The 72,089-nt window shown below is 35.9% G+C and overlaps 2 protein-coding genes and 1 long non-coding RNA gene across 3 annotated transcripts; 2 read left to right on the top strand and 1 right to left on the bottom strand.

Moving 5' to 3' along the window:
• Nucleotides 1-3,338: 3,338 nt before the first annotated feature.
• LOC130998252 (uncharacterized) lies at nucleotides 3,339-3,926 on the bottom strand. The gene has a single exon (XM_057923684.1). It carries the CDS (start codon nucleotides 3,924-3,926, stop codon nucleotides 3,339-3,341), a length of 588 nt encoding a protein of 195 aa, XP_057779667.1.
• Nucleotides 3,927-41,265: 37,339 nt separating this feature from the next.
• LOC130997314 (uncharacterized) lies at nucleotides 41,266-42,990 on the top strand. The gene is made up of 2 exons (XR_009093043.1): nucleotides 41,266-41,692; nucleotides 42,616-42,990. It is a non-coding gene; the product is annotated as an uncharacterized LOC130997314 (long non-coding RNA).
• Nucleotides 42,991-51,638: 8,648 nt separating this feature from the next.
• LOC130997313 (CDPK-related kinase 3-like) lies at nucleotides 51,639-58,853 on the top strand. Its single transcript, XM_057922590.1, has 11 exons — nucleotides 51,639-52,606; nucleotides 53,978-54,108; nucleotides 54,963-55,004; nucleotides 55,160-55,268; nucleotides 55,367-55,445; nucleotides 56,899-57,195; nucleotides 57,325-57,434; nucleotides 57,806-57,913; nucleotides 57,992-58,054; nucleotides 58,150-58,317; nucleotides 58,395-58,853. Exons 1-11 carry the CDS (start codon nucleotides 52,070-52,072, stop codon nucleotides 58,527-58,529), a joined length of 1,779 nt encoding a protein of 592 aa, XP_057778573.1. The 5' UTR covers nucleotides 51,639-52,069; the 3' UTR covers nucleotides 58,530-58,853.
• The last annotated feature ends 13,236 nt before the right edge of the window (nucleotides 58,854-72,089 follow it).

Below are 72,089 nucleotides of genomic sequence, written 5' to 3'. Positions count from 1 at the left end.
TTGATGTGGTCGACCTTCTCAACCATCTGTTGACCAATTCAGGACCTAACAACTTTCTTTCACCCACTTCATCCCAGTAAAGTGGTGATCGATATTTTCGGCCATACAAAGCCTGATATGGAGCCATTCCAATTGTTGCTTGATAACTGTTGTTATAAGCAAATTCTACAAAAGGTAACAAATCCTCCCAACTTCCACCTTTGTCTGCGACAATCGTTCGCAACATATCTTCTAGAATCTGAATCGTTCTTTCTGACTGCCCGTCAGTCTGAGGGTGGTACGCTGTGCTGAAGTTCAACTGAGTGCCCATTGCTTCTTGTGAACTTTTCCAGAAACGCGAGGTGAATCTGGTGTCAGGATCTGTCGTGATAGATACAGGTACACCGTGAAGGCGTACTATCTCTTTGACATATAACTTTGCAAGTTTCTCCAATCCAAATGTCATTTGAATTGGCAGAAAGTGCGCTGACTTTGATAATCGGTCCACTATGACCCAAATTGCAGTGTTTCCACGTGCTGACTTAGGTAGGCTCACTACGAAGTCCATGTTGATGTGCTCCCACTTCCACTCGGGGATTGGTAGTGGTTGCAGCATTCCATACGCCTCTGATGCATGGCCTTCACTTGTTGACAAGCGAGACATCGCTCCACAAACAACGCTACATCTCTTTTCATTCCTTTCCACCAGAAAATTTTCTTTAAATCTTGGTACATCTTTGTGCTGCCTGGATGTGCAGTGTAAGGAGTATCATGAACCTCGCTCATAATCTCGTTTTTCAATTATTCTTTGTGTGGTATACACAATCTTTCACCAACCATAAGTGCGTTATCCTGTGCTTCAGTGAATCCTTTCGTTTCATTCGTTCTTGCAGCGAGACGCATCTTCTCCAAGAACCAATCTTCTCTTTGTGCTTGCACAATTCTTTCTCTCAAATCAGGTTTAGCTGTCAAAGCAGCAATACAACCCGATACTGTGTTCGGAGGATGAACAATCTCTAAACTGAGTGAGGCAAAGTCACGAATCAATTCCTTCAGCTGGGTGATGAAAAACCCTAGCTTAGCCTTCGTCTTTCGACTTAGGACGTCAGCTACTACATTTGCTTTTCCTGGATGGTAACTGATGGTGCAATCGTAATCCTTTACTAATTCGAGCCATCTTCGTTGTCTCATGTTCAAATCCTTTTGCTCGAAGAAGTACTTTAAACTCTTATGATCTGTAAAGATCTCACACTTAACTCCATAGAGGTAGTGTCTCCAAATCTTCAGCGCGTGCACGATGGCTGCTAGTTCTAAATCATGAGTCGAGTAGTTCAGCTTATGGGGCTTCAATTGACGAGACACGTATGCTATCACTTTCTGATTTTGCATCAACACGCAACCCAATCCTAGTTTCGAGGCATCAGTGTACACCACGAATCCTTCATTCTCTTCTGGTATTGCTAACACTGGTGCAGTAGTTAGACTTGTCTGAGCTCCTTAAAACTTTGTTCACAAGCTTCAGACCAAACATACTTAGTCCATTTTCTCAAAAGCTGAGTCATTGGCCTAGCCAATTTTGAGAATCCTTCGATGAATCTTCTGTAGTAACCTGCTAGACCGAGGAAACTTCTGATATCATTGACGTTTGATGGTGCCTTCCATTCCTTGACTGCTTCGACCTTGGCGGGGTCTACTTTGATTCTTCAGTCAACACTATGTGACCGAGGTACATCACTTCCTTCAACCAAAACTCGCACTTGCTGAATTTGACAAATAGTCTCTCATTACGCAGGGTTTCGAGTACGATGCGCAAGTATTCCTCGTATTGCTCTTCAGTCTTAGAGTATATGAGAATGTCGTCAATGAACACTAAGACAAAACTATCAAGATACTGGTGGAAAACTCTGTTCATCAGGTCCATGAAAACGGCTGGGGCATTCGTTAATCCAAAAGGCATCACGGTGAACTCGTAATGTCCATAACGCGTTCGAAACGCTGTCTTTGGGATGTCTTCTCTTTTCATCCTGAGTTTGTGGTAACCAGACCTTAGGTCAATCTTGGAAAACACACCGGCTCCTCTCAACTGATCGAATAGGTTGTCTATCCTCGAAAGAGGATATCTATTCTTTGTCGTGAGCTTATTCAATTCCCTATAATCGATACACATCCTTAGTGAACCATCTTTCTTCTTGACGAATAGGACTGGTGCTCCCCACGGTGATACGCTAGGTCGTATGAAACCTAGATCCAACAGTTCTTGTAGTTGCACTTTCAATTCTTGTAACTCCGGCGGAGCCATTCTGTATGGTGCCTTGGACATTGGTGTTGCTCCAGGTTCTAGATCTATCGTGAATTCTAATTGTCGGTCCGGTGGCAAACCGGGCAATTCTTCAGGAAAGACATCTTTGAACTCTCGAACCACGCGAACTTCTTCAATCGTTTTCTCTACTTCATGTTCTCCTGTCAAACTGACTAGGAAAGCCTGACATTCTCCCTTCCTCATCATCTTTGTGGCCTTCATTGCTGAAATCACTGGTACCATTCCCCCCCATTCTTATGCCATGAAAACTTGTCTTCTCATTTCCAGCGAATTGGAAAGAGATCTTTTTCTCGTTACACAGTATCGTGGCACCGACTTGAGTAAGCCAGTCTATCCCTAGGATCATGTCAAATTCTATCATAGCGATGACATACAAATCTGCCTTAAACGTTTCAGCACCTATGTTCAGCTCTAAGTTTGAGATAATGTCCTTAGCAGCCAATATTCCACCACCAGGGGTGCTAACCTCTAAAGTTGTCTCAGCCAATTGTGGAGTCCGTTCTAATCTCTTACAAGTAGCATGTGAAATGAAAGAGTAGGACGCTCCAGTATCAAACAAAGCTATTATCGGCACGCCGAAAACATTAATCATACCTGCCAAGTTTCCTTGGTTTTCCGCTGCTTGGTTTTGATTAAGGGCATATGCCCTAGCATTTTGGGGCGGCCCCCGATGTCCTCCACGACCCTGGTCTCCTCATCTCTTCCTTGGGCATGCCGGAGCATAGTGCCCAGTTTCTCCGCAGGTAAAACAGACGTTCACTCCTCTCAGGCATTCTCCCAGATGGAGTTTTTGACACTTCGGGCAAGGTGTTTTAATAATTGCCTGATGCAGTTGGTTTTGAGGCTGATTCTGATTTTGGTTTACAGCCCATGGTTTCTTCCCATATCCATTTCCATTTCCAGGGTTTCCACATGTTCTATCGTTCCATTTCCTTTTTCCTTTACCACCATCTTGAGGTGGTACAAATCCAGACTATTCAGGAGCTTTTCCTTTCTCCCTTGGTAGCAATGACTCAATGGTGAGAGCCCTGCTCAGAGTTTATGCATAAGTGAGACCTCCCTGACTTGCTAGGGAGATCGATATCTCGTGGCGCAGTTCGTTCCTGAATTTCTCTGTGCGCTTCTCATCAGTATCCACTAAGAGTGGAGCATATCTTGACAGTTGGTTAAAAGCCCTGTCGTATTCAGTCACTGTCCCAGCCCTCTGCTTCAAGTTCCAGAACTCATTCTGTTTCTTCTGTCTATAACATCCTGGTATGTATTTCTCATACAACTCATTCTTAAAATCTTCCCATGAGAAATTTTCCCACTGTTCCTCAGTCATTGTGAGCCTCACCGACTCCCACCAAAAGTTGGCTTCGTCTACCAGTTGGTAGGCTGCGCAAGGTATTTTATCCTCATCTTCGCAACGGATGTACCTGAAGATTCGCTCCACTGCCCTGACCCATTTCTCGGCGTCTGTGGGATCACCCAGACCATCAAACATTGGAGGTTTTTCCTTACGAAACTTTTCTTCAGCAATACGATTCGGTGCTACTTGTGGAATTGGTTGCTCAGGGATGAATCCCCTGCCGCGTCCGCGACCACGTCCTCTTCCCCTACCGCGTCCTCTTGGTGCATCTTCCATTCTGATTTACGGACGATATCAACACAAAAGTGAGACTTATTCCGCATGCATGCATACAAGTATACATACATAGATATACACAAGGTATATCTCTTCTATAGTGTAACCCTGTGAAAGGCTAACTTTATGTGGAAACTGATCTATCTTAGTGGAATACTCAACTGAATCCTTAATCTCATCTCATTGCTTCTACGTTATAACATATCTATGTTAAACGTCTATATCTTACCAGTCCTTACTTAAATCGATCAAGCGGAGCTATCACGACTAACATTCCCAAGGTATTCTTAGGTGGTACTCAAACAGTTTGTAAGAGGACCCAACATTCTGATCGTATAGGAAGTGAACTTAAAACGATAAAATAAACTTTCATTCATTCATTCATTTGTTTCTTTTGAAACCTTTAAAACACGTGGAAAATATGTGTCCCGTTCCTTAAAAACTTTGCTTTTGCCAGAAAGATTCAAGGCATCTAACTCGACCATTCATTATTAGTTCATTAAGGGCTCGGTAGTCCTAAACACGATACTAACTTATCTTATCGTTAAGGGCTCGGGTTGTCCCAAACACGATACTTTGCTGGTTATATGAGTCGGAGACTCAAAATAACAATATGAAAGCGATTAGCAATTCATAACTTATAGCATATGGAAAGCGATAAGCAATTCAGATAGCATCTTCATTGAAAGCACGCACTTCTTGAAAACTCTTAAAATATTTAATAACTTTGAAACTTTTAAATCGTACCTTTTTCTTGCGGCAGTGTGACGGCGAGCTGAGGTTCAACAACTTTCTTAGAAATCTAGAGGCACTAATCTAGACTCAACATTAAAAGCTTTTGGTTATCAGAAACATGAAAGAAAACTTATGCTCTGATACCACTCTGTCACACCCCAATTCTTGATATAATAACTATAACTGGGATACGACTTATCATTTAAAATGAACAAGGGAAAAATCTTGTGAAATCCGAATAAAAGGGATAACAATCGGGCTTAGCCCCTTTGGATGAAGAAAGACAAGTGTTCAAGTGATACGAATCAATCAACAAACATAATAACTTCAGGATCACAAGTTTAGTTTCATAATTCAGATAACCAACATAGAAAGAAATACTTGCAAATTAATAGTCTCGACTCAACAAAAGATGTCGTTTAAAGTCATAGCATAAAGGTCTTAAGTAAATGAAACAAAAGACAGAGACTGGCTAGTTCTACAACGGAAGTCAAAATACGAAGTTGAACCCTAGCCTCAGCTCATCCCGTCAGCACCAGCCATTACCCTGAAAAACATTTGAAGATATTTGGGCTAAGTACTAATGTACTTAGTGGGCTGCAACTTTTGAAACATTTCATAATCTGAAGAGCAGTTTATCCAATCATACTTGACATGACTTAGAAGGTTTTAAAGTGAAAGAACTTCTAAGCATGTTAAAACATTTCATTATATATATATACTTAATTTGCGCGCAGTTGTCACACTCATTTCTGTTACTCGCTATAATCCCGGACCTTTTAGCCACCGACGGATCCATATCTCCCATTTACTTGAACTGCGGGCGTAACCCAGATAAGTTTCTTTTGACCTCGGGACGATACCTAGGCAGACCCTTACATTACATGCTTCGGAACACATCCAGCAAGCACCCTTATAACGCCTCTTAGTTAGAGCCCGATGGAGATCAACCCATCGAGTCAGCTAACGGTGTACACAATTCTCAAATAACGTGTTAGGCTATAAGAGAACATCAATTGATTCGTTGTGGTGAGCCTTAAACAGAGCAGAATGCACATAAACATTTTATTGGATAAACAGTTTATATTTTACGAACATTTAAGCTCATTAGCTCAATCATACATTTTGAAAATAAGCCCACCTGTTTAGGCAATGCTTGTCGTTTAACCTTACTCGACTTTCTTTTGTAATTGGAATTATAAATAACCAATTAAATTATGATGCAATGCATGTCTCATTTCATATTTAAGCATATAAGTGTTTACTTAAAAATATACACAAGCCCAAATAATAAAAATGCAGCCCACGGCGAGATCGCCGCCTCTCCCCCATTTCTCTGCTCTGTTCTACTATGCTCTACTCTCCAGCTCTGGTATCCCAACTCTGGTCTCTCAGCTCTGGTATCCCAGCTCTGCTCTACAGCTCGGGTATCCCAGCTCTGCTATCTCAGCTCTGGCCTATCAGCTTTGGCGTCTCAGCTCTGGCTTATCAGCTCTGGTATCTGAGCTCTGGCCTATCAGCTCTGGCATCCAGCTCTGCTCTTTAGCTCTGCTCTGCAATCTAGCTCTGCTCTGCCCTCGCTCTGCTCTGCCCCTCTTTACTCTGCTCTGCCCCTCTTTACTCTGCTCTTCCCCTCTCGCTCTGATCTTCAGCTCTGCTCTGCCATCTACTCTCTCTACTCTGCTCTCATTTCCCAACTTCTGAACACCCCTCGTCTCTCTCTTTCTCAGCTCTGGTACCTCACGCCGATCATCTCCTTCGCAACGGCAAAGCGCCGTCACCTCCCTCTATTTTTCCGACGACCGCAGCAAGCCATGGCTGCTACCCTCACTCTCCTTTCCTCCAGATCTGACGGAAACGCAACCTACAGGCCACGCCTCCGCCGAGCCCTAGATCCTCAATTCAGCCACCATTCAACACCAGCCCTCTCCCTTAAATCTGACGACCGCACTGGATCCACGGCCGCCACCCTCAACTCTCATCCACTCTCGACTGACCCACACAGCCAAAACTCCACAAAACATACACGCACAAGGCACAACTTTAAAGCAACACAATTCAAGACTCTGCCTTTTTCTTTTCTTTTAAAAGTTATGCAGCTAAAATATATACACATACACAGATACGTGAACATGAATTGGGATTCTTAATCGAAATGTGAAGTGAAGTAGCAGGGGAGTTAAAGGTGGAATCTTTAGAGGTTTACTCTAATTCTAATGGTCGGCTGCTTGAATTTGCTGGGCTGTTGTTCTTGAAGCTCAGTCTGGGTGTTGGAACGAGAGAGATGAAGTGAGTGAATTGAGAGAGAATGAATTGGGTGAACTTGCGGAGGAGATATATTTGAGGAGAGAGGACATAGTGAGGCGGCTGGTGTGGGGTGAGCGAAAATATCAGGAGAAATATCTAAGGGTTAAAATATCAGGACTGTAATATTCGTCAGGCTTTGCTAAATAAATAGCTCGTATAAATGCTTGAATGCTTAATTAAATAAATATGCAATGCATATAAATTTAATAACTAAATTTACAAATGCTTTTGTAAATCATTTTTGTTGGAATTAAAATAAATTCTTTTTCTCAATCCGGCGTGAATTATCTTAAATCTAAGTTCAAAATTATTCTAAACTTAGCTCGAGGAAACGGGGTATTACAGGTCCCAATTTTCCTCAAATCACCAAATATTTGGAAAATAATACTCCCTCCGTCTCACAAAAATATGAACATTTTGCCATTTTGGGACGTCTCACAAAAATATGAACATTTCTATTTTGGTACATTATCTCGCCACAATCCTTTTACTTTTCATCTCTACTTTTCATAAAGTAGGACCCCTTTTCCATTCACAATATATTTTTCTCTAACAATTCTTAAAACTCGTGCCACTTACAAATGATCATGTTTTTATAAGACGGAGGGAGTATAATATTATTCTATGAAAAAATCAGGGTGTTGCATTTACCCTAGGAACAATTTATATGAATTTTTGAAAATTGACTATAATTTATACAAATTAAGTTGATGGCCACCCTTTAATTTCCACTATCGATAATGAGCTTTTCAAATTTTGTCTCCTATAAAAATGCATATTTCTAATTTTATTTTCGAGCAATCAATGTTAAATTGTCACTAATTTCCACTATAAGTTTTTGCCAAACCAAGGAATTTTTTTTGCTCTTTTACTTAAAATTAGATAATTTAACATATTCTTTTTAAATAAAAGTATGTATTATTCCCTCTATCTCGAAATGCATTTCTATATTTTGTTCTGATCCGTCCCTCAAATACATTCTCATTTCTATTTTTTTTTTTTTGTAAATACATCCACACACAACTCTTTAACTAATACTATCAATATTATATATATAGGGAGAGGTTCAAGAAAGAACCACTAAATAAAAAAAGAACGAAGAACCATTTTCAGCTATTCGATATATTATAAAATAAATGATATTTTTAATATATAAATAAAATTAAGTAATATTTTGTATAAAAATAAATGATATATTATAAATGACACTTTTAATGCGTACAAATGATACTTTTAATAACTGAAAATGATAGTATTTCGTAAATGATAGTATATATTTTAAAAAATAAATGGTATTTTATATACTAATAAATGATATATTACAAATGATACTTTTAATGCGTGCAAATGATACTTTTAATAACTGAAAATGATAGTATTTCGTAAATGATAGTATATATTTTTACAAATAAATGGTATTTTATATACAAATAAATGATATATTACAAATGACATTTTTAATGAATGCAAATGATACTTTTCAATGAGGCCGAGAAGAGAATCGAAAAAAGAACTGATCCGGGTTGTCAGCCCAGACTGAAGAAGGAGAAAATATGGCGCTGCATGTGGAACTTGAACATGCGACCTTGTAAATACAAGGCATGGGTTCAAACTCAATTGGGTATTACTCCGAGCTATCATAATTATTTAACTTGAAGTACTTATGTTTTAATTAAATAGACCATATTTTCTTATTGTAACGTCCCAATCAATAGGTTATGGAAAATGTATATGGAGTAATAAATATTCTCATTCAATTTATTATTTACATCAAATGTTATTATAGCCATAAATAATTATTTCTTGTTCCACTTAAAAAGAATATTTTTATTTTTTTATTGTTAACAAATATTGTTAAAAAAGTTATTTTTAATTTTATTATAAATGATTCGTTTTTAATATTTGTATTTAGGACATGTAACCTATTGAATTAAGACGAATAGAGTATATGATTAAATTGAGATCTAGTTCTAATCAATGTCCCCATACATGTGTTGTAAGAGCATACAAAATAATGGTATCATATTTAAACAATATAATATATCACAGATAAATAATCTCAAAAATCAAAAATTGAGATAAATAATCTCAAAATTAAAAAATTGACGTAGATATCAGCTGCCTATTCCCACCAATGTATTATATTGTATGATTTTAAATGTGGAAGGTTTATTATAATATCAAAATTTCCACGCAATAGGGAAATTGAGAGTTTAACCAATAACTAAAGGCTCCAACCTTTTGGGGTTACAATTAAATATTAGTAATCGAGAGGGACTTGTTTCATAGTATTTTATATGTAGCCATTAATTTTGGAGTTGAATTATATAGTTAATTAACTGTTGCTGTATATGACAAAACGGATAGAAGCGTGGAACAATCATTGATGTTTTCAATATGTTTTGGTTTTTTATTTTTAAGTTTTGGATAAAATTATATTGAACAATGTTGTCCAGGGAGCCACATGACTTCTATGGCAGTACTAGACTTTTAGTCTTTACTAATTATAAATAGCTTAGTGCAATAATTAATTAGTTCTTCAACTTATCTGAGTGTATCATGATTCATTCCAAGGTGATATTTTTAATTTATTTAATTTAATAATTAGTTGATTTTGTGTGTGACAACAGTTGAGATAGGTTTTGTAGGCGTCATTGCTGATGAAGCAACAGTTTTGATTGTCTCTCTCTCCATTTTAAGACTTTCGCTTTCGGCATGCTCTTGCTCTTGCTAATACATTTTAATTAGAGTAAAATTTTGAAGTAGCCAAAATGAAGCATAAAACACAATTTATGGCCACACATTGAAAAAACACAAATTTTGGCCATTTTTATAGCTTTGAGACGTTTTTGCCCTTAATTGGGCGGACTGGGTAGGGTCAGGAGCGCGGGTCGCGTGCCGGGTAGGATCAGGCACGCGGGTCGGGTTAGGCACTTATGGCACTATTAGTGCCATAAGTGCCAAGCTTGGCACTTATGGCACTATAAGTGCCATAAGTGCCAACGAATTTTTTTTTTACTCCCCCTGCCCTGTCTACCCCCCAGACCCCCGACCCCACCCACCCCACCCACCCCCAAGCCAAAAACTTTTACTTTATTATTTTATTTTATGGCACTTATGGCACTAATAGTGCCATAAGTGCCAACGAAATTTTTTTTTACTCCCCCTGCCCTGTCTACCCCCCAGACCCCCGACCCCACCCACCCCACCCACCCCCAAGTAAAAAAAATTTACTTTATTATTTTATTTTATGGCACTTATGGCACTATTAGTGCCATAAGTGCCAACGAAAATCCAAAATAAAATAAAGTAAAATGGTCTTCTTAGCACTTATGGCACTAATAGTGCCATAAGTGCCAAACATGCAGAACAAATATAGAAACAACAGCATCATCTAAACCCTAAATGGAACATTTAAACCCTAAATGGATAATCTAAACCCTAAATGGAACATCTAAACCCTAAATGGATAATCTAAACCCTAAATGGAATATCTAAACCCTAGGGGAAGTGTTTAAAAAGTTCCTTTTGGCTTGGGGGTGGGTGGGGGGGTAGGGTCGGGGGTCAGGGGGTAGGCAGGGCAGTGGGAGTAAAAAAAAAAATTATTGGCATGGGGTGGGTGGTGGGGGGGATGGGTGGGGTTGGGGGTCTGGGGGGTAGACAAGGCAGGGGAAGTAAAAAAAAAAAAAATTGGCTTGGGGGTGGGTGGTGGGGGGGGGTGGGTGGGGTCGGGGGTCTGGGGGGTAGACAAGGCAGGGGAAGTAAAAAAAAATTTTTTTTTTTTTTGGCTTGGGGGTGGGTGGTTGGGGGGGGTGGGTGGGTGGGTGGGGGTGGGTGGGGTCGGGGGTCTGGGGGGTAGACAAGGCAGGGGAAGTAAAAAAAAAATTTTTTTTTTTGGCTTGGGGGTGGGTGGTGGGGGGGGTGGGTGGGTGGGTGGGTGGGGGGTGGGTGGGGTCGGGGGTCTGGGGGGGTAGACAAGGCATGGGAAGTAAAAAAAAAAAATTTTTTTTTTTGGCTTGGGGGTGGGTGGTGGGGGGGGTGGGTGGGGTTGGGGGTCTAGGGTCTGGGGGTACACAAGGCAGGGGAAGTAAAAAAAAAAATTTTTTTTTTTTTGGCTTGGGGGTGGGTGGTGGGGGGGTGGGGGGGTGGGGGGGTGGGTGGGTGGGTGGGGGGTGGGTGGGGTCGGGGGTCTGGGGGTAGACAAGTAGGGGAAGTAAAAAAAAAATTTTTTTTTTTTGGCTTGGGGTGGGTGGTAGGGGGGGTTGGTGGGGGGGTGGGTGGGGTCGGGGGTATGGGGGTAGACAAGGCATGGGTTAATCCCTAAATCTGGATCCGGGTCAAAGAAAGTTGTTGGATCTATTGGGTTAAAGGGTAAATTAGGTAGACCACATAAAAGATGGTCAAATATTGATGTTTTAAATTTTGTGGACAAAATTTAAGTTTCAATCACCAATAGGGCCATCCGGCCCTATTGTTTCTTTTAATTAACTAAACATTTATTAACTGTTTCGATCTCAATAGGTAATTGTTCCAATAGTAATCATTATGCAATACAATTAGAGATTCATATTCTCTCCTTAATGCATAGACTTATAAGAATTAATATTCTCTCCTTAATTCATAGTTCTATATGAATTAATGAAAAAAAATTATTTATTTTTCTGCAGTCCTATATATCTTTACAAAAATTTCAACATGAAAACTTTTTTTAGTATGAAAATCTCAAATTAAATATAGAAATTTTCTTTATTTTTTTCTTTATTGTTTTTCTCATTTTTATCATTCTTTTTTCCTAAAAATAACCCTTTTAGTTAATAATAAATATTCAATATACATATCACATTAAAGAGCATTACAAGAGGTTTAATTTGATATATAATATGTAAATAATAGATTTAAAATAAGAAAGTTATACAAGTTAAAAGTTTCAAAATAAAATATTTTTTCTCCTCTCTCTTACACAATACTATAATTTTTATTGCATTTGAAAACATTATATATATATATATATATATATATAAAGAAGGGTTCAACAGAGAAGCTAAATATTGTGGAGAATAGAGAATTCGTAAAATAAAAACGAACAGATCTATAATTTTGTTGAACAAATCAATGTACCGCATGAACAACAATTTGCCCCGGGTTCGAATCCTGCTGGTGGCGAATTTTTCTCTATATTTACTAAATACGTATGTTCATTACTTATGTTGATCTGTTCGTAAAATATATAGATTTGTTCATGATGAATAAAAAGATAATTCTCTGTTGAACTCAACTCTATATATATATATATATATATATATATATATATATATATATATATATATATATATAGAAGAGTTCAACAGAGAAGCTAAATATTGTGGAGAATAGAGAATTCGCAAAATAAAAACGAACAGATCTATAGTTTTAATGAACAGATCAATGTACCGCATGAACAACAATTTGCCCCGGGTTCGAATCCTGCTGGTGGCGATTTTTTCTATATTTTTATTAAATACGTCTGTTCATTACTTATGTTGATATGTTCGTAAAATATATAGATTTGTTCGTTCTCTCGAAAAAGATAATTCTCTGTTGAACTCAACCCTATATATATATATATATATATATATATATATATATATATATATATAGGGTTAATATAAAAACCCCTCTTAAGATGAAAACTAGAAACCAATTTAAAGCCATTTAAATAAAATAGAGGGCTGAGATTAAACTACAGATGCACAATTTCAATTGCATAGATGCACAGTTTCAATTGCATAGACACAATTTCGATTTGCTTGAGTATTTTGCATTGTTGGTTTCAATTGCATAAATTGCATATTTTTTAAGTGCACAGTAAAATATAATAGATGCACAGTTTCTTTTGTTAACTAAATTCTAACCATTAGATATAAGATTTAAAAGGTCAAGATTAGGTTCCTAGTTCTCATTTTAACAGAGGTTTTTATTAGAACCTCTTCCTATATATATATATATATATATATATATAAATATATATATATAATTATTTTATTTATGAATTCTACGACTTGGTGAAAGAAAAATCAAGATAACTATTAAAATAATATATGGTTTAATATTATAATTTTTTCTTTAAACATATGTTTCAAGAATAGTCACAATTTTAACCTTAAATCTAAATTGGAAAAATGATTATAGTATATGATGTTTTTACAACTTGATAATTTGTACTTATATGTCATATAAATAAAGAATGTAAATGGAGCTCATAATTATCTTTAATAAATAAGCGGAGTTTAATTTGTATGACTTCTTATTACATTGTTTAGATTATTCATGTCATTTTTATTTTGTTGGATGATACAATTAAATATTGCTTTTAAAAATTTCGTAGCATTACATATATTCTTTTCTTTTGATGCTTTTCATTGTTTGATATTTTTTATTTTCTTTATTTTATTGGATGATACAATATCACAAATTTCCTAAAGATTTTCTTTTAATTGTAAAGTAATAATATCTTTTTATTCATTTCAATTCTACAAATACATATATTTTTTAAAATATAAATAGTTTTGTATAAAGTAGACGTGATGAGATATGTATTTAAAATATTATAATGAAAAATACAACACCATTTTGGTTTATTTCATTTTGAATATCATATTGATTTTTCACAAGACTTTACCAATTCAAAAATTCAAAAATTTACAAAATATTTTGACACTTTGCATTCTTTGATATTTTCGGCTTTCTTTATTTTATTGGATGATAATATCACAAAATTCCTAAATAAATTTTTTTAATTGTAAATTAATATCTTTTCATTCATTTTAGTATTACAAATACATAGTTTTTTTTTAAATATAAACAGTTTTTATAAAGTAGACGTGATGAGATGTGTATTTAAATATTACTCAATCTGTCTCAATTCAATAGGTTATATGTTTCCTTATTTGGACATCCCAATTCAATAGGCCACTTCCTAAAATGAAAAGTTGACATATAACAAATATCCCCACATAACTCATTATTTGCACCAAATGTCATTATATCTCACACATAATTATCTTTTTCTTATTTCTCTCTCTTACTTTTGAATAAATATATATATCCTCAACAAAAGTTACTTTCTATCTCCTATTTTATTATAAATTATTCGTTTCTTAACATGCTTTTTTGATTGTAGAGAAAGAAACTTAGGTCTCTTGGTATCAGAAGAATTCGCAACTGCAGTGTATAAAATTTTGTTGACAACGTCCACCGGCTTGCCGGAAGGAAAGATGAAATTTCCGATATCTAGGATAAAAGGAGTAGCCCTTGTAGATGAAGGCGGCACCTATTGTGGATTACGCGTAGCCCTAGGGTCAAGGTTAGCAGCATGCGTGTGACCCATATTGTGAGTCGAAGAAGGGTCTATCTCGGCGGTGGCCGAGAGTTGGAGACCAGACAAAGCAACTCCATGGATAGAGGGACCTGAAGGATCGGGTTCACATCGGCATAATTTATAGATAGATTCAACTGGTGTTGTATATTTGTGGAGTTCGGGGGAAAATTCAAAGTCGTCCTACCAAAGGAGACGATGTCATCCAAGCGAGCATGATGAGAGAGGTCACCAAAGGGACGACGACAATTTAGGCGGCACAACCACAGATTAGGTTAAACGTAAAATAACGAAGAGAGAGGAGAGAGTGTCCGCATATTTTTTCAGCCACTATTTACCCTATATTAAATAGCAAAATATGTGACAAAATAATTATAATAAATAAATTTAAAAATTACAATACTAAGAAACTATAAAGAATGTTTTGCTGTATATATATAAATCTCACAATACTATATATTTAAATTAATTGAAACAATGTTAGTCATGAACTCATCCATTAGATGGATAGATCGACCTGGCAAAATGGATGGATGTACAAGTAACAAGAGATGCATATACACTAATTAATGTGTGACATTGATAAAGACTTGGGTATCTGCAAGGGCAAAACACGTACGCCTCTTTCCGGAGGTTTGTGTAGAAGAGGGGTGGATGCAGATTACGACCCCAACACAAGATTCAAACCTAAAACCAACAAAAATAAAACAATTTCATGATCGGATAAGGAAAGGAAGAAATGAGACGGATTAATTGATTTCCAACATATATGTTTGTCTCGTTCATATATTAGGCAGTTGTCGAGGGGATTAATGGAATCATTAATTAATTAATTAAGCAAGTACATAATTAATATGCATGGTTTCATTAATTAGCTAGCTCGTACCAGATTACAAGATTGGATTGATTGTGATTGGAGGATTGATTTGTTGCCCATATTTATTAATAATTTATTAATTACTATATGCAAAGGCCAGTTATATATATTGTAGCCTAGTGATTGAGCTTTTGTGATATTTCGTATTCAAGACTAGATTAACCTAACTTTGATGTGGAAATTAACTATGTCGCAAGGGAAAAGAACTTAGGCACTTTCTTTCACTACAAGTGCAGCATCATTATATAAATGAGCAAAATTGCATGAAAATATCCTACTTTATACCAAAATTTAGTTTTTTGACAATCTTTTTAATTGTAACAAAAATTTTGACGTTTCAATTGATAGCAATGTCCGTCCAGGGTAATTTTTCGGCCAAATTAAATCTGAGTTGGCAGCCGGAATGCCAACGTGGTATCATAAATGCCAAATCACACCCACGCACCCCCTCCCACGTCACCATCCCCTCCCACATCACTCTTCGCCCTCCCCGTCGGCTCTCCTCCTCCCCTTCTTCCCTCTCCCCCTCCCCCTCTCCCCGTCGGCTCCAATCGTTATGTGGGTGTGTGTGTACGAATCTGTTCTCAGGACAAGAGGAGGCCGCAACAGAGTGAGAGATGAGAGAGAGAGTGGCGGCCGATCTGAGAAAAGAATTAGGGCTCACCCAATTTATGCCTCATATCTATGAAGTGAGCGGAGGGAGTGAGCTCAGGCGGCGGCGGCTAGCGAGCCTCAGCCAAGAGAACTAGGGCTTGACTCTGGTTTCCATTTTGGGCATGTGTGGATCTGTTCTTGAAGGTCAGGGAGAGGAGCAAGGGAAGGCGCCACTACCTGTTTCGTTCTCGGAAGAACGACGACCGCACGCTAGTTCTTCAACGGCGACAGCGGCGATTTGAGAAAAGGAGGGAGCAGGAGAGACGATGGGAGAAGGAGACACTGACCCAGGCCGAGGCATATACCAGTCGGGGGATTCAGGGGGCAAGATACGGCTCCACCGGAGTTTCAGAGCCGCTAAAATTTGGTATCTAAAATTTGAGGACTGCTGGTGGGGGAGGGAATTGTTGTCGGCGAGATTGAGGGTCGTGTTTCCAGAAGAGGGTGCGCCTCCGACTGGAGGGTCGGCAGCACCATTGCTGGGAGATTGAGGGTCGTGTTTCCGATGGTGGTGGAGAAAGGGGGAGAGCCGATGAGGAGAGGGGGAGGGGGAGGGGGAAGAGGGGAAAGAGTGACGTGGGAGGGGAAGGGTGACGTGAGAGGGGGTGTGTGGGTGTGATTTGGCATTTCTGATGCCACCTTGGCATTCCGGCTGCCAACTCAGACTTAATTTCGCTGGGACATTGCTATCAATTGAAACGTTGTTAAAATTTTTGCTACAATTAAAAAGATTATCAAAAAAACAAATTTTAATATAAAGTGATGTATTTTCATGTAATTTGCCCTTACATAAATAGTTATGGATTTTTACATTCACATTAATTATCTCTCTTATGTGGATTTTTTGATGAGAAATTTTTGTTTTTATAAAGAAATTTACATTCAGCTCCCAAATAACCTAATAATAATTCTATTTCAACAAAGAAATCTCAAACCCAAATATAAATTTTCTCATAAATGATCAATTTTATTAATTTATTTTTATTTTTATTCTCACTTTGTCCTTTTCTTTGCAAAAGACATGCTCTTTTTGTTAGTAATGAAATATTCAATATACACATAAAATTTAAGATTGTGACAAGAGCTAGCTTAATTTGATCATCAGTATTATTATTAAATAGCATCTTAAATAAAAAGAAAGAAGAAAAAACCTAGAATCCTTGAAAGCACAGAACGCAACTAAGGGCCGAGCCTCATTAAAACATTTTTAAGGAAAACCCAAAGGGAAAAAACCTTATCAATTTGATATACACTATGTAAATAATAGATATAAAATAAGAAAGTTATCCAAGTTGAAAATTTTAAAATAAAATATTTTTCTCTCTCATCTCTCTAATTTTATACCATATATTTTTTATGGCATTTGAAAAATATTATATATATATATATTCTTTAGGACTCGGGGAAAAGAAAAATCACGATAACTGTCCAAATAATATATGGCTTGATATTATAATTTCCTTTAAACATATACTCCCTCCGTCTCGACAAACTTGAGATCTTTTTTTTTTTTTGGATAAGAATTAAGAAAGTAGTGTTATGTGTGTAGGTGGAAAAGAGAAAAGGTCAATCAAGGATAAAACTTTTGTCAAATAAGGAAATGTCTCAAAATAGGTGGGACGCCCAAAAAGCAAACTAATGGCAAGGACAAATGTTCCTCCTCCACAAAGCTACAGACGAGCAAAGGAGGCCCCCAACCAGATCATCCTACTAAGAAGACTGGAAAGCAGATTTTAGTCAAAGATTGGGCAAGAAACATCAGGACTCAAGAAGATTCTTCTTCACCAGTCCAGGGGGAAGAACAACAACATCATTCAGAAACTGAAATCAGTTCAGTTCCAAAAAGAACAACATCCCTGGAGACAAAGCAATGATAGGTCCAGACGAGCCAAACGCCAATCACGACGACAAGCGACTGGACATCATATGACTCATGTTCCACAACATCAGTCAAGTCTCCATCAGTCTAGAATGACTCAAGTATCTCAAGGAAGATACTTTGTAGAGCAAAGAATACCTCAACAACTCATCAGACAAAGCTTCTACAAGAGTGAGGTTCTGAAAAGGAAAGCTCAACAGAAGATTGCTCATGTGCCAACTGAAGCACCAACCAGACAACCAGCAAAGCGCAAGAGATCATCACCAAGATCAGTTCTAAAGTAGATATGGGTTCCAAAGGGAACACGAGCTAACATTGAAGGACCCAAACATTGATTGGGTACCTAAATTAACTCTTCCTTGCAGGTCAAAAATAGGAAACATAAAAAGAAGGAAGAAGTTAAAGCTTCAATCAGAACATGGTATCTGGATAGCGGCTGTTCGAAGCACATGACGAGCTACATAGAATATCTAACGCAATATGTTGAGAAAGTTGGATCAAAAGTTGCATTCGGAGACAACTCAATCGGAGAAATAAAAGGCTATGGTGTGCTCGACATGGGTAACGCTAGTATCAGTAATGTTAGCTTTGCTTCTAGTCTTAAACATAATCTGTTGTCTGTGAGTCAATTTTGTGACAGCGGTTTCGCAGTGAAGATCAAAAAGGATGAATTCACTGTTAGAAACAGTCAAAGAAAGGTGGTTTTGAGAGGAATCAGACAAGGAAATCTCTACGTCGTCTCATGGGAAGACAGCCCTCCAGAAACATGTCTCATCAGCAAAAGCAGCTCGGAGCTCAACTGGCTGTGGCACAGGAGACTTAACCACCTCAACTTCAAAACGATCAACAAGCTTGCTAATCATCAATTGGTAGAAGGCCGTTTGCCTTCTATTGTGTTCTAGAAGAAGCAAGAATGTGAAGCATGTCAAAGAGGAAAGCAGACAAGGACGTCATTCAAGTCAAAGTCAGGACACTCATCTGAAAGGATTCTTCAACTACTTCACATGGATCTGTTTGGCCCAATCTCTCCCAGAAGCTACAATGGTAGGAAGTGTACCTTAGTTGTTGTGGATGATTATTCACGATATACTTAGGTTATCTTTCTCTACACCAAGAGAGAGACACTGATGGAATTGCCAAAGTTGCTGAGAAGACTAAGCGTTGAAAAGGAAGTCAACATCATCAGCATCAGATCAAATCGTGGGACTGAATTCCTCAATACTGTCATTCGTGAGTATTGTGAGTAACAAGGAATCAGTCATCAAACTTCTGCAGCGAGGACTCCTCAATAAAACGGAGTAGCAGAAAGAAGAAACAGGTCTTTGAAGGAAGCAGCAAGGACGATGCTAGCCGAATCAAAACTTCCCTTGAAGTTTTAGGCCGAAGCAGTCAACAACGCATGCTACACGCAAAATCGTTCATTCCTCACTCAAAGACAAGGGAAAACTCCATACGAGATATGGAAGAACAGGAAGCCTTCAATCTCATATTTTCATGCTTTCGGTTCTAGGTGTTTCATCCACAACAACGATAAGAGGAGATTAAATACATTTGATAGCAAGGCTGATCCAGGAATCTTTCTTGGATACTCTGGAACTGAACGATCCAGCAAAGCCTATCGAGTGTTTAATTCTCAAACTCTTTGTGTTGAAGAAACACCACATGTTGTTTTTGATGAGTCTACTGATGATTTCAGGAAACGGGAAACTGAAAGAAGTGTTGAGAACACTGAAGTTTCCAGAACTGAAATAATTAACACCGAACCTTCTACAATATTGGTGTGGGGACCAGGAAAAGATGAAGATACTGAAAAGTTTTAGTATCAGAAGAACAGTCAAAGGTCTGAAGATCATACTGGGGCCACAGTAGATGGCATCAGTCAAGAGGGAACTCCAGTTGCCGAAGAACGAGTTGAACATGCCGAAGCAGCTCCAGTTCAACTCTCCCCTGCTCTAGAAGATGCTCAACGTTTCAGAACTACTCTGACTGAAGAACCTCCACCATCACCTGAAGAGATCAAGAAGTATCGAAGATGGTTTGAACTCCATTCAAAGGAGAACATCATTGGAGAACCATCAGACGGTGTAAAGACTCGAAAATCAATGTGAAACCTCATCTGTGATATCAACCAGAACTGCATCAACGAAGATAAAAATTTCAGTTGTTTCTTATCATCTACAGAGCCCAAGGATGTTGAAGAAGCTCTGAAGTCCACTCAATGGGTCATCGCAATGCAAGAAGAACTTAATGAATTCAATTGGAATTCAGTTTGGGAACTTGTGGATCGACCAGACGATCCAAAGGTGATTGGTTTGAAATGGATTTTCAAAAACAAGAAAGACGAAGAAGGAAATGTTGTGAGAAACAAAGCAAGGCTTGTAGCAAAAGGTTACAATCAAGAAGAAGGAATCGACTACGATGAGACGTTTGCCCCAGTTGTCAGATTGGAAGCAGTCAGACTCTTCTTAGCCTTCGCAGCTCACAAAGGATTCAAGGTACACCAAATGGATGTGAAGTGTGCATTTCTCAATGGAGTGCTCACCGATGAAGTCTACGTGGAACAACCTCCAGGCTTTGAGGTTGCAGGACCAGAAAAGGTGTACAAGCTGAAGAAAGCGCTCTATGGCTTGAAACAAGCTCCAATAGCATGGTATGATACTCTTTCTGAGTATCTTGTTGAACAAGGTTTCAAGAAAGGATCAGTAGACAGAACGTTGTTCACTCTCAAAGAAGGAGAAGATCTCCTACTTGTTCAGATTTATGTCGATGACATAATTTTCGGATCCAAATCCGAACGCATGTGCAAGAAGTTTGCTGATATCATGACTAACAAGTTTCAGATGTCCATGATGGGAGAAATGAATTTTTTCTTGGATTATAAGTCAAGCAGACCAGCGAAGGAATACTGATCAATCAGTCAAAGTACGCCAAAGAACTGATCGCCAAGTTCGGTATTCAGCACATGAAATCAGTCAAGATCCCAATGAATACAAACTGGAAAGTTGATCCAGGATCAGAAGGAAAATCTGTATCTTCAACCAAATACAGAGAAATCATTGGATCATTGTTGTATTTGACTGTGAGCAGACCAGATATCGCATATGCAGTCGGGGTTTGTGCAAGATATCAGTCAGATCCAAAGGAAGCTCATATGGATGCTGCAAAACGAATTTTGCTATATCTCAAAGGCACGCCCAACTTAGGATTGTGGTACCCAGCTGACGATCACTTCAAGCTCACCGGATATTCAGACTCAGATTTTGCAGGATGCAAAATTGATCGCAAATCGACTTCGGGAACTTGTCAATTCCTAGGCAACAAGCTCATCTCATGGTTTTCAAAGAAGCAGACTTCAGTAGCCACCTCCACAACTGAAGCTGAATATGTTGCTGCGGGAAGCTGCTGTTTACAACTCCTATGGTTAGTCCAACAGTTGAAGGACCATGGGATCGAAGAAAATGAAGTCTCAATCTATTACGACAGCTCCAGTGCTATTGAAATCTCACAGAATCCAGTTCAACACACCAGAGTCAAGCATATTGCCATTCGACATCACTTCATTCGTGATCACGTCGAAAAGAAGGATATCTCTGTTGAATGGATTCCGACCGCAATTCAGATAGCAGACTTGCTGACCAAAGCTCTTCTTGAAGAAAGGTTCAACAATCTGTGTGGAAGAATCGGCCTCATCAACCCAGAAGAGTGATGTTGTGTTTGAAGATCTCCTCAAACAGTCATGCTGACTGGTGGTCAACCAACTGCTGATCTACGACCGCTAACGTAGACAGCAATGAAGACAAGTCTTCTTCTGAAGGAAACTTCCTGATAAGTCAACCAGGATCAGTGGTATCGACTGACTACAATGATCAGTCGATCAGTAAGTATTTTCAACTTACTATTTAAAAATCAGTTATTTCAGTTATGAGTCTTTGTTTGAATTCAAAAATTTTCTCTAACTGATCAGTTTACTTCAAAATCTTTAACTGATTGTTGGAAAATGAAATATCCGAGAAGGACAAGTACTTTTTAAGGGAAATTTCGTATCTGTTTTAACATGTCCTGATCTTTTCTAAAAATATTTCCAACCTTTTGCCTCTGTAATCAAATTTCTTGAGAATCTCATTGACATGACATAATGCAATGATATTTCTGACCTTTTGAAGCTTCTGTCCTCTGCAGTGACGGCGGACGTGAATTTTTACTTCAAAAACATTTTAGGCACAGTTTTCGAAAAACTCTTTCATCTTCCTCTAGGTAACATTTGTGTATTTATACCTTGATGTCTTCACTTATTTTCTGCATCAACTAACAAATCTCCACAGCCTTCACTGTGAGAAAATTTTTCAATCTTTCTAAAGTTGCAGAGAAATTTTGTTCCGACAAAAGGATAATTCAATGACTGCAAAGTCATGGAGTGGGAGAATGACGCTCACATACTTGGTCTTCACCGGACCCTTCCACTGGATCTCAATGTCTCTCCGACGTCAAATCTTGCTCTATTCTCACTTGTATCCAGCGACGCGAGTGTCTTCCATCCTCATGCCCGGCCCATACGGTTTAAAGTTCCCGTCTCAAGTAGACGGACTTCACCTGGTTTTTAGGCAGGCTTCTCACCTTTTTGTGAAGCTTCCATATGGTCCAACAACAATGAGCAGGAGCTCGTTGTCAGTCGGCGCAACCCATTGCACATGGTCTTCTCCTCATGGACCTGGTGCTGGGTCATCGACAGTGACTGTCCTCATGACTGTCGCTGATTCGATCTTCATTTCCCACACACTTCCCAACCTACTCTCATCTCTCTCCTTCAAGAAACCTCTCCTCACCTTCCTTTGGTTTGCATGATAGACGTTCTTTCTGTCTATCTCTAAGAGCCATGCAAACCAACCCCTGCCCCTTTCTTCGTCGCCTCCATTTTCACTCCACACTCTCTTCTTTCACTTTCTTCTTCTAAACCTTCATATTCTCCACCTCCATTATACCCTCAGCATCTTTCTCTGGACCCTCCAGCGATTCTGTTTCCTCGCACGGTCTTAGCTTCATCCTTCAGTCAATTCTACCTTTTTGATGTTGCCAAAAAGGGGGAAAGTCAAAAGACTAAAGCTGATTAAGCAAAATGATCATCACAATGATCATGAGGAATATTAGCCAGGGAGACCTCAAGTCAACGGAAAACAAGTGTGAATGGAACAAGCTTAGGAACATGAAGACTGAAGATGAAGATCAAGAAGTTTAAAGGCGCAGCCAAGCAGACTGCTGGAGTCCATGGGTTTTTCTTGTGTTTTTGTTTTGTTTTTACTCCCTTGTAAGTCTTGCTCTGTACCTCGACTGATGTCTCATCAGTCTTACTTTTAAATGAAAAGAACTTCTTTTGATCTCAACCTGAAGACAATGACTCTTTGTCCAGGCTCTGATTAATGTTTTTCTATTTTCTCCTCGTTTTGTGTTTGAACTGTTGTGTTCTCTCTCTTAGTACAAGTTTTTAGGTTCTATTGTTAAGGGGGAATAGTATTCACCCTGTTTTAGAACTTGTGCTCTGAGTTCAGTCTTTTTATTGTCTAGAACTGTTGTGTGGTTTTGGCATCATCAAAAAGGGGGAAATTGTTGGGAACTTAATGGAATATCCTAATCCCTATTTTGATGATACCAAAATCCATAGGCCTTAATTGTAATAGACTAGAACTGTTCGAACTCAAGTGTTAGAGTTCTTCTCTAGTTTAGTTAGTTATTCTGAAGACTGAAGACTGAAGTTGCCAACTGAAGTATCAGTTGAAGAATCAGTCTTGAACTGATTACTTAATGCATGCCACGTGGAATCAGCGGACTGATACTAAAGTCAAGTATCAGTTAAACATTCTTCCTCAGACTGAACCTCCAACGTTCAAAGGAAGCCACATACTCCAAAAGTACAGCCGCATTAAATGCAGAGATCTCAGGATCATCCTTCTCTGTAGAGGTCATTCCTATTTGGTGGCTACTTTATCAGAGACGTCGCATCTCCTGCTCTTCAACATAGCCATTCTCACCAAACAAGGAACCTCGAAGATTGAAGCCTCAGCCCAAATTCAAATTGCTCTCCAACGGAAGAATTCTTGATGACCTTCTCCGCCAATAGATCTATTCAAGACCTCTCCTATAAATAGCGCTCGAAGATCACTTCAATCTTCACCGATTCAACGACATAAGCTGAAACTCTGCCAAAATTGTTTCTCAGCCAAAGCTTAACCTCTCCAAAGCTTGAATCAAAGAAGAGAATACCAAAGTTAAAAATCAGTCACTGCTGATTATATACATTCTCTTAGACCTTAGGCAAACCCCTATTTACCCAGAGCCTAGGTCAAAACTAACTCCAAAGAACTTGTTCTTTGAAGTTTAGTTGGCAAGATTTCAAACTTCCCTTCGACCGATAGAATCGAGTGTTTGAGTTGAAAAGGAGTTAGGAAGGTACTCTGACTCCGTGAGATCCTAGTGCCAGTTCGTGCTAGGAGTGAGAAATCCAACGCGATTGAAGTGTTAGTACTGAAGATTAGATCTTCAGTTGATTCGGTTGTGTGCACCCGGCTAAGCACACAGATATGTTTGCACTGCACCCGTAAGCACTTGTGGAGTAAAGTTGTTGGTCTGATCAACCGACCGTGGATGTAGGAAGTGTTTTCCGAACCATGTAAAAATCTATGTGTTATTTACAGCTTTCAGTTTTACTTTCCTACTTGTGTTATTACATTTGATAAACTGAATACTGATTAAATGCAAAGAGAAACCTAAGACTAACAACGTGCTCAACAAAGGCTATTACGAAACAAAAGTATTTCCGCTGCGTATGTTATCAGTCTGACTGATCTATCATCTGATAGTCAGGAAGATTTATAACATCTCTGTTTTAGCAAACTCGACTGAAGCCTAACGTGCATCAGTTAAGTTCCAGTGACTTAACTAATAACTCATTACTGAAGAGTATTTCAGTATCAGTCGTCATCCCTGTTTGGTCAAAACTCTTTTTAGTAAACAGGCGTCTAAGTTTGCGTGTAAAGTTTCATTTTGATCTCTATCTTGAGATCCCTCTGGTTTTGCTAAAAATAGCCTATAGATGTTGATCACTAAATTATTAGCAACAAATTACCGCAACTAACACGGTGCAATTGTAGCACAAATTGGTAACCAAGTATCGTATCCACAGGGACTGACACAACGAAATTACTTTAGCTATCTCCTAAACAGGCTAAAACAGTAGACAGGCAAACGAAAGTGGAGATTGATTTACTTAAACTAAAACGCAAATAACAATAAATAAAAGCACGTTGACGAATTCAAATATTAAAAGACAACTGATCCTAGAGCAGTAAATTCATTAATTAAATCTACGCAATTAATCTATTAATCCTATGTACCAGTTTAATCCAGTTATGATGAGAGATCACTTAATTAATCAATCACTCTCGCTAGAGCAGCAACGATCGTAGATTAGTAAATTCTCTATCTCCGCTAGATCTCAAGAAAATCTACTAACTCCCAATAGCTCCCTATGATCCACCTATCTCCGCTAGGTCTCAAGGTTAAAATCATATCATACATTCCTGAATCCGCTAAACAGTTATCTCCGCTAGGTCTCAAACCGAATAGCTACACATGCAAACTATTGATTAGATAATTCACAAGAAATTAAGCACCAGGAATTATGAATCATAAACTGGAAGGCACAAAAGTATTAACAAATAAATCACATAAATTCAATCAACTATTTACAAACCCTAGAATCAGCTAAACGAAACTAGCCAGACATAATAAAAGAAAGCATAAACATAATTAAGAAGAAAGCAATTATAAAAACTAAATTAAATAAAAACTGAATAGGAACGATTGTAGCGGCTTGAATCTTCAATCTTGATCCAAGCCTTGAAAACTGGAAAACAATAAAATTCTAAAGCTATAAAACTGAAATATGAATGTTGGGTTTTCGGTCTCTCTAGATAGGTCAAAAGATGACCTACTTATAGTTTTCAGATTTCCTTCGGATCACCATGGAAGTTGCCATGCAAAGTAGAATTCTAAAGGTAATAGAATCGTGTAAAATAAGGCAATTCTCCAGCTGGATGCGCGCTCTGGAAAATACTCATACTCTTACCGAATTCGCAGCTCTCGCCAGAGGAACGGATGTCACCAAGGGAACGGGTCACGCCAGAGGAATGGATGATTTCTCTGACCTCGCCAGAGAAATGGGTCGCCAGCGGAATGGTGATTTCTCTGCTATCGCCAGAGGAACGGTGATTTCTCTGGCTTCTCGATTCCGCTGTAATGGACTTTTGCGATTCCGTTGTAATGGCTTCTCGATTCCGCTGTACTGGCTCTCACTTGGCTGCTCTGACTATTGACTCCTCTGGTGAAGACTTCGCTACACTGGCTTCTTGATTTCGCTGACTCCAGAGAAATGGTGATTTCTCTGACTCCAGAGAAATGGTGATTTCTCTGCTCTGGAGATGCCGGTTCCTCTGCTCTGGAGACCAGAACACCTAGAAAACGCCAAATTCATCCAAAATTCTCCAAAACTGCATTCTTCCATCTCGAAAGCCTAAATCTCCCGCAAAGCATAAAATACACCATAAACGCACCAATTTCCAGAAGATTATCTTAAAACACGCACAAACAAACCCTTAAAAATAGAGTAAATTAAGTATAAATCAAATGTATTCCCCCCCCCATACACCTATTCGAGACCCTCCGGACCTAAAAGTAAAGACAATCATTTTATTTTTGGGAGGATAAAGGCAAGAATCACAGATTAAGGGTCATTGGAGCGTAGCATGTCGTTTATTTGTTCGTTTAACCTTATGTTATACGACTATTGTTTTTTGTGTTGAATCGACATTCAAGGTACAGTTAATAAATAGGTGTTTTAATCTTAGGCAACGAATCTTTAAAGGTTGATCACCAAATAGATCTTGTATTGTAATTTGTAATATTGTTAAACATAAAGGATTTGGCCATGAGGCACTCATGAGTTACATTTATATAATCCTGTTATTAAAAAAATTAGCATGTGCATTATTTAATTTTTGATGCATGCTATCTTAAATGTTATTAACATTCCTGTTAACATTACTCTTACAAATTATATAACATTACTTGTGGTAGTTTGGGGCGCAATTTTTTTTTCAATTGGCATCAAAAACTAGTTCTTGACGAACTAAGAAACGTTATTATGTACAAAATTACCTCAAATGGTGTGCCAAATGCTTTGGTTCATCCTATTACTTTGGATAGTATGGAAAGAATTATTCCTTGTGGAAGACAAGGATGAATATGTATATAAAATTCATCGATGAGTGTGCCTCAGTTGCTGGGTTGGATGGGTGGACTCCACCGTGTGTTACTGATGATGCTGGCAACATTTATCCTAAACCAGAAAATCAATGGAGTGCAGATGAACGACTTATTTTCAATACAATTCCATAACTTTAAATGCTATTGTTATCTCAATTGAGATTCATTGGTTTTGCATGATCTCTAACTGCATTAAAGCTCGTAATGCTTGGCAAATATTATAGGAACAATGTGAAGGATGAGCAAGTATTATAGCAACCAAATTGCGAATGCTAACCATTATATTTGAAATCCCGAGGATGCGAGAAGATAAGATCATTCCAGCATATCATGAAAAGTTGTGTGAGATCTCAAATGAAGTTGTTGGTCATGGAGAACCAATAAGAAATGAGAAGACTTGGCCCGCAACCCAATAGGACTGGCCTGAAAGTTGGTGGATTGACATCCCTATTCGTGTGCAAGTATATAGTATACTTATATTTAAAGTGTGCCATTTGTTGTCACTTTGTCGGTGATCCGGTTTAGACCATTTCAGTTATGAGTTGTATTTTTTTCATGCAAAATGATGGAAAATATATTTTTTTATTTATTTTTTATTTTTTTAGGGTGGATAGTTTTTTTCGAGCATGATGAAAAAATTTTGAAGCAACTTTTTTTTCCCTCTCCATTTCCTCTCCAATTTATGATAATATTATCATGAGGTATTGATATAATAATATTTTTCAATATTTTTTTCACTCTAAAGAACATGAACTAAAAAGGTGGGGTGTAATAAAAAAAATCATTTTTTGTTATCACTTATTTTCTCATGATAAATTTGCAAAAAAAAAAAAAAAAGCACCCTTATTAGTCAAGTTACCAAAACGTGAATCTGCAACTAAATTTTAATTTAATAAATTATAGCAGAAAATTTAATTATTCGAAATATATAGTGTGAGAATATCAAATTTAATTAACATTTGATTTTCCAATGATCGTTTCTTGGATTATCTAAATTCATTATACATCGATTAAATTTAGCATGCTTCTATTATTTTAATTACTGCACAGAAGAGTTTAAAAATATCTGAATAATTCGCAAGAATTCATCATTTAAATCGTTGAACAGTGCATCAAACTTTGGCGCTCAGTTTGACCCCTCAAACGATCTCTTATCGCATTATGCCCATAAATACGACTTCTTCTTTTTCAAAAGAGCTTTATGTATTTGCCTGTTTTGCCTCAGTCGAAGTTTTGTAGAAAAAGTTATGACCATTTTTCGATGACTGTCAGAAGTTGATTCCTTGCAAAAATCTGACTCCAACGCTAATCTTCGGGACTGTATCCCGCTCAACTTTCGATGTCAGACGATCTTTGAAGATTCCTCGAAGAAAACACTCACTCAACAAGCACCGCTCAGCTCAGCTCTCACATAACCCTACTTTTCTGCAATATGAAATACGTAATTTCTGAGAGCTGATACCTATATTTATAATTATAAATACAGGATTTTGGTCTGACTTATGAGCTGGGCTATTTTTCTCCTACTGGGCTCAAGAGTCTTTAGACCAACCCAAAAATCAAATACAAGAAATAAAGATGAGCCTCAAATGAATTAATTCTTATTATTAGCCTATATAATAATTAATTCATAAATATTAATTCATTTCACTAGAGAATCAATATCGACTTAGCCCTTTTATTGTTGATGATGAGTCAAGAGTTGTATCCAGATGAATATATCTCACTGTGATCCTATCAATACGTTTAAACGCACTAGTATAGACAAGTAGTCATGACAAACTATTTCCATCTATACTGCAACCTAAACCAGCAACTCGTCCTCTCGTCTTGGTTGTGATCAATTTTATATCTCATAAGGTTATTCCAATTATATGGTCTTCTGCGATCTACAACACACCATATAATCTACTTATATAAAGATAATTGGACATAGGGGGCGGTTATTCACAAAACTCCCCTTAGCATATAAATTAAGAACTAATCTATATCATAGATCTCTCTATAATCAATGGCCCAGATCTGAAATAACTCATTCTACATAATTCATTTTACCTGAACTGCGAATTCATGCCAAACTATGGTAAAAGGGTATAATAGTGAATCATTGTGTTTGACTTTCCGTGTACAATTTTTAATCCCCATTATTTTCGCCCAATAATATGGAAAGATGGATTTTCATATCTTAATGAATGATATATATCTATGCAATTATTTTCGCCCATTTTGCATCGGTTAAATACAAAACTCTCTCTCTCTTTCTCTATCTCTCTCTCATCGCCATGTAGTCACAATAGTCACGTACTAATGCATTCCATTCATGCTCATACACTATATTATTCACATAACGATGCATCGTATTCATGCGCATACACTGAATTATTCACATGCCAATGCATCATATATTTTTCATGCGCATACACTGAATTATTCACGTGTCAATGCATCCTATTCATGTCAAACTACAAAGATTATACATATATATTGAGCTACAAAAATTATACATGAAACTTTTAAAATTATTAATGCATCTCATTCATCGCATACACTGTATTATTCACATACTGATGCATCCTATTCATGCACATACACTGAATTATTCGTGTGCCAATGCATCCTGAATTAATACTTAGATGAATAAAAGTGGGTTTTGGGAATGAATCATTTTGTCAGTTTGCATGAATTTAAAATATCTGGACTTCATCGCAACATTAACACTGCTACCATGAATGGAGTGTTTATGTATCATAGAAAATAATTGCAATCAAATATGAAACTGATCCCACGATTCCTTCAAATAAGGAAAGGATAATTACCCCAAAAATGAAATTACCTTTCGCCCCTAATGTGTATTCAGCGTGTAATTGATCAATTAAATATGGGTAATATCTAACCGTCCAATTTTGAAGATCTAATGGTTTATATTGGTTCTTAATTTATATCCTAAAATTAGTTCTTATTTTAGCCTAACCCATTCGACATATATATGCAATTATGAATAATTCAAATAGGAAATAAGATAGTGAACTTAAGAAACATTGTATACAAGCTAAAAAGTTCTTGTTTTTTGTATACAAAACGAACATATAGGCGCGTTCGGTTTGGAGATTTAGACAATATTTAGTCTTATAATATGTTGTTAGTTTTAGAGGACTCAATATAATACTCTCTCATCCCATTACAAATGTCTTACTTTCTATAATGGGATGTCCCATTACAAATGTCTCATTCCTTTTTTGACGACATATTCTCTTTCTATACCTAATATTTAAACAATTTCCACCAACCCACTTTATCTACTAATTAGACATTTCTTAATTTTCGTGTTAAAAAATAATTGAATATTTGTAATAAGATGGAGGGAGTAGTTAATTTCGAGATAGTATCACGTATGATTGGTTATGATCTTTCGTGTGAGAAAATTAATTTCAAATAATTTTAAATAAATTCAATTTCAAATCATTTCAACCAATTTGATCCCATTTAACTAAATAGCCCGTAGAATATACCCAAAATTTGACGAGTGATAATTATATATAGCAGGGAAAATGACCTGTTATTTGTTCCATTTGAATACTGGCCGTGCACTCAAAATTGTTAAATTTCGGGGAGAATATTATTGAGATATGCTCTAATTTAAAAAAGATGCAAGTATGATGGCTCTTCCACTCATTTATGGGGCACATTTCGAACTTGGGTTTGGGCCCCAAACATGAATATTTATTTGGGTAATTTTATTCACAGTCCCCATTTTACTCACTATATCCCCTCATATAAAATAATAATAAAAAATAATTATAAATTTACTATTTTACCCTATAACTTATATTTCAAATTAAATATAATTCGTTTTATAATCAAATTAAATCCCTAATTTTATATATCCCCCAAGCCAGATGCAACTCTCATATATTGATTCACTCAGATCCATCAACGAAAGTGAGGAAATAAAGGTCAAGCTTCTGCATTAGAGCATCTCCAACGCTGCACCCATAGTGGGTGCAATAGAAGGGTCCCACTTCTATTGCACCCGGGTGCAGCAACGCTTGCACCCTCTATTGCACCCATTCCTTTTTTTTTGTTTTTTTTGTTTTGGTTTGAAAAGGGGCGCGTGTAAACACGCCCCTTCCTTCGCTCCCACAGCAGCCGAGTGCGACCCATCGCCCCCCTCCCTTCGCTCCCGGGTGCAGCAACGGCGCTGGGTGCGATAGGCCGGGTTCGATCCGGCCTTCGCACCCAGCGCTGCGGATGCTCTTAGTAAGCTTTCTTCACCATGAAACTCTTATTGCAAAATTAGCCCTTCCACCTATACACTTGTATTGAAATCGGTAAAATGCTCCTCAAAATGTTTGAGATTGGGCTTCTGCATCAATATATGTTTTTGAACAACTTGTGCAAATGATGGAGGCAAGAAGCTCCCTCTTCCAGTCCACCAACGATGTCGCCGGAAAATCCGGCTAAGTCTACGTCACTGACATGAAGGGCGGCTTCTCCCCCATCGACTCCGACTCTGACGGCCCCATCGCAACCTTCTTTAAAAAATTCGCAGAGGAACTCCCCAACTATATTGTTGTGATCCAAATCAGTGCAAAACCCTTCGTCGATTGCATTGTCGTATTGCTGCTGGTTTTTCATGCCCCATACGATTGACTAAGTTTCAAGAAAAAGACCACAGAGAGTTGCGCTTGTGTGTGATCGGCGGCTATATAAAATTAGGAATTTAATTTGACTATAAAATCACATTGAATTTGGGGTTGTTTAAAATGAGGGATTTAATTTGATTATAAAAAAAATTACATTTAATTTGAAATATAAGTTATAGGGTAAAATAGTAAATTTATAATTATTTTTTATTATTATTTTATATGAGGGCCGTGAATAAAGTTACCCTATTTATTTTTATAATATTCTTCCTTGTAAATGCCGGATTACTTTTACTCTTTTAGTGCAAGTTCACCGGGACCAGCCAAATCTACTTGCATAATTTGTGGACTATCTTTATAAATTGCTACTTCATCAAATTAATTTTGCAAATTTTCCTGTGAAACTGAGTGTATGAATAAGACGGATCGATTAAGGCGCGTGTCGGGACGGATCATGCTACCATTATTGAACATGTGGAATTTTTGCCTCCCTTGCAATAAAATTTGTTTTTTATTTTCCTTGGATCTGTTGTCTGATAACTGAGATTTCGTTTTGTTTTGTTTTGTGTTGTGTTGTGTTGTTTCTTCTCCCATTTATTTAAGCTTTTCTACAAATGATATCAAATCAATGAAATGGTAAATATAAATTCAATGTTTAGCGTTCAGGTTTAAGTAGTAGATAAAGTATAAAACAAATACATTTACTTTTGTTGTTTGATTTGTAATGGACCTGGACAAAAAATCTATTTGTTTTTCCACCCTAACTTAGTATCACATTTTTAAGATTTCAGATCTGAAGATTGTAGGTGTAGTTACTTTGTATGATGAAATGGTGGACCATTAAATGTGCGTTTACTTTGATGAAAAAGAAGAGGAAAAGTATATTTTCATTAATTTTTTACTATTTTCACATATTTACTATGATAATAATAAAAATAATAATAATAAATAAATAAATCTCCGAGCAAGGTGGAATATTTTCTCGGGCAGTTCATTTTCTCTCATTTAATATTGAATAATATTATAATGTAGTAGGGGTGTGAAAATATTTTCTAACATTTTCTCATCTTTTCATCTCTAGTAATAATAATAATAATAATAATAATAATAATAATAATAATAATAATAATAATAATAATAATAATAATAATAATAATAATAATAATATTTTCTCATCTTTTCTTATCCATCATTTTCCAATGAAAAATTTTCGACTAAAGTAAATGCACCCTAAGAAAAACATAGGTTTATAACGTATTATATTGGTTGGAGATGCTAGAGGGATGTTTTCTTGTTTCCAGTCGAATAGTTCATGAGTAGAATCGTATCATACTCGAATTCGTGCCTTTGAAATGATTCAGAAATACCTTGGTTTTAGTTTTAGGATTTGGTTCATTCCATTCAATTTTAGTGAATGTATCAATCTATGAGCTCTGTATATTCAGTTTAACTACTTCTTCTTCGATTTATTTTGTCAAGTAATTATTGTCGTAATTGATATGAAGAAAAATAATGTTTCAAAATTATTATATTTGTTCACAATAATTATTACTCCCACCGTCCCTGAAATAAGTTGATCTTTGGGGATGACACGAGTTTTAAGAAAAAGTGGTAAAGTGTATTGATAGTGGATAAAAATGTGTTATAATTAGTATTGAGAATGGTGAAAAGGTGAAAAAGTGTTATAATTAGTATTGGGAGTGGTGAAAAAGTGAAAGTAAGAATAAATAAAGTATTATTAGTGGTAGGGTAGTTATCCAAAAATAGAAAGAAAGAAAGAGGAACTTATTTGGGGGACGTCCTAAAAAGGAAAAATAGAAACTTATTTCAGGGACGGAGGGAGTATTTTAATTCACGAGATTTCGTACTTTTAGTTATTTGGTCAAATAGTTATTATCATAATAAAAAGTAATTATTAATGTTATTTTACTCGCTATTGCTTGTATTTTAGCTATTTAGTCAAGTAATCATTGTCGTAACAAAAAGTAATTATTGATATGAAGAAAGGTAATGTTTTAAAAATATTTTTTTTATCTTCATGTCTATAATTAATTTTCATCATAACAATAATTACTTTGAAATAATGCAGAAATAAATAAAAAATAGATAGAACTTTTAGATATTTGGTCAAGTAATCATTGTCGTAAGAAAAAAGTAACTATTGATATGAAGAAAGGTAATATTTTAAATACATTACTTTCTTCATCGATTGAAACTTTTCATCATAATAATAATTACTTTGAAATAACGCAAAAATAAATAAAAATAGAAGTAAATAAAAAATAGAGAAAAAATAAAAAAAAAATACTAGAAAAAAATAGAAAAAAAAAACGCTAAAATAAAAAAACAAATAAAACAAATACATGTAATGGGTTTTGAACTTGGGTGAATGTAAGGTGAGAGTAATACTTAACTAATGCAACACAACCTCCTTTAAATATTTATTTAGGAAAACAATTGTTGTATATTTTTCAAGACCCACCACATCCAGCCCGCCACGACCCACTCCGCCGCGTCTCTTTCATACACTTGGTCTGATAGAAGGTCAACTCAATTAATTTATATAATGGGTATTGGCATATAAACATTCGAACTTTGAATTTATTTTATTTTATTTTACAACCGACTTCAAAATACCCCCGAAAGACATGACAACTAGATTAATTGATGTGGCATGACCGCCAACAAAACGTGCGCCGGTCGAGTTTATGCTTGCATCATAACTTGTCGGGCAATCATGCCATGTCAATTAATTGTATATATATTCTTATACAATTACTCCCTCCGTCCGTCAAGATTATGTAAAATTGCTTGGGCACAAGATTTAATAAAATTGGCGATGATTTTGATGTAGTGGAGAAAGGGTCTCACCACTTTATGAGATGTGTGGTTGAAATTGAATTTGGGGTGGATTTTTTGTAAATAAAGAGTGTTAGTAAGGATAAAATATTAAAGAAGATGGTGAGACCATTGCCTTAAAAGGAAAGTGACATAATCTTGGCGGACGCCCGATATAGTAATTTTTACATAATCTTGACGGATAGAGGGAGTATAATTTATGAATTTTGAATTAGTTCATAGGAAGACTTATAGACTGAGGCGTATGGGTACGATATTGTAATATGGCGCACTTGAGCTCATGTCATGAAATGCTTAAAGAAATGCCAATACAATTATAAAATAAAACGAGAAGTGGGTAGCAATGCATTATTTGAAATACTAAAGTTCTTGAAACTTTTAAATAAATAGAAAATGCGCTTTAAATATTTCGGGGTCGCTACATCCCTTCCTCCTTAAATTAATTTCGTCCTTGATATTGGCTTTACTTGATTTAGGATATTGGGGTATTTGGTCAAGATATCCTCCTCGCATTTCCACTGGACTAGAACTAGAGGTACAATCCTTTTCCTTAGTGAGTGAATTTTTCGGTCAACAATAGCCACTGGAGTTTCCACGTAAGTGAGATCTTGTTCAGTTTAAAGGTTCTCATGATTAATAGCGTGGTCGGGGTCTGGAATATATTTTCGAGGCATTGATACGCTGAAAATGTCATGTACACTGACTAGTTGATGAGGTAGCTTGAATCGATAAACTACGTTTACTATATGAATCGTGTATTTAGTTTTCCTTTCTTTCTAAATCTCAAAATTCCTTTTATTAGAGCAATCGTTAGAAACATTTTTTCACCAACCTCAAAGTGCAAATAATTCCTAAGTGTATGAGCATGCGACTTTTGCCTGTCTTGAGCTTATTTCATTCTTTGTCTAATCTTAGTAATGACTTATACCGTCTTCTCAGCAATTTTAAGTCCTAAAATTCTTTTTTCTCCCACTTCATCCCAATGAGCTGATGACTTACACATTTTTCCATGAAGTGCTTCATATGGCCATTCTAATTGAAGCATGGTTACTATTAATCCCTTCGTGCCAATTTAATAGGCAACATTTCCTTATTTGGATGTCTCATTTTAATAGATCACTTCCTAAAATGAAAAGTCAATATATAACAAATATTCTCACATAACATATTATTTACACCTATGGCGTTGTGGCCCACACATAATTAGTCAATGCACAATAACTTAAATTGCTTTGTTGCCTTTATAAGATTTAGTAAACCCACACCAAAATCTATTGTTAACATGTTCTCATTTCCACTCAGGGATTTCTAAAGGGTTTAGCAATCCTAATGGTCTTTGATGCTCAGTTTTTACTTGTTGACATGTTAAACACTTTTCCACAAATTGTGCAATCAATCGTTTCATATTTCTCCACCATTATATTTCTTTTAAGGCCTTATACATGTTAGTACCTCTGGGATGGAGCGCATATGGGGTACAATGGGCTTCTTCAAGAATTTATTTCCTCAACTCTTCTTGTTTCTGAACATATAATCTTCATTCATACGAAAGTGCTTCTTCCGCTGCAATGGCGAACCCCTTAATATTTCCAGCAAGAACTTGATCTTTTAACTTGGCTAAGAATCGATCATTTTTTTGGGCCTCCTTAATTCTATCTCTCAATGTTGGTCGAATCGAGAGTGTTGCAACTATAACGAATATATTACCTATAGGTCTTACGATTTAGAGGTTTAACTTAGAAAATTCTCGAATTAAGGGTTCTTGCTAGGTAAGTAGGATTCTTACTTAAAAGGTAACCTGCGTGATTCTTTATCGTTAAAAAAATGTCTCGTTCATGCCATCCTTACATAATATATAGTACAACAATCAAAAAGAAATAATTTCTTTCATTGATAAATATTTTGATTGAGTATGCTAATTAAACCCATCTATAGAGTTTACGTTCTGTTCTTCTATGCCCTCTCGATTGAAGGTTCAAAGTCATCCTAATTCTTGGTTTGTCTTTCTAATTATGAAAAGATCACTGTTAACTATTCTTAACTTTAGATGACTAGTTGAGTCATCCTACTAACTTACTTCACCATAAAGATTGTGAAATAAAAATTATTTTGGTGACGATTATGTAGGATTGGTATACCACTTAGGATGACCATTTGTCATGGGATTGAAAATTTTTGTATATTAACTATCACTAAGATTTAATAGTGTGATTTGACTATACTTGAATTTAAGTTCTGATAGACTTACAATTATTCAAGCCTATTGGAAGATCTTTTCCTAATCTTCCGAAGAATCTCTAGCTTAGCCCAACAACCCCTATAAATAGGGAAGATGAGAGAACATCAGTCACATACTTGAAAAAGGCTAAAATTTATGTCCCCATCTTATAGAAGTTTTGAAAATTATGTCAACTTTCAGATAAAGATAGAGAATTTTGTGTTTCTTTTTTCAGCTATTATGCATGTTAGTTCATTGTCCATCCAATGTTCAAGTCATAGGAGGAAATAAGCTAGAAAATTCTTAGGCCGGATCAAAGAAGGCGGTAGCAATTTTTTTGTGAGAATTAACAACTGGCAGTTTTCGTATAACTGTCATAACTTCTTCTACAAAATTCCAATTGAGGTAAATCAGCTTTCACACGAAGCTCTTTTGAAGTAGAAGAAGTCATTAGAGGCGTCAGATCCAAATGAGACTGTTTGAAGGGTCAAACTGGGATCAGAAGAAGTTTGATGAAAATTGGATTGTGCAGTATCTGCTAAAGTACTTAAAGGCCAATAAACTATAGCTAGATAAATTTAGATCTTGATATCTGTAGTGTTCCACTTTTTCTAGTTGTAGATTTGTTTTGATGGCTTTAAAAAATTAATATGCAGGCATATTTAATTTTACTATCATCCTATGAGATTCTTGGCAGAATAGTGAACCCCGGGTTCATGCAATAACAAATGAGACACACATTATGAGAGGGTTTTCGAGTCTAAGCTCAACCCTTATCAATAAGAAGAAGATCACCAAGTCTTAAAATATAGAGTGCACAAAAATATTTATATTGAATAAACAATTTGCATTTCATGAAATATCAGAACTTATATAACTCAAGTTATAATTCTGTAAAATAAAGCCCACCCTGATAGGAAAAAGGCTGACGACAATATTTGTGAAAACTTGTCTTTGGAAAGCAGTGCTAATTCCCTTGGCCAACAAGGCCTATAAGATGATCAAAGTTAAATAGGTCTTGTAATACTAACCTTAATTCAAATAGGGTAAATCTTACTAAGCCTGAGTTTTCAAAATTAACAATTTGATTTTGAAAATAAATTGTTCGACTTAGGGCACCAACAATACCATTACTCGTCTTTTCTTTTGAAAATCAACTTGGTTCGGAAACAAGATTTAAAAAAATAAAAATATTGCACAAAAATACAGAAAAATTCTTCATGCAGGAATGAATTATAATAAACTCTTAAGCAAATAATATTATTTATTATTAACTTCATTAATCACTAATTGACAAGCGGACAGTGGACTTAAATATCTCTCACATAAATTATACTTGGTTTAATTAAAATCTTAGATTAAGTAATTAATAAGCCATAATCAACCAAGCTTAAACTTCAGCCCAAACGTTTACTAAATTGGAAGCCCAACTTAATTAAATAAATGATTCCAATTAAAATAAATTGTAGGCCCAAAACAAAGAAAATAATGTACCCATTCCCTCTCTTATCGTTTCTCTCTCTCACAGTGACATCTCTCTCTTCCTTGTCGATCTCACACAACTGAAACCCCCCTCCCCCCTTCAATTTCCCGGCGGCATCGCCTCCATTGGCCACCACGGTGTCTCCCCACCTTTCACTCTGGTCCGACCACGACTATAGCAACAGCCGCCTTCTCCTTCCGCCGGCCCAACACTATCCGTGCCATCGCTATCACATCTTTTCCTCAGCACTTTCCATTACATTAATTCATTGCAAAAGCCACACGTATCCAACACAAAACGTGATAGATGAATGAAACCAAATGCATAAAATGACCAACTTTTGTAACACCATACTTTATTACACATGAGATTACAAGGTGGTTGGCTGCTGATCTGTTTCATCGATAGAACGAAAGTGTCAGCAGCAGTAAGTTAAAGAGCAAAGGGGGTTGGGCTGAGTTTGGGCTTCTAATTAGTTTAGTAGTATGGGCTGATTATGTATGGGCATTTTCCTTAACAAGTCAGCTTGGGCCTATTTATTTTATTAAATGGTGCTGATTTTATTAAATCATAAGCTCAATTTTAATAAACTGAAACAAAAGCAGAAATTCATAAGCTGATTCATGAGCTGACAAAAGGATCGATTTCAGCTGAGTTGATTTTAATACGCTGATTTCGTGAGCTGAATTCAGCTGAGTTGATTCCTAGTTGGGTTACCAAGGCGGTTGATTTGAGTGATAAGGCATGATTGATAAAATAGTCCATTTTAATTAAGTGTTTGATTTATATGATTGGACTCGTGATTGATAACTCGACCCACATTTAATCATCCAAATGAGTAATTACTTATCACCACAAAGTTGGATGGATTATTTAATCACCCCTCAAATCCTATCAATATTATCTATCTCATCCACCAAACCAAACACTTCCGTATTTAAGTAATAAGACTCATATACTCCTGTGCGTGTGTTGGCATAGCGGTAGGAAGTTAATGCTCAATACTTGATGTCTTTGATTCGAGTCCTCCATCGCTTCATCGATTGGTTTTTAAGTTTCTTTATTTACTTTATATAATTTGTTAAAAAAAATCATATACTCCCTCCGTCCCCAAAAAGTTTGCCCCAATCTAAGTATTTTCTATTTTTATACATGACCCTATTATCAACTTTACAGTTATAACCATTTAAACACTATTTTTGTGCATGATCCCACCACTAAAACTTTTTAACATTTTTTATTAAATCCTGTGTCGTTCATCTTGGGGCAGACTTTTGAGGGACGAAGGAAGTATAATTTAATTAATTCTTAAGAAATGATTTTATAATACTATTATTATGTGCAATAATTACTTATTATATGAGTTAAGCTTGATTTTTTTTTTAAAGGTGATCAATGATGGTTCCCCATTTTCTCTTTGATGACTCGAATCCCCGATCTATTGGTCGGAGGGAAAGCATCTTACCAATTGAGCCGCACTTTGTTGCTGAATTGAAATTTTATTAGAGAAAAAGAAAAGTCTAAGGTTGAAATCATGAAATAAATTTGCATTATGTATTTTACAAATAAAAGCATTTATAATTTAAATTGATTTTTCATAAATAAATTCAATTGCCAAATAAAAGTCAAGCAAAGATATTGTTGATGTCCTTAACCAAGAATTTTAGTTTTCAATAGTTATAATTTAAATTTGGAAATCTGACGTGATGAATCAAGATTTAATTGTATTTTCATTTGACTTAAAGCTAGTTTAACGAGACCTATTAAAATTAGAAATTTTTGTAGGTTTTGTTGACCAAGAGGATTAGCACTGTTTTCTTGAGATGAATTACGTTTGAATGTCAAACTTTACCTATCTAAGTGAGCTTATTTTCCAAATGTATGATTGAGTTATATAAGCTCTAAATATTTCATAAAATGCAAATATGTTTATCCAATAAAATATTTTATGTGCTCTACTCTGTTTAAGGTTCGCAAATGTACCAATCGAGGTTCTCTTTTGACCTAACACGTTATCTAAGATTTTTTTTTGATAAATTAACAATATTAAATAAAGAAATTTAAAGGTCGCGCCACAGGGGACTCAAACCCAATAATTTTATACACTTGCTAGTTGTTTTGATGGGTTAATCTCCATCATGCACTAACCATGAATGAGGTGTTACAACATTGCTCGACGGGATGCATTCTAGAGCATGTTTTCCGAATAAAAATCTCGAGGTCAAGAATGAGAGGAAGCAATCCGTTAGTGACTAGAGGTTCGGAATCAAAGCGAGTAACAAAAAAGAATGTGACAATGACGCGCTAATAAATTAAATATTTTTACATGCTTAGAAGTATTTTTAGTTTAAAACCTTCTAAATCATGTCATAAATGATTAGATAAACTGTCTTTACGAAAATATGAAATATTTTAAAAGATGTATGTTCACTGAGTACATTAGTACTTAACCCAAATATTTTTAAATGTTTTCAGGTTGAGTGGATGGTGCTAACGGGGCAAAGCTGAGGCTACAGTTCAACTCTGCATTTTGACTTCCGTTGTAGCATAGGCTCATATATGTCTTTCGTTTTTTCATAACTTAATACTTCTATGTTGTATTCTAAGGACATCATTTGTTGATCAGTTTAGTCTTGTAACTTTACTATTATGTTAATAAATGTTGGTAATCAGAAGTATGAAACCAAACTTGTGATCTAAAGGTTTAGTTATGCTGTTGATTAACTAGCATCATTCAATGTCTTTCTTTCTTCATTTAAAGGGGCGTTGCCCAACTTATTATCCTATTATTTGGATTAAGCAAGATTTTCTCCTGTTGATCTCTATGAATTGGTTGAACCTTGATTTACAGTTATTCCTTCAGAAGTTTGGAGTGTGATATCAATACACATGAATATGCAATAAATGAAAGAAGTTGATAGTCAAGTTTCGACTGTGTATTTTTTTTTTTTTTGTATAGGTGACAAGTATATTATATATATATATATATATATATATATAGGGTGGAGATCTACAAAGAATCCCATTAGTGTAGAGAATAAGGAATGAATCCTAACCATAGGATCTGAATATATTAATGGTTCAGATTAAAACTAATTAATAATTAATCTACATTTTTAATTTACTGAATAACTTTAAAAATCATATAAAAAAACGTTGGGGGTATATTAGACAATTTGTCTATTCAGAAAACTGTCATTCCTAATTTAAGGAATGATCTCTCCCCTCACCCACGTCTTTTCCAAACAAACTCCTCTCACTTTGGAAACCCTACACCAGACGCGTCTCCTCCCAAACGAACGGCGATTCATCTCCAATTACAAGAGCGACGCTTGAATTTGGCCGACGACATTGCAGTTATCCTGCCGCGAACATTTGATTTGGCCGTCTGGATTTGGAGGACGATTGGTTCAGTTTTCCGACGGCGTTTGCTGAAAACCGTGTAAGTTGTTAGTTGTAGATTTTCCGGCGGCGTTTACTGATTTCTTCTTCTTTGTTCGTGAATATCGTGTGAGTGGCTATGAAAATCAAAGGTCTAATTACAAATTTTAATATTTACTGAATAGATCATGTATTCTCTGTTTATGGAATAGAATGGAAGTTCTCACCACAAATTGATTCCTGATGTTTTCGGCGGCGATCCGTTAAATGGGGGCTAGTTGTTACTTTGTTTTATTACTTGTTTATTTTATATTTTGGATAGTGAAGATGGTGTAAGCAAAGGGCTTTTCGTGTTTGTAATTAAATATTCATCTTAACGAGAAGTATTCGATTTGGGGAAGCTTCGTCTCCATCTTGAGGATTTCATTAGAATGGGATTTGGATTTAAAATTAGTTTTCTAATTATCATCATGAGGATGTAGTGATTACAGGTTATCATCTAGGATTCTGTTCTTGCATAAAATTTTTTTTATTTGATTATAAGTTATTCGGCATGTTATGAAGTTTATTCATAAATTTTCCATGTTTATTCTTTAACTTTTGTAGTTTATTCAAATAAAATTTGATCTTTATTCATTAAATTTTGTAGTTTATTCAAATAAATTTGATCTTTATTCATTTAATAATTCTGTAATGTATATAAATTATGTGTGGTCATGTCATATTTGTTTATTTATTATTTATATAATTTAATTTGAGGCAAATACAATTTAACTACAATTCTGTTTTTGTATAAAAATTAATATCTGACTATAGGTTATTCGGTATGTTATGTAGTTTATTCATAAATTTTTCAGGTATATTCATTAACTTTTGTAGTTTATTCAAATAAATTTGATCTTTATTCATTAATTTATTCTATAATTTATATAAATTATGTGTGCTTAAAGTCATATTTGTTCATTCATTGGTGATGGCACGCAGGCTGAAAATGCAACATATCTAATAAACGACCGCAACAATTCTCAAGGATGCGCATACGGTATTGTGCACCCATTTTGGCATGGGAGGAAAATGAGGTGAAAAGGGCCGTTTTGGACAAAGCTTCACATACTTTTGAAGAAATGTGCAAGGATCCAAGATTCAATATAAATTCGATGCTATAAATTCGATGCTTCGCATACTTTTGGACAAAGCTTCACATACTATAATTTTATTGAATTGTGCAGTTAGCTTATGTATTATTCAGTATATATTGTAGTTTATTTGTTAAATTTATATATTATTCAGTATAATTTATAGTTGTATTTGCAAAATTTATTATAAATCATTTTGCACCTAAAAAAATATATTTCAAGATATGATTTCATTTTATACTATTAGTCTCATTGAATGGATATGTATTGACATATGACATTTATAAACTGAATAAACTTTCAATGTTTGTGAATAAAGTGAAAAATATACTGAATATGTTATAAAATATGAAATACAGACTCTGCTGAATGAACATCTAACTGATCTGAATAATTTAACATATTACATTTATAAACTGAATAAACTTTCAAATTGTCCGAATAATGTGAACAATTTACTGTTCAAATCGTGAAATAAAATCAAATAATAATATAATTTACAAAAAAATATTAAACTAAATTTTTTTGAATAAATATTATAAAATTATAAGTATTCTAGTAATGAAGTTTGAATATTGATATGATAGAGAATTGTGAAAAAAAATCATAAATAATGTAAAACATAATATAAGAGAATAAAATTTGATATACAAATTTCTATATAATTTTTAGAATTAATATTTTTTTAATTATGGAAGTAATTATCATTACTTATTTATTTATTATAACAACAAATTTATAATTAAATTATATATATTAATGCATGTATGAATATAAAGGAAAAGCTAATGAATACCAAAATAAATATTTTGAATTTTTTATCACATAGACTTATTAGCTGAATTAACGAACACGTAAATGATGATTGAATGTTTTTAAATAGAATTATGCATTGAAAGAAATAAAACTACAACAGGAAAGAAGTTTTGACCTTGTTAATTTTTTTAATATAAATTAATATAATTAGCATAATTATAGTAGATATCTGTTTCCAAATTCCTCACTCAACGATTTTGGTTTGTTGAGATTAAGGAAAAAATCAAATCTTTCCATAGTATTGAAAGATATTTTCAGATAGCTTAAATATGTTATGACAAATCTAACCTTTTAGTGAGTTATTAATTCAAATCCTTAGTAAAATCAAGAGCCGTAGGATGGGCAGATTTGAAGGGCCGAGATTCATTCCTCATTCTCTCTACATTTAGCATTCTTTTTTGATCCCTTCCCTATATATATATATATATATATAGGGGGCCGCTCCAATGAGACCCCCTAATTTTAGTGAGATCTAGGGCACGATCTGGTGCGTTTATTTATCAATCCTATGGCTGATATTGTATTTGGAGGGTGATTTTTTTTTCGCAGGGTTCGAATCCTGGAGGGAGCAGAATATTTTAAATTTTGTTATTCATCAGTATATACTGCATTGTTCATCAGTATATACGGCCCTGTTCATCAGTATATATGTCTTATTCATTACGAATTTTTTAAATTTTATTTTTCATCAGTATATACATCTTGTTTATTAGATATACGTTTTGTTCATTAGTATTATATGTCTTATTCATTGTACTCATGTTACACGAAAAATAGGGGGTCTCACTGGAGCGCGCCCCTATATATATATATATATATATATATATATAGCAAGTGGATTATGTAGATCCTCTTCACGTAGATAGTTTATAAATTTAAATTTGGGCCACACATAGTGTTTATGTGGACACATAAAAACGTGACACGTGGCAAATATCTTTCAAGACAAAAAAGGGAAGTAGTATTATGTCCCTTAAAAATACGATTATTTAGGATTTTTCGCATTTTTTAAGTTCTTAATGCATTTTTAATAGGCATATATGATTTTGAATATAAATATACATGGTATTACATGCAAATATGTATAATGTTGAACACGATATGCATAGATAATTCTTAATCTATTATCCTCATTTATTATTCATCTTCTCTCTTTCTCCTACGACGTGTTCATCCATTGTTGTCATAAGGCAGTTACAATGACAGTATGGTGATGTTGATGTCAGTCGAAGTGGAATTTGAGATAGTGATGAGGATGACGAGAACATTAATCTGCTACTGGTCATGAGTCGGATGTTGGGTAGCAGCGTCGAACGGCTAAATCAACCATTAGCGTTTGTTCAGCGAATAATAGAGACAATGAGCAGGTGGTGGCGGACGCATCTGACTCACGCGCTCTACACCGGTGGCCATCCCAAAAATTAAAATATGTGCCGCGATTTTAATATACCATGTGAACAAATTTTATGGTTTAAATTTAGATTTGGATATACTACATGTAAATTGAATACTACGTTAACCCAACCTATATAAAATTTCTCCACTAGTTGACTTCTTGTTAACCTAACACAGATTGTAGGATGTTCCAACAATAGAGGTTGTGTTGAGTTTTAATTTCAATTAATATTTGATTATGTTGAGCTTGAATTCGTTTAATAGTATTTGATTTTGCAACTACAAAATGTTTTTAACAAATGGGTGTGCGTCATCATTAGGTGAAAGAGAAAAAACTATGCAGTGCAACTGCAAAATACTGTGCAATGGAGAATGCATTTATTGTTAGCATAATTGAGTTTTGGATATTTGTTGATATGTAGTCTGAGTTTAATTCTGCTGATGTCTAGGTACTGTGTAGGTGGCTTGTAATTTCACATTATTGACATTATTGTTCACTTAATTAGGTCAGTATCCCAAACTTTGCTTTATTTGAAAAAATTTAAAAAAAATCTTGAAAGTTCTTTAGCCAAACACAGCTGAAGATTCTACAGATTCGAGACGAAGCTCGATTTAATTAATTCTTATTTTATAATTATCAATTTGTGTATATTTTAAAATTTAAGAGAAAATGATTGATATGAAAAAGAAAAAAAAAAGTTGAAGAAAATGATGTGTTTGTCGAAAAAATAAGTGACATAATTAAGCAAAGGAATTAAAATCGTCAATACTTTATTATGGTAAAAAAAGGAAAACAAAAATTAAATTTAATCGTATCTAATAAATTATTTAAGCCTTGATCCGGACGCATTTAACCGTTACTATAATGTGAAGAATCCGTACATTACAAATTACAGTAGTCGTTCCTTTTTCATCTCCCTTCCATTTTAATTCAATTCCTATGATAATTTGGGACAGATATTAAGAACCGTTTCGTTGGATAGTTGGATGTGATAAAGTATTTTGGACAGATATTAAGAACCGTTCCCCTTGTTGGATGAAATCTTTAACCCGCAATTTATTGTATTTTCATGATATATTATTAATTATTAATATTAATTTTATTAATTTACATTCTATATACATTCAAAATAATTAATTAAATTGAAGTTTTATAAAATGAAAGAAAAAAGAAAAAAGCTCTTGAAAGCACAAGAACACAGACTAGGGGTCTAAGACTCAAAAAAGAACTCGTCAAAAAACAGAAAAAAGTAAATACAAATTTTACATTCTATTCGTTCACGATATCATTATCAACTTATGAACAATACAAATTTTAAGAAATACTACTATAAATGAAAGTAGTGGAATTTGAGTCTCACTATAAAAGTGGTGAGTTTTGTTACTATGAATGAAAGTGGTAATTAAGGATAAGGATATTGTGCACGGACCACAATGATAAAAGTGATATTGATATTGTGGACTGAGTGAGTTATTTAATAAAAATAAAAATTATTATTATCTTTGTTGGGGTCTCAGAGGGTTGACTGACAGGTGTATGGGGGGGGGAATACACATGTGGTCTATTTTTCGCAAGTCAAACAAATTTAACCAGTTTCAGTTAGAAATAGGTTGTAGACTGATACTGAAGATACTTTAGTGAGATGACAACAATCGAGCACTGAGCTTAGCTGATATCAAAGTAAGGCTTCAGTCTAGTTTGTAAAACATAGTAGAGTTATTAATCTCTCTTACTATTAGTCGTCAGTAGAATTAATAACTCAGCAGCGGAATTTAAACTTAGTGCAAATAACCTTTAGATTAGGGCTGGGAATCGGGTCGGGTTCGGGTACCCTACCCGAAAAAATCGGGTACCCGAACCCGAAAATACCCTAAACCCACTACCCGACCCCGACCCCGAATTTGAAATCGGGTACCCTAATACCCGACTCGGGTACCCGAGTCGGGTATTCGGGTACCCTAATACCCGATCGAGATTCATACAAAATACAGATCAAGATTCATACAAAATACAGATCAAGAAAATTCATACAATATTCATATAGATCAAGAAAATTGATACAAAATACAGATCGAGACTCAGCAAATTCAAATGAGGCTACCTCTTTTAAAATTCATACAAAAAAAGAAGAAGAAGAAGAAGAAGAGGCGTAGACAAGCTCGGAGGCGGAACAAGCGGCTGGGGTGGCTGGGCGAGGTCGCGGCTGGCGGGGGCAGCAAGCTGCTGCGTGCTGCTGCGGGGCTCCACTGGCGGCACGGCTGCTGCGGAGCAACAAGCTCGCCGGCGGAACAAAGGGGCGACTGGGCGAGGTCGCGGCTGGGGGGCTGGAAGCGAGCTCCTCACTGGCGAGGGGCGCCGCTGGGTCGCCGGAAACGGAAACGATTCTGGAGTGGGGGCTGGGAATGGGATTGGGAATTGGAAGGGCCGAAATTGGAATTGGGGGCTGGGAATGGGATTGGGAATTTGGGATTGAGAATTTGCGAAATTGGAATTGGGGGCTGGGAATGGGTTTGGGAAGGGGCCAAAGGGCCGAAATTGGATTACAGCTGTGCCACACTGCCAGCCAATGTATTAAACAATTTAAATAATTCAAAATATATTAAATTAATTAATTCGGGTATTTCGGGTATACCCGATACCCGATACCCGATTTTTCCCCACCCTAAATACCTGATCCCGAACCCGAACCCGATTTTTTCGGGTATCGGGTACCCAATACCCGATTTTTTCGGGTCGGGTAATCGGGTACCCGATACCCGATCCCGAAATTCCCACCCCTACTTTAGATAATGTTTGTCACTTGTAAAATCATTGGTTACATTTTTCAGTTAAGTCAGTTCAGTTGAAAACGGTTAAGCACAGATAAAGGAAATAACCGAAAGTAAGTAAAGAACACAAGAATTTTTAACGTGGTTCGGAGACATCTCTCCTACATCCACAGCCAGATTATTTGTCTGAGAAACATTCTGAGCTTATGCTTTAGAGGTGCACAGCAAACCTACCAATCCACCCTGAATTGCATTTAACACTTAGCACGCCCTGACACTGTCGTGCCCACTCAGCTAATGCTAAGGTAATTGGAGCCAGCACCTTTAAGCTGAACTCCCTCTTGGCTTTTTGGGTGCCAAGGAAGCCGAACTGTTTAGTTTTGAACTGGTACTAAACCACAACCAACAACAATAGTTTTATGATACTAAACAACAGCCACTCAAACTCACTTTTCTCTTGGTTGAAAAAGGGGTTTGAACTCTTCCAACTAAGATTACTAAGAACAAGCTCTCGAGTAATCCATTCTAGGCTTAGGATAAAACATGATGCTTAGACTTACAAGAGAGTTTAGGTAATCAGCTAGACTGATTTTACAACGTTGATTACTCTCTTCTTTGATTCGAAATCTATCTATGAAATTGCTGGCTCTCTAATTCGGCAGAACTTCAGCGTATGTCTTCGAATTGGTCATCCCCAGATTGAAGATTTTCCTTGAGCTCTATTTATAGGTGAAGTCTTGAATAGACCCGTTGGAGAGATGGTCTTCAAGGTTTTTGCCGTTGTGAGAGAATGTCGCTTCTTGGGCTGAGGTGGCAATCTTCGGATACTCCATTTGACCGAGTCTTGAATTGTCTTGTCCTTGGAGTATGTTGCTTCTGCATCTTTACACGCAAAGGGGAGCTCTGGCACATGTACGAATGATCTTCAAATCTTCGGCATTTAATGTTGTAGTACTTGAGCATTTAATGCAGCGTGTCCGGTACTCTTCTCTTCAGTCAGATGCAGAATGTCGACTGGTGTTTGATTTCGTCTTCAGTTCAAGGTTGATGTCGAATGTGTGAACTTCTTCGACTGATGACTTCCAGTCGAGATGCGTCCTTGTATTTGTTTAGTGAATTGTGCTTCAGTTGTGCTATCTTTAGTCTTCGGTCTTTTGTTCCTAGTCCTACTGAACTAAAGTATTTGCAGCTTCAGTCAGGGCCTGTGAGGACTGGAGCATTTGGACCTGCAATAGAAATAAAGACAAGTGAAGCATTCTAATGGTTTTGGTATCATTAAAACTTGTTGAATATCTCAATTATTTCCCAACAATCTTTGTCCACAAAAAATAGTCATATAAGAATATGACACAAGTTTTAATAAAAACGATTAGTGTATTGTGAGTGAATAAATTGTCTCAACTAAAAAATAATGTTAATAATAATAAGGGTTATTGATGCCTAAATACACGAACTTTAGACCCATTTTGATTTTCCCACGAATTCTAAAAGTTGTAAAAAAATACACGAATTTTGACTTTCCCACGAATTCTAAAAGTTGTCAAAAAATACACGAATTTTGACTCATTTTATTTTTTCCCACAAACTTTGACTCAATTTGTCTTTTCTCACAAAATTTATTGTTATAAAAAATGATCTAAATAATTCTTTTATAATTGACAATAAATACCGCTTCACTTGAGATATATTTGAATGAAATATATTTTAAATTATTTAAAAAAAATTCATGTTACCCATAAATAATTGGCATCTATCATTAACTAAATTAATTAAGCTAGTTAAAAGATAACGAGAGATAATGAGTGTATTAAAACTTACCGCTCAATTGTATAATTCTAATTAGCATTTTCCGATCCAATTAATGATGTGAAATATCCATCTCATGATCATGTGATTGAGAAACTTTTCAATGCCTAATCTCAAGTGAAGCGATATTTATTATTAATTATAAAAGAATTATTTGGATAATTTTTCATAAGTATATTTCACGGGAAAAAATAAATTGAGCCAAAATTCGTGTATTTTTTGACAATTCTCAAAATTCGTGAGGAAATATAAAATGAGTCAAAGTTCGTGTTTTTTTTTTGACAACTTTTAAAGTTCGTGGGAAATACCAAGATGGACCCAAAGTTTATGTATTTAGGCCCCAATAACCCTAATAATAATAATAATAATTAATTGTATTGTAAATGGAGAAAATGGTCCATCATGTGATAACAAAATTTCAAAAATAGAGATTGAAATTAATTTTCGTGGATGTCTCAAAATGGCAAAAAGAGACTAGTTTTTATCGACGAATGGAGTATTATATAATGAACCCTAATCAATACTTACTCAGCCCCAATTTAATAGGCCACAAAAGTTGTACATGGATGTTAAGAAACAAATGGTTTATAATAAAATATGATAGATAAATTAACTTTTTTTAGAGTATATATTTGTTCAAAAAGTAAGAGATGGAAATAAAAATATTATTTTTAAATGAAAAGAGAGATAATGATGTGTAGATCATTGAGGCATATGAAGTAAATAATGAGTTATATGAAGAAATTTGTTACGTACTGAGTTTCTATTTTATGAGAAGAGACATGTTAACAATACAACATTCAAATATAGAAATGAGGCACATATAGTATAACTTTAAAATAGGGGGTTAATGCTGCTAAATATTTTAAATTTGATTTTTATTTTCGTATTTTGCATCAGTTTCAAAAAATCTGCCCTACATACAGTCAAAAAGTACGGACAGGAAAGGGCTAATTAAACCCAACTAAGCCTTGAAGCGGTTTTTGCACTCTATGAAAATTTTCGGTAAAATTGAAGCTGACTTCGCAGCCGAAAATGCCTACGTGTAATTAAATTCCGATAGTCAAAACGTCGTCGTTTTGCTTAAATTCGAATCAGGATTCCTAATTTCCCACAAATTCAAATTAGGGTTCCTAATTTTCCCTCAAAGCTTCTCCCAAAGCTTCTGTTGTTCCTCACAAAGATTTCCCCAAAGTTTCAAATTCCACCATTTTCACGTCGGCATCGGCGATTGCTTGTCAGATAACCACTTATTTAGGCACGAATGATGGGAATCAAAGGGAACCATGGCGAAAAAGAATCCACGGGAACCACGGCAAAATTGGACGAAAATAATCAACCAATCGATGACAATCACGCCGAATTGATTGACGAAAATATAACGATGAGTTGCTGCAATCGATGACGACACAATGGGATGTTGAAGAGGACAACTGGCGTGTCGGATTTGACAGAGGAGGGTGGGCGCAGTCTGATCTTCCAGCGATGTGGGGGTGGACGTTGTCTCCTCGGTTGCGGCGTGGTTTCGTTGTCCGGTGCGATTTGGTCTTCTCGGATGTGGGGTGAAGTCTGCTATGAAGGATTAAGTTATGGAGGCGATGGACGTTCTTGTGAAACGACGTAATTTAATACTATGCAAAACGACGTCGTTTCACAATACGTCATTTAATAAAATAAAATAAGATAAAAAAATAGACGTATTGGCCACATCGACAATTTTAAGCCATGTCATTTAAAATATTGACACGTAAATATAGTTAGTTCGTCGAAATATTTCGCCGGATGCAAACATCGCTTAATAGCTTAATTGAGATATACTGTGGCAGATTTTCTGAATTTGATGCAAAACACGGAAATGAAAATAGTTAAGGTATTTAGCGGTATTAACCCCTTAGATTAATTAACATGATTAATTAATTATCAATTCAAAAGTTAAAAACAAATATAAAAAATAATTATAAACTCCAATTAAATTCATAAATTCTAGTAATTAATTATTTTATAATTGTACTAAAATATACTAATATATTAAAATGGTAAACAATATTTAAAAAATTAAAAATGGGAGAGAAGATTCATGCGGATAATTTGGGACAGATATTAAGAGCCGTTTCCCTCCGTCTTAATTTTCTACTATTTTTGCACATGTATTTGTTGTAGAAAATCTCACTGATGCTTTTCGTTTTCTATTTTGTTTCTCCCCTTAGGAAGATAGTATAATTAGTGTCCGTTTTTTCGTCTCTTTGTCCAATTAACTTGTTTGAGTTTTTAGTCAAAAAAAAAAAAAAACTTGTTTGAGTTTTGACCCAGTTTGCTTGCTTGTCCCTTCGAAATTGTGACTGCAATTTTATTACAAAAAATGAAGAGAAACACGATATAATGCAAGCACAGTTGCAATACTGACAAAGAAACGTATATACTTTTTTATCCAAGTATAGTAGTATAGGAAAGGAAGCTCTGTTAACCGGAGAGAGAGAGAGAGAGAGAGAGAGAGAGTTGACACTCACACACTGCTGATGGGGCAGTGTTACGGTAAGACGATCCCCACCGAAGACAACGATGGGTACCCCACCAGCACCACCACCGCCGCCGATCTCCCTCCCCAGACGCCGCCTCGCAATGGCACTCCGGCGAGATCCTCCGCCGCAAACAGCCCCTGGCCGAGTCCCTACCCCAGCGCAACTCCTGCGGGGGTCTCTCCCTCTCCGGCGAGGTCGACGCCGATGAGGTTCTTCAAGAAGCCGTTTCCGCCGCCCTCCCCGGCCAAGCATATTAGGGCGTCGCTGAGGAAGTTGGGGCACAAGAGGAAGTCGCCTCGCCAGGGGCCCATTCCGGAGGATGCGGCGGCGGCGGCGGAAGATGCGGAGCAGCAGCAGCAGCAGCAGCAGCACGCGCTGGACAAGAATTTTGGGTATAATAAGAATTTCGGGGCCAAGTATGAGCTTGGGAAGGAGGTCGGCAGGGGGCATTTTGGTCATACCTGCTATGCCAAAGGCCGAAAGGGGGAGCTCAAGGACCTGCCTCTTGCCGTCAAAATCATCTCCAAACCCAAGGTGAAACCCATTCATTCTCACATACTCATAATATAATGTGCTTCTTTTATTGCCAAAAAATAAACCATACCTTATTTCTATCATTTGAGCTCAGACATTAGTCTCCGTAAAGGGTAAAAGAGCATTCTTTGAGGATTATCCTAGATAGATAAACATAGTATATGTTAATCGTTTACTGAGATGGATTGGAACTTTTGGGTGATAAAAAACAAAGATGGATTGGATCTTTTGGATGATTTCTATCATTTGAGCTAATTTTGCTTGATTCATTTTCCATTGAAAGGGTAAGATCGGAGAAATCTTAGTAATGAGATAAAAAATACTCAAATCATATATCTTATCAATCATAAATAGTAAACGCCAGGGGGATGTGTAGGCTTTTGTTGGCGAACCTTAAAAGAGGCATCTCTTTCTAGCATCCATTAGTTGATCAGCTATGCATTTCTGGTTTAGATAGGTTGGTGAATGTCTGCAAAACTGAAAACAGGTTTAGGGTTATTGATACAGAAGCATTTGAGATGTTTTTAAATCGGATCAACAGTTAATCCTTTTGAAGCCCAAGTTGCGGAATTTGTTTCAGATTTAGTTTCTTAACTGATTCAACTCTACCTTAGTAACATTTCAGGGTTCAATTTCCTGATGTATGGGGCTATAGGAAATTAGAGACCTTAATATGGGAATAGGGTAACTGTTCAGGTGAAGGGAGATGGTGGGTTTAGATAAAAATGAAAAATGACTTTTCTTTTTTCCCGTGCACATATTTCTTACAATATCTAATACTGAGTTGTCATATTGGTTATGCTGACTAGCATTTTGGTTCAATAATTCAGACACCGTCATTATATTTGTACATTATGAAGCCCCTTCAATCGTGTTTAGGTTGGTTTGAACCTTAATATGACTGCTGAAGAGCCATTATGATATGTCTTTTGCTTTCCCCTTAAAATGTTTGTCAAATAAGAGAATGAGCTATAACAAATCTATCTTCAGCTTCAGAACATAATGATTGATCATAATTTCCTTACTGATACATAATTTTATGGATATAATCACTACCAACATCTTTATTGGTGAAAGAAGTAAACATTTGGATTAGAGTCACATTAAGGAAAGTATAAAGAGTACTTGGAAAGTTTTCATTCTTGTTTAAGCAGTGAATGTAGTTCTGCCATGCATAATGATTCCAACTTTAGGAGGGTAAAATGAAATGGAAAGAACTGTATACATCAGATCTGTATTCTTTTTAACTCACAATTTTCTTTATACTTCTGATGGCTTCTTTCCTTCTTTTCTTTTCTTTTCTGAATTTATAATTTATGATGTTATAAAACTTGATTTATATCTCAATAAGCTTTTTGAGCCTTTCGGCAGATGACGACTGCAATATCCATTGAAGATGTTCGCCGAGAAGTGAAAATTTTGAAAGCTCTTTCAGGTCATAGACATCTAGTTAGATTTTATGATGCTTGTGAGGATGCCAATAATGTGTACATAATAATGGAGTACGTACTCTCTTTTCCCTATGCTGTTTGTGTACATAATTGAATCTTAGTTAAGTGAAGCATGCCTCTTTCCTTGTGGGACTTTCTGTTCTTGATATCTGCCTGGAAAACAGTGTAGTTTCTTAGTTAAATTATTTTGTTACACTTTTCCTAGATCAGGCAATATTTTAATAGTTTCTTAAACTAGGAAGATAGTTGATGCTTTCTATTGAATGCTTTCCATGAATAACTTTATATCATTGTCATGGACCTTGTGGTGGAGCCTATTTCGGTTTCCCCGACTTAGATACTGATTTAGTTAAGTATTTCCTTTAGTATTTGACATAAACAACTTTCAACAAGTCTTTTATAAAATTGTCTCATGAATTTTGGTCTGTCGTACAGATACTCAACTTCAATACAACTAATAGTTCGCTTCTAATAGTCTTACTTTTCTTAAATTGAGTACTCAAAGTGATAGCTTTTGAATAAAAGTGTTACTTCTGTTCTATCTTGGGAATTTGGCCTATGTGATGATGGTCTTGTACAAGTTTTTTCCTATAACATCTGCTAATAGGTTATAATTATAACTTTGCCTTCCAGTATGAGTGATCTCCTTTAATGGATGCTTATATAAAATATCTCACATTTTTAAAGAGACAAACTTTGCATTTTCATTTCAAAATACTCTTTGCAACTGCAAAAGGTTTAGGAGAAAAAATAAATACATTTGAAATAATTTTGTAACATGTGTAGGAAAAGATTTGAGTTTTGAAACTGGGACTGGCAGGTGTTCTGAAAGTTGGTATCATGAGCCTTTGAACCAATAAAGTATGTAATTCTGATATTAGCTCTCTCTTTCTCTTGTCTTGCAGGTTATGTGAAGGTGGAGAACTGCTTGATAGAATATTGTCAAAGTAAGTGATAGAAGAGTTTCCCTTTCATAGTCCTGCATGCAATCTATTAGGGAGGAGAGAGAGACTGATAAAAGCAGATATTCTTTTATGTTCTAATTTCTAGCCATCTTTCCGATGGTTGCAGCAAAACACTCACAATAGTTTATTCATTTCAGAGGTGGTAGATATACCGAAGAAGAAGCAAAACTTATTATTGTTCAGATTCTTAGTGTTGTTGCATTTTGTCATCTTCAAGGTGTTGTCCACCGTGACTTAAAACCTGAGGTATACAGAAAGTTTATTTTTGCTATCAGTTTGCTATAGCTCTTGATACAAGACTTCTAACTTCCCATCATGATATTGATACTAATCCCAATCCTCAGAATTTTCTATTTACCTCCAGAAGTGAAGATGCTGATATGAAACTCATTGACTTTGGTCTTTCTGACTTTATCAGGACAGGTAATAACCCATTTTATCACCCTGTTGTTTGAAAAATGCTATTTTTTGTCTTGCTGTAAAACCTCATAGATTTTCTTCCTAAAGGATCTGATTAGGTATTGCTCGATAAGTTAATTATTAAATGCTGAGAAAACGTAGATCGCGTTAGTTTCTTCTGTGTCAATTACATACCACTGCCTATTATTTGTACTTAGTTGATTAATTCGATGTTATTTTCTTGACTTGCTCGAGTTATCTAATGGATTGTGCTGGCTATTTTATTTATCTGCATCTGTGGATTAATAGTTTTTCTTAAACTTCTCACTTTCTGTGCTTGCTAATTGAACTTATTCTTTGTGATTGTTCTTCTAAGCATTTGGATGAATTCTTTGATTATCAGTTTTTCATTCTGTCCGGCTGTCTGAATTATGAGTTTAATTAATTTAGGGTTAATACTGTTTTGTGTCCCCAACTTTCAGCGTTTTCCAGAAAATATCCCCAGCTTTCAATTTTTTTCATAAACTATCCCGCTATGCAAAATCCGGTGATGGAAAGGTGATTCATCTCGCCGGAGTCTGAGGTGGATTTTTTTCCACCTCACCATATGTAAAGACGTCGTTTTTCCCTAAGAAAAAGCAAAACAACAATTCCGCCTCAATAATACAACCAAAATTCCACTTCAATACAAAAAAAAGAAAATCAGATTTAGGAATCATCGTTTTTCACATTGCCACAAAAATCCCTAATACTTCTTCTAACAATTCTTCCCAAACAAATCCTTCTTCCCCACAAATTTTGTATACCATGACATTTTAAGGAAAACACTGAAAGTTGAGGTTTTTTTCAATAGAAAAAGAGAGTTGGGACATTTTTTGGAAAAGGCTGGAAGTTGGCAAGACAAAAACACTATTAACTCTTAAATTTATGACTACTCTTGCTTTTCTTCCAGAACATTTTACTTTCGGAGGTGAATTAGCAAACTGCCGTGAACCCAAACTTTTATCTGGTTTAACACGTGGATATCAGTAGAAATGGTTTTTGCATTTGCTGTTTCAGTGAACCAAAAAGTTAATTCGTGCCTACAAGAAATTGAAGTTTGTAACCACACTTAATTTGCTTGTGGCAGTTTACTCACACATGATTAGATATGTGTAGTTTGGGTGAATCTATTAGGTAATTTTAAATAACTATTGACATTTAATAGGTGTGGAAAAAACTATTTAATCACGTTTATTTTTTATACCTATTATGTCATATTTATTCTTTAAACTCAGTTATGCTGATGTGGAAAATTAATAAAAATTATTAGCCACACATAGTTAATGATTATATGTGTGGTTAATGGCGTTACCAACAAGGTGTAACATCTTTCACCAGCGTTCCTTTGCACTTTTTACCTGCTGAATGCCAAGCATTCATTGCATTAAGTGGATATCTTAGTTTTCTAATTTCTGCTGCTTATTTAACTTGGCAGATGAAAGACTAAATGATATTGTTGGAAGTGCTTATTATGTAGCACCTGAGGTTCTTCATAGATCTTACAGTGTGGAGGCTGATATATGGAGTATTGGTGTCATTACCTATATTTTGCTTTGTGGAAGTAGACCATTTTGGGCAAGGACGGAGTCTGGAATATTTCGTTCTGTTTTGAGAGCTGAGCCAAACTTCGAGGACATGCCTTGGCCATCCGTCTCTTCACATGCCAAGGACTTCGTAAAGCGACTTTTGAACAAGGATTACCGTAAAAGAATGACTGCTGCTCAAGCTTTGAGTTAGTATTTCTCCATGAGCTGCTCACAAAAGTCATTTAAAGCCAAATTGAAATTGCCAATATATTACTAAATATGCTGCTAACTTCACTTCTCAATGTTTATAAACTTGCATATATTTGCATATGCAGCTCATCCTTGGTTGCGAAGTGAGAGCCATCCAATTCCGTTAGACATATTGGTCTATAAGTTAGTGAAGTCGTATCTACATGCTACGCCTTTTAAACGTGCAGCACTAAAGGTTTGTGGGCTATTGTTGCAAACTGTTCTTTGAGAAGTTTGTTTATTTTATTATTGTTTTCATCCTTTAATACTTGGTTAGTAGGGGAGTTTGAGGTCGAATATGCATATGATAGCGATCTTTTTCTTGATTCCTATTATTAGCTATTAGGAAAGAGGATTTGTTGTTCCACTAAAGTTATGTGATTGTAGCATGTTATATGGTTTTTATTCTTTTGAAATTTCACGATACTTGTTATTCCTTTGTGATATAAGCATGCATGAGTATTGTTACACCCACCTTTGATTAATGCATGCTCAGCACCAATGGCCTTGTTTGATCAGATTGTGGTGATATAGTGTTAATAAATCTTGTTCGATGGTTATATATAGGCTCTCTCAAAAGCATTGAGTGAGGAGGAGTTGGTCTATCTTAGAGCACAATTCATGCTTTTGGAGCCTAATGAGGATGGACGAGTCTCTCTCGAGAACTTCAAAAAGGTTGTCAAGCTTAACCTCCTGGCCCTGAATTTCTGAATCATACATGCCTGTATTTTAAAAATGGTAATTGTTTCGCAGGCTCTTGCACGTAATGCTACTGATGCCATGAAGGCATCTAGGGTCCCGGATATCCTTCATGCGGTTAGCAAGCTTATCAACACCTCACACTACATACATATTTAACTTCATGGATGCATAGTGGAGCTAATAAGCTATACTTTTTTCTGTTAATTCAGATGGCGCCGTTATCTTATAGAAAGATGGAGTTTGAAGAGTTCTGTGCAGCTGCTATCAGCACATACCAACTGGAGGCCCTAGAAAAATGGGAGCAAATTGCTTCCACAGCTTTCGAGCATTTTGAAGAGGAGGGTAACCGCATTATATCAGTAGAGGAATTAGCTCGGGTAGCTAACTAACTATTCTCGTCTCGCTTGTGATAATCCCCAATCCAACCTAGCTAATAGAATTTTGGTGGATGCAGGAGCTGAACGTTGGGCCTACTGCGTATTCTATGCTGAGAGATTGGTTAAAGGGCAACGGCAAACTGAGTTTGCTGGGATATACTAAATTTTTGCATGGCCTCACCCTTCGCAGCTCAAACATGAGACATCATTAACTAGGTTCTCTTCTCCTCTCTTTTCTCATGCATAATTTATTTAGGAATCCTCAAAAAGAAAATATTACTGTTGGATTTTGCGCATAATTGATGAAGAATTTAATGTACAAATGTAGTAGTGGAGTTGAGCTCAACCATATTTTACGGCCTGGCCCTCGTTAGAGATTTTTTTTTTTTGGTTGATACTTTTGTTTTATTTTTTTTATTTTAATCTTAGTCTTCTTGATATAGTGAATGAAATTTGTGTTGAGGAAAGTGTTGTATGGACTGGAGAGTCTTTTGCATTAGGAAATGGTATGCTTTTACAATTTGTTTTTAAAGAAATGTAGAGCAATTTGAATTAGAGCAGTTTTCTTGATCTTATATATACGTTAATTAAGAATCCACTGAACCTGAAATGTGTTTGTAGATACTTTCTCAAAAGAATAAATTAGAAATGTTTGTACATATATACGTGTCTACGAACAAGTTATATTTAAATATTTTATGTAACACCCCAATTTTTATAAACTTTTCAATTTAAAATTTTGAAGAACTAATAGATAAAATAAAATTTCTTGACTATCAAAGTTTAAAAATAATTCAAAACCAACTTGCCCAAAAAACTAATTTAGTAACATGAAAATAAATATAAAAAAAACAATAATTTAAAACGTAACAAATCCACTTAAACTTTCTATGAAAAATCTTTATCTCTAGTCATTCTCAACTTCCATGGCCACCTCGACTCCATAACTGCAAAACTGGAAAGATAAGGGGTGAGCATATTAAAAAAATATACTCAGTGAGGAACATAACAAATATCATATACGTCACATATATAATCAAATCACATTATCATACATGCAAACATACGCCAAGAGACCGGAGCCCCTTGACAAACATAATCATAGTTTCAGTTGATGGCTTAAGTCTCATGACCAAACACATACGTAGATCCATGGCTTAGGTCCCATGATCAACTTATCAACATAGATCAATGGCTTAGGTCCCATGATCGCACATAACATCATAGATCAATGGCTTAGGTCCCATGATCGCACATAACATCATAGATCAATGGCTTAGGTCCCATGATCGCACATAACAACATAGATCAATGGCTTTAGGTCCCATGATCAACTTATCAACATAGATCAATAGCTTAGGTCCCATGATCGCACATAACAACATAGATCAATGACTTAGATCCCACGATCACACATAACAACATAATCATAAGATGCACGTAAACAAGTAATCAAACGCGATAATAAAAATATATATAACCATATGAATAAGCGTAAAATCCGTCACCTTAATATCGAATCTTATAAATTCAATCAAATCCGGAACAAGGATCCTAGTTACACCGCACCGATTTTTTTTAAATTCTTGCTTTCTAGTTCCGCGTGTGTTTCAGGATTTGAAAATAGATCTCATATTTATACTAATTTCTAAAGAGTTTTTGATAAGTATAATCTATGTATATCTCTTACTAGGATAAAGAATAAAGATGATAAAAGAGTTCTAGTTCTAATAGGAATCGTAATAATAATAATAATAATAATAACTAGATAAAATCAATGGTGCTTATCTATATATATCATGTAATTATCTAAAAATAATAAATTGTACAAGAAAAATATTAATAATTAAACTTATATAATAAATATAAATATTTGGGGTGTTACATTTTCGGTTTTATTTATTTTAATGGTGAATGAGTGTAACTGATTAGTAAATTAATTATTTGGTTCATAGAATGAAAAATGTATTCTGATAAGATGGAATGAGAGTTGGATGCGATATAAATAAAAGTTGTCCCGAAAAGATAAATTTTACAGCAGTGATGAGCGATGTAGCAGTATAGGAATTGATAAACTAATTAATTAGATTGAAAGTGTCGTCTTGTGTGAGCTATCATGAGATGAGTCAAATATTCGAGTTTAAATTTATAGTTAACTAACTACCCCCATCCATATGTGATGCACGGTAAAATTAAAATTAAATTATATATTTAAATAAATAAATATAAATATTAAACATAATTAAAATATATAAATAAATAAAAAATATGATTTAAAAATAAAATGATATATTATTCAATAAAATTTTGAATTTAAGAACATAATTTTCAACTATGTATAAAATATAATGATAATTATAGTTATTAAATAATTTCAACTTATTTGATAATCAAACTAATATTACACATTATTTTTATAGAGTATTCCACATAATAATAAAAAAAATATTTTCATACATAAGCATAAATAAAAAGTTGTAAAATTTTAACAAAAAGAAAGAAAATAATAACCTATTCATTTTAAATTCATTTTTGATGTTTTTTATACCATATTAAAGATCATGTTATGAACTTCAACTTAAGATGCATATTGAATATTTCTTCACATCAAAATTAGAAAAGAATTAAAATTATAAATAAAAAAAGAGAAAAATAGTGAAAAAATTGATTGGAGAAGAGAGAAAAAATGGAGGTAGAAAACTCATCTTTTAAAGAATATGAAGATTTACGCGGTTTGAGCGAATAATCTACATCTACGTTTCGGAGCTGAGCTGTTACATGTGGGCCTAATTATCTTTGTTTCGGAGCTGAGCTGTTACATGTGGGACAATTGGGCTCAAACCTCATTACAATTATCTTTGTTTCGGAGCTGAGCTGTTACATGTGGGCCTAATTGATTTGTTAGAGCTGAACTGACAAGTGTGGGCATAGCTGAGCTGTCGGAACTGACATTTAAGAGAGTTGACTCCCAAGGTTGACACTGAGTTGATTTGTTAAGGACGAAATTTGGTAGAGCTGACCCGTCAATGGTGACTTTGGTAGAGCTAACCGGTCAAAGGTGACCCTGGTAGAACTGACCAGTCAATGCTGACTTTGGCGGAGCTGATCGGTCAACGATGACTTTGACCAGAGCTGACTCTCAAGATTGACACAAGTGCCTTGCCTTTCTTCTTTGATAGTTTTTTTTTCATTAATATTTTTTATTCATTAGACTTGGCCCAAAGAGATGTGCATAATATTGTCAATTGTCATCATCAATATAAAAATGTCAAATATTGCTATCAAATATATGAATTAAATAAGTTGATAACAATATTACTAATCACATTAATAATTTTTAGTATTATTTAAATATTAATAATTGGTTTAAAATAGTGTATAATAAACATATTGTCAATTCAATGAGTATAATATTAAATTTAATCTATATCGTATAATAATAAAATAATAATAATAATAATAATAATAATAATAATAATAATAATAATAATAATTAAATTTATAGATTATAAAGAATATAAATGTGACTAAACTATCAACATAACAACTCTGCTTGAGCCTTGAAGATAATTCTATTTTGTTAGACTTTTAGAAAATCGAAACGAATCGAATCGTAACACTAATTTTTTTTAAATAAAAAAAATTGAAAAAAATTGAATCATATTTAATATTTCGATTTGGATCTGTTCAATTATTCAATTTCAGCTATTTTACAGACCCATAATTCACATCTTGTCCACATTTAATATAACAATTTTGGACTCTTAACGATATTATTATTCAAAGTCCATAATTAAATAGCCCAAGATTATTTAAAAAATTAGAAATAATACGAAAAACAAAAAAATAAAATAAAAAATAGCAACAAATATATTGATATAAATAAATAAATAATTCATACAAAAAATATAAATAAAATTAAATAATTTTATATAATAATTAAGATTCTAATTTTTAGATATATAACTAATTTTATTTTTAAAATTAAAAAGCTCTAAAATGAATCAATATAATCTCATGCTCCTTATTTTTTTTACCAACAAACGACAACAATATGGAAAAAAAAAGGTATGGTATTCAACATTAGAGGTACATGACAGAGAAAAAAAAATTGACATTTTAAATGGTCATTTCCTATTCTTTTCAAATCTATTTTTTATAATTTTTACATCAAATTAAAAATCTTGTCATGTTTTTTAATTTAACATCTATATTGAATATTTTTCCACGAATCGAAGTTAACGATTTTTAGAAAATAATCTAAATAGAAAAAAGAGAGAAAATTTGATAGGAAAATGTTACCGTTAGAACTCCTTTTTCATATATTTCTAGTATGCTCACCCGTATAATGCACGATGAGTATCAAAATAAAATGACTTGTTTAAATAAGTAAATATAATCAAAATATAAGAAAATGCAAAATATGTTTTAAAAATATAATAAAATAATTCATATTAATTACTCAATAAAACTTCGGATTTTAAAAGGTAACTTTATGACATTATATAAAGTGTAATGATAATTACAGTAATTAAACAATTGAAAATTATTTGATAAATTTGTTTTGCATTACACATGTCGCAGCCCGACGCTTAGCCAATAATAGCATAGGCCGGGTATCGTGCGACGAAAAAATGGGAGATCTTAGTACAGATACCTTAGTGGAGGCGAAAAAGAGGTATTCATGGAAGTGAATACCTTAGTGCAGAGTTTCCGAACTACTTAGAAGAAAAGGGAATATTTTCTCAGTTGACTACATCTAGCACACCCCAGCATAATGACGTAGCGAAAAAGAAAAATAGAACTCTTTTGGAGATGATTAGGTCTATAATGAGTTATGCAACATTACCAACTACGTTTTGAGGTTATGCCATGAAAACAATAATTTACACATTAAACTTAGTACCATCCAAGTCACTTCCCACAACTCCATATGAGTTATGGACTAGTAGGCAACCAAGTCTAAGACATCTCAAGATATGAGGTTTACCAGCACATGTGCTGGTAAATGATGCTGATAAGTTGGAGTAGCGTACCAAAGCATGTTTGCTTGTAGGGTACCCAAAAGGAACAAAAGGTTGGAGTTTCTACAGTCCTAAGGATCATAAGGTCATTAATAGCTTCAATGCTAGATTCTTAGAAGATGACTATGTAAAATCACAAGCCCACTAGTCAAATTGTCTTGAAAAAATGAGAACATGATTGACAAATGTACCACCAGTACAAGTGCAAATACCAACGATACCCACACCGAATGTCAAAAGTACACTGAATATTGTAACACCTCGTAGCAGTGAGAGAGTTGTACAACAACCAGAAAGATTAATGTTCGTGAAAGAGTCTCCAAACTTGGTCCTTGGAGAAGATGAAACTGACAACTGCACTCATAAGGAAATAGTACTAAGCGAGAACGCAAGTTCTTGGATAACGACAACGAATTCTGAAATAGAATCCGTAAAGTTCAGGAAAGTATATGAGCTTGTCACACTACCTAAAGGCTAGAAAGTCATTTGGTGTAAATGAATATTTAAACGTAGGAGAGATGGTGTTATGCCCACATTAAATATCACTAAATTGAATAAATAAATAAATAAATAAATAACGATAGAACCTTGTATTAATGAGAAATCATCTTTAGACAAATACGTGGAACAATCGAAAATTACAAGTAGCCTTAGTAATAGAATCATTTCCTATTCTACAAAGAATACATGTATATATAAGTCAGGGACTCTTCATAGTAATCCACAACAAGCTTGTAATTCGGCTTAGTAGGGCTCTTAATATATCAACATGACGAGGCTGTCATCCTAATCCAATGCCACGTCTTCCAAACACTACTAGATCAACCTTATCCTCGTGAACATTGCGCAGGCCTATCAGCCCAATTTACTCATTTAGCCCACCAAACCGTAATAAAGCAGTCCAACAACAATAACCTTAACATACCAATGCCCATTACATAAAACCATCCTGATCATCAAATGGGGACTAGATAGTTATAGTATTCAAAGCAAGACTAAAGGTTTTACCCAAAAAGACGGTATCGATTGCGATGACACATGCTCGCATTTGGCTATGCGTAAGACCACAGAACTCTCTTAGTTATAACTGCTCCTTTAGATTTGGAAGTATGGAAATGGATGTCAAGACAACTTTCCTAAACGGAAGTCTTGAAAAAACCATTTGCATGGAACAACCCAAAGGGTATATCGTTAAATAAAAGGAACACATGGTGTAGAAGTTTAAGAGGTTTATCTATGGACTTAATCAAACCTCACAGACATGGAACCTTTGTTTCGATCAAGCAGTCAAGTCCTACGGATTTGAGCAACGCGTTGACGAAAGTTGTGTTGTACAATAAAGTTGACGAAAATAATGAGGTGTTCTTAATACTATATGTCAACGACATCGTACTGTTTAGTCCAGACAAGAAGAAGTTGAACGATGTAAGGGTGGTATGATTATCCATATAATTCGAAATAAAATATCTAGGAGAGGCATGCCATATTCTTAGGATTGAGGTCATCCGTGACCTTAAGTCAACAATGATTTGCTTATCTCAACAATCTTACATTGAAACATTGCTTAAAAGATTCAACATGAAGGATTCCAAGAAAGTATTTCTCCCTTTCAAACATGTGATCATTCTATCTAAGGATATGTGTCCCAAAACACAAAACGTGATAGAAGAGATGAGATGGATTCCATATGCCTTCGTATCTCATGTATGATATGTTGTGCACGAGACCTAATATTTACTTTGTCGTAGGTATAGTAGAAAGATATCAAGCTAACCCTAGTGAAGGACATTGGATTGCTGTAAAAAATATATTCAAGTATCTTAAAAGGACTAAGAAGTGTAAGCTAGTATATCAGTCATACAACCTATGTCTAATGGGTTATACAGACTCTAATTTTCAAACTGACCGAGATTCAATCCACCTCCGGCTATGTGTTTACCATGGAAGTGGAGTTGTGACAAAGCAGAGTGTGAAGCAGAAATGCATCACAGACTCTACCATGGAGTCTAAATATGTAGCCGCTTCAGCGGCTGCTAAGGAAGTTGTTTGGCTCAAAAACTTCCTCATAGATCTTATGTGGAGCTGGATATGCTAAAGAGTATTACTCCCTCCGTCTACAAAGATTGTGTGTTTATTATTATTTTTGTCCGTCCACAAAGATTATTTGTTTTTCTTTTATAGAAACCTTCTTTATACTTTAAACCTCATTTACACTCAATATTTACAAAATACCCACCCTTTATTTTTATAATTTGGTGGGCCCAATACTACCCTTTAATACTAAAATCACATATTCCAATTTTTTTATTAAAACTCTTGCCCTCCACTCCACACATTCTTTGTGGACGGATGGAGTACAATTTATCGTGATAACTTTAGTGCAATGGAAAATTCGAAGAAACCACGAACTCAAAAAATTTCTAAACACATAGAGATGAAGTATCATATCGTCAGAGAGATAATAAGAAGAGGGGACATAGTAGTGACCAAGATTACATCTGAGCACAACCTAACAGACCATTTAACAAAAGCCTTGACATGCCCGACATTCAGCCGTCATGTGGAAGAGATGGGAATAAAGGGCATAGGGACACACTTAAGTATAAGTGGGAGTTTTATTAAACTAGGAGTATACTCAAGAGCACACTTTAGGTATACATAAACATGCGTTAAACATACTTCTATACATGTATAAACCTTTTTTTCTTATATTATGAGAATACACAGTTTTGTCACATGGATTACATTATATTTATTTGTTAATTATATCGCAATACATCCAAATTCTATATAAAGATCATGTGGTGATCGACGATCACAAAATATCACATGTATTATCTGTTATAGAATAAAGTAAGTTCACGGTCTAAATAGATTTGAGAATCTATTGATAACGACTGAATTATCTAAGTTGTGAAATTAGCTTATCTTGGCTAATTATAAATACTTGTCTCGTGTCTTTTGACTTTCTTTTTAGACGAGTACTCTTTTTCCTTTTGTCGGTTTTTCCCTCGCAGGTTTTTCGGCAAGGGGTTTTAATGAGACTCGACCCTTAATCTGCTTCTTTGTGCTTTCAAGGGTTCTAGGTTTTTTCTTTTTTTCCTTTTTAATAAATTTCTAATTTAATTAAAAAAATACTTGTCTCGTATAGTGAAACTAGATTCACAGTGAGATAAGTTCTAAATGCCTGGCAGAATCTAGAACGATATCTCAAGAAATAAAATGTACTTGTGTAGTTTTATGTGAAAAATATATTACTCTCTTTGTCTTATTAAAAGTGGCTTGTATTCCATTTTAGGTTGTCACGCTATAAGTGGCATGTTCTATAAATAACAAAAAATAACTTTAGAAAAAGTGTAAATTCTAGCAGATTTGATCAATTCACACATTTTTCTTAATTTGTACTCCCTCCGTCCCACGAATCTTGACACGTTTTCCTTTTTGGGCCGTCCCACGAATCTTGACACGTTTCCTTTTTTGGCAATAATTATTACCTTCCCTCTCCTACTTTATCACCTTTATTATATTCTCTCTCCTACTTTATCACTTTTATTACCTTCTCTCTCCTACTTTATCAATTTTATACTTTATTAATTACACACTTAAAACACTAATCTACAACTCCTTAATTCCCGTGCCGAACCCAAACGTGTCAAGACTCGCGGGACGGAGGGAGTATACCTAAAAGTTTTGTATCACTTTTATTGGTACAAAGATATTATATATTTAATCGATCTTGAACTAGGAATGATAGTTGATCCTGGACCCGATCAAAATCGACAGATTCAGAACTTTATTTCTGGACCATGCAAAAATCAGATGCAATGGATCTGAACCACATCAGGATTATTCCTAAAATTTTCGAATTTGGATCTGGAGTAGGAGGTCTGAGATTCAGACCACGTCCAAATCCGGCTCACAGATCCAATTATATATATATATATATATATATATATATAATTGGATCTGTGAGCCGGATTTGGACGTGGTCTGAATCTCAGACCTCCTACTCCAGTATATATATATATATATATATATATATATATATATATATATATTGATACCCTAAATCTCTTTTCATAAATAATCAAAGGTGATACTTTACTTTAATCTTAATTTAAATTTTATTATTATTATTATTATTATTATTATTATTACTCTGTCCGTCCCAATAATCTTGTCCCACTTTCCTTTTTGGTTTGTCTCAATAATCTTGTCCCATTTTCTTTTTTGGTAATAATTAGAAAATGTTTAGCATTCTCTCTCTCCTAATTAACATACTCACATCTATTTCATCTTTGAGCTCTCTCTCTCTCTAAACCCCTGTCTCCTACCCACCCTCTGGACTATCTCTCTCTGCCAGAAACAGGACGACACAACGCCTCTCCTTCATCCTCACGGCCGCCGCCTCAACACCACGGCTGACGCCTTCTGTTCTATCTTCTCTATCTCTCTCTGGCACACACGGACATGGCCCACGCCGTGCCGTAGCGCCGTCGTCACCCCTCTTGCTTCATCTTCTCTGTCGCGCCACCGTGCCTAGATCTAAGCTAAGGGAGTGGAGATCTGTAAAACCGCTGTGGTGAAAAGCCCATGAGAGGTCGACGGAGCCCTAATCGGCACCATAGAGGAGCCTCAATGCACCTGCTGCCTGACACACACCCGTCGTGCGATGCGGACAAAATACTTGTGTATGCCCAGTACAGACAATACACGCTCCTACGTCTCACAACAAGATCTCAGTCTTAGTGGTAAGTGTAGGGTCGAATCCCACAGGGAGTGAGGAACCACTTTATTCTCCAACGACAAACTGAGGTGTCACAATTCTCAATCTGTATTCTCTGCACAAGAAATTAACAAGATCAATAATAACAAGGGGTGAGGTTATTCGGTTAGGTCATAACTGTTGTTAACATTCGTTTCGGTCATAGGCATACTGATAATCCGTCCATGATCCATATAAACCCAAGGCGTGGCCCAAAGACATTGGGGCGTTTCAAGGGGTTATACTTCACATATAGGATGGTTGATCCCATTGTGGTCACTTGGTCCGAAGGTCACACGTTCCCCGATCACAAGGCAGTGCTTCACTTCTCCTTAGATGGTAGTCATACCCGTTACTCACCAAGTATGACCCTCATCAACCTTCTCTCCCGAGGTCCCCAACTCCGCACTTTGAGTGACACATGCCTCCTGGACACAACCATTTCCGGCCTTGTCAGCCGACCAGTCATAGACATGCTACGGCGCCGAGATTGCTTTCCTCGTTTGATAACCATGGCTTTATGCCTCGTCACAGTTGATGGATGGTCTCTAGAGAAGCCCAAGACTGAGGAAGGACAGTGTATCCCATCAATCCTTTCCCCACCTTCCGGATCTACAACGCCTTTTGTTGACGCTGCTCAGCTACTCGGTCGTGGGTATACCGGTTGTCACGCCCTGGTATACCCTAGCCTTTGCTTGACACGGACAGCGTTTTGCCGAACAGATCCTTCCGGAACCACGAGATTCAACCGAAAGAACAAATGCCTCACGAATGTTTACATGTTAACAACAATTATTTCCACCCCTAAAACCTCACCTAAGGGATTACTCACGCATAACAGAATTCATCAATACGAATTGAACTAAACACATTATAGAACAAAAGGAAATACTTGAATAGATAAATAATACCTAAGGCTTCAAGTCTTCAATCTTGTTCAAATGCAAACACAACGGAAATAGGTAAATAGTACTGAAATGTAAATTGTTTTGGATGCCACACACGGCGAATCAAAGTAATAGCTAAAGTAAAAAGAGTTCAAAAGGTGCCAAGAGCTTGTGCACGCTGCACACATCAATCTTTTATATTGCCGAATGGTCGAGGTCTAACCCTAGCTGCGCCAGCTCCAAATCTTCGTCGGAATCTTCTTTCCTTCTTTAGCTCAATCTTTGATTGATCCGATTGAAGATGGCGTCCAGCTGCAAGCTTAGTCAACCTTTCCCATTCTTCAGATCCTTTCAGTTCCTTCCTCTTGCTTCCGCTCGCTTCTTCAAAATCTCCGAGATTTACTTTCCTTTCTTGGCTCGGCTGTCTGCTTTTCAGGGTAGCGATCAGACGAATTGCTTTCTTCAGTGTAGTTCATACCAGGTGGGTTGCTTCAGGTTCCCATGCCCCAAGTTAGACTGGGGAGGTACTTGTTGGCCGAAGCTCCATGCTGGTAAACATGACATAGCAATCTGGGCTCGGGAGTGCCCATTCTGACCACATTTTCTCCGTTTCCACTCTACTGACCTTCCTTCCTCCACAACTTTATTTTTCCCCCGGACAGACCTGTACTGACACAAATAAAGAGAAAAATAGGGCCAAATGGCCCAAAAGTCGAAGACGCATCACACCTACACACTTAAAGCATACTTGCCCTCAAGTATGTAGGTGGATTCACAGAAGACACAAACGAAAAAGGTTGAAAGAAAATAAATAAAACTAAGAGACACGAAACTTGCATAGATTTCAGGATCAAATCATACCAACATGCATCATTCAGTTCAGTCAAACCACAAACCAGAGTAATGATCATGCATAAAGTGTGATAGTAGTCTCTCTTTTCGCTCAAGTACCGGGCTAAGTGTATACACTCATAATTTGTTGTGCCAGTTCTTCTAAAGTTTGATTAAAGACTATAAGTGAAACATACTAGCATGACTCATCAGAGGGTCTTTGTTGGGTTGTAACGGGGTATACGGAGCTAAGGTGAGATAAATATGGTTCAGTGGCTAATTTCAGTATCACCCTTACTCAGTATACACGTTCAGTGCAGCTACAACCAACCCTTTATTTCCCGCTTTCAATGGGGTTCATATTTTCTTTGACTTTTTGGGCAATAATTTTCATTCATCACTTTTTTTTTGTGCTCAGATTTTCTTTCTTTTCTCTAATTCCTTGTTTACCATCTTATGCTCTTCATAAATTCTTTCTCCTAGATATAGCAATAGCAAGGCTCAAGAAAGAATGAATTCGGCTCAAATTGGCATACAAGGGATTCTTTTGACATTAAACAACAAAGAAGAATCTGGGGCCCTAAATCAAATGAACATGCCCAAATCACACAAGTCATGACTAGCAAAAATAAGTCCTTAAACAAGTCCAGATTCCCTAGTCACAGCAAATTCTCACCATAAACATGCAATTTTTTTTTACTTTGGCCCTGATCTCACCGGTGGGGTACTCTCAGTAACCTCACAACTACCATCATGCATCTCATACTCAATCCACCAATTTATACCAAGACCGAAATCAGCATGCACAATCTCATCACCATCAAACAATGCAAGTAGACTCGACTCAAACACAGATTATAAAGACACTTAAAACAAGAAAAGCTAAAGACAAAATAAAACCTAATCTACGAGTTCAGGGGAAAAGAACTTAGTCGTTTTGGTCGGAGGATCTCGCCTCCGCATTCAGCCTCTCCTTGATTTCTTTAAAACCAGCTTCCATCGCCTTGAATCCTTCCTCCATGGCATCCCTCAACGTGGCCACCTCTTCTCCCAGCATCAACAACTCGTCTTTGATTTCCTTCAGTTCGGCCGTCAGCATGACAATCTCGCTACTGGTTGGGCGAGATGTTCCCTGTTCTTTTGTAACTTTCGATTCAGGTCGAACTGAGCTGCCTTCTGGTTGGACCAAACGGTAGCCGCCTCTTTCATCCACCTCAACAATCCGCCACCGTACAAGACGCCCGATATCAAATAGTCGGGTTTCTGCCACAGCTGCTTCATCCGGGGCCTTATCGTTGAAATTTGCAAGCTTCTTCGCCAGGAGAGTCACCAGCGGGCATAGGGAGAGGTACTTGTTGGTATGGGTTACCCCATACTGAAACTGTAGTGCAGCGGTGAACCCAAAGTTCACCCTTCTTTCTCTCCACCATACACCAGAGCAAAAAGAGCTCTTGCTGTGTGACAACGTTGGATCCCTCAATCCGGCCGTAAATGTTGTAGGCCAACCAACGATGGCAGATCTGCAGGGCTGGGTCGCGAAGTTCATTGGATTTGCTGATATTCTTCACGTATTTAGCCCCCGTTGAGAGTTGAGACCAGTACTGGTCAATCTGACTGCGCCACTCGGGTGGAGCCATGGTTTCAGCTTGCTTATACTCATCATCGTACACCTCCTTGTCCTCGATCACTCCCAGGTGGATGTTCAAGTCATTGATGGACAGTGGGAACATCTTCCCCCGCAATTGGAAGTGGAGGGTACCTGGTGTTTCAATCGAGTAATTTCCCTTTGGCTTGAATTCCACCGTGCTCATGAACTCTTCCGACATATTCCTGAACGCTAACACATTCCACTTCAGAATCTTCCCCCAACCAATGCTCTGAAAATATCCCTCCACACGTTCTTTTACCCCGAAATCCTCCAACACTTCAGTCACCAGAAAATACCAAGGGGTTATCTCCCGGTTCTGCAAAACGGCATACCTCTGACTGTCCCTCGGTATGACCGTCTCTATGGTGCTGGGTCGCACCACTCCCTTGCGCTTGACGCCCTTGGGTTTTGAGGTGATTGTGCTCGTCACCGGCTTAGCAGGGGCGATCACATCCTCTGAGTTGGAGCTTTCAACCGTCTCGGTTCTCTCTGGGTCTACTTCCATCGGCTCCTCCATCTCCTTGGCCTTCCCTTTTTCGGCTGCAGTGGGTTTCCTTTGTTTCTTACTCTGTTCAGCTTTTGTTCGGGTCTTACTGCCTGCCGGTGCTGGTCTGGCC

Source organism: Salvia miltiorrhiza, chromosome 8, assembly GCF_028751815.1.
Source record: "Salvia miltiorrhiza cultivar Shanhuang (shh) chromosome 8, IMPLAD_Smil_shh, whole genome shotgun sequence".
Lineage (NCBI taxonomy): Eukaryota > Viridiplantae > Streptophyta > Magnoliopsida > Lamiales > Lamiaceae > Salvia > Salvia miltiorrhiza.
The sequence above is the reverse complement of the archived record's forward strand: the minus strand, read 5'-3'. Positions and strand labels throughout refer to the sequence as shown.

What these genes read in the sequence shown, in the direction of transcription:
- LOC130998252 (XM_057923684.1), bottom strand. Translation starts at nt 3,926, where the DNA reads ATGGAAGATGCACCAAGAGGACGCGGTAGGGGAAGAGGACGTGGTCGC.
- LOC130997313 (XM_057922590.1), top strand. Translation starts at nt 52,070, where the DNA reads ATGGGGCAGTGTTACGGTAAGACGATCCCCACCGAAGACAACGATGGG. An exon ending in AAATCATCTCCAAACCCAAG is followed by an intron (nt 52,607 to 53,977) that starts GTGAAACCCATT and finishes GCCTTTCGGCAG; the next exon opens with ATGACGACTGCAATATCCAT. An exon ending in ACCGTGACTTAAAACCTGAG is followed by an intron (nt 55,269 to 55,366) that starts GTATACAGAAAG and finishes CCCAATCCTCAG; the next exon opens with AATTTTCTATTTACCTCCAG.